At 42.5% G+C, this 72089-nt stretch overlaps 2 protein-coding genes and 1 long non-coding RNA gene across 9 annotated transcripts in view; 2 read left to right on the forward strand and 1 right to left on the reverse strand.

Annotated features, from left to right (window-relative positions):
* Positions 1 to 23606: 23606 nt before the first annotated feature.
* On the reverse strand, positions 23607 to 25381 carry LOC127915604 (uncharacterized). Of its 2 annotated transcripts, none has more exons than XR_008091420.1 (2): positions 24624 to 25381; positions 23607 to 24249 (listed from the first exon to the last, which is right to left on the reverse strand). It is a non-coding gene; the product is annotated as an uncharacterized LOC127915604 (long non-coding RNA). The 2 variants fall into 2 exon arrangements; XR_008091421.1 differs by lacking the exon at positions 24624 to 25381 and adding an exon at positions 24294 to 24378.
* Positions 25382 to 51816: 26435 nt separating this feature from the next.
* LOC118383971 (endonuclease domain-containing 1 protein-like) lies at positions 51817 to 68840 on the forward strand. Of its 6 annotated transcripts, none has more exons than XM_052497997.1 (4): positions 51817 to 51906; positions 55526 to 55701; positions 66334 to 66593; positions 68076 to 68840. In XM_052497997.1, exons 2-4 carry the CDS (start codon positions 55692 to 55694, stop codon positions 68736 to 68738), a joined length of 933 nt encoding a protein of 310 aa, XP_052353957.1. In that variant the 5' UTR covers positions 51817 to 51906; positions 55526 to 55691; the 3' UTR covers positions 68739 to 68840. The 6 variants fall into 6 exon arrangements, with proteins under 6 accessions (XP_052353957.1, XP_052353953.1, XP_052353954.1 ...); XM_052497993.1 differs by having other exon boundaries at positions 51834 to 52187; XM_052497994.1 differs by having other exon boundaries at positions 51834 to 52116.
* LOC127915545 (collagen alpha-1(VI) chain-like) overlaps positions 68794 to 72089 on the forward strand; it is a 3327-nt gene continuing 31 nt past the window's right edge. The window contains exons 1-4 of the mRNA XM_052495719.1: positions 68794 to 68798; positions 68830 to 69094; positions 70357 to 71355; positions 71445 to 72089. The exon at positions 71445 to 72089 is cut by the window's right edge and continues 31 nt beyond it. Of these exons, the coding sequence (XP_052351679.1) occupies positions 68794 to 68798; positions 68830 to 69094; positions 70357 to 71091 (1005 nt within the window). The 3' untranslated portion in view covers positions 71092 to 71355; positions 71445 to 72089. The remainder of the gene's footprint in view (positions 68799 to 68829; positions 69095 to 70356; positions 71356 to 71444) is intronic.

A 72089-nucleotide genomic window follows, 5' to 3' on the forward strand; every position in this document is an offset into this window, starting at 1 on the left:
ATGAAATACACATGGACTGGGGATATTCTGTAGTGATGGAATACACATGGACTGGGGATATTCTGCAGTGATGAAATACACACTGACTGGGGATATTCTGTAGTGATGAAATACACATGGACTGGGGATATTCTGTAGTGATGAAATACACATGGACTGGGGATATTCTGCAATGATGAAATACACATGGACTGGGGATATACTGTAGTGATGAAATACACATGGACTGGGGATATTCTGTAGTGATGAAATACACATGGACTGGGGATATTCTGTAGTGATGAAATACACATGGACTGGGATATTCTGTAGTGATGAAATACACATTGACTGGGTATATTCTGTAGTGATGAAATACACATGGACTGGGGATATTCTGTAGTGATGAAATACACATGGACTGGGGATATTCTGTAGTGATGAAATACACATGGACTGGGGATATTCTGTAGTGATGAAATACACATGGACTGGCGATATTCTGTAGTGATGAAATACACATGGACTGGGGATATTCTGTAGTGATGAACTACACACGGACTGGGGATATTCTGTAGTGATGAAATACACATGGACTGGGGATATTCTGTAGTGATGAAATACACATGGACTGGCGATATTCTGTAGTGATGAAATACACATGGACTGGGGATATTCTGTAGTGATGAAATACACATGGACTGTAGTGATGAAATACACATGGGCTGGGGATATTCTGTAGTGATGAAATACACACTGACTGGGGATATTCTGTAGTGATGAAATACACACTGACTGGGGATATTCTGTAGTGATGAAATACACATGGACTGGGGATATTCTGTAGTGATGAAATACACATGGACTGTAGTGATGAAATACACATGGGCTGGGGATATTCTGTAGTGATGAAATACACATGGACTGGGGATATTCTGTAGTGATGAAATACACATGGACTGGGGATATTCTGTAGTGATGAAATACACATGGACTGTAGTGATGAAATACACATGGGCTGGGGATATTCTGTAGTGATGAAATACACATGGACTGGGGATATTCTGTATTGATGAAATACACATGGACTGTAGTGATGAAATACACACATGGGCTGGGGATATTCTGTAGTGATGAAATACACATGGGCTGGGGATATTCTGTAGTGATGAAATACACATGGACTGGGGATATTCTGTAGTGATGAAATACACATGGACTGTAGTGATGAAATACACATGGGCTGGGGATATTCTGCAGTGATGAAATACACATGGACTGGGGATATTCTGTAGTGATGAAATACACATGGACTGGGGATATTCTGTAGTGATGAAATACACATGGACTGGGGATATTCTGTAGTGATGAAATACACATGGACTGGGGATATTCTGTAGTGATGAAATACACATGGACTGGGGATATTCTGTAGTGATGAAATACACATGGACTGGGGATATTCTGTAGTGATGAAATACACATGGACTGGGGATATTCTGTAGTGATGAAATACACATGGACTGGGGATATTCTGTAGTGATGAAATACACACGGACTGGGGATATTCTGTAGTGATGAAATACACATGGACTGGGGATATTCTGTAGTGATGAAATACACATGGACTGGGGATATTCTGTAGTGATGGAATACACATGGACTGGGGATATTCTGTAGTGATGAAATACACACTGACTGGGGATATTCTGTAGTGATGAAATACACATGGACTGGGGATATTCTGTAGTGATGAAATACACATGGACTGGGGATATTCTGTAGTGATGAAATACACATGGACTGGGGATATTCTGTAGTGATGAAATACACATGGACTGGGGATATTCTGTAGTGATGTCAGTGATGAAATACACACGGACTGGGGATATTCTGTAGTGATGAAATACACATGGACTGGGGATATTCTGTAGTGATGAAATACACATGGACTGGGGATATTCTGTAGTGATGAAATACACATGGACTGGGGATATTCTGTAGTGATGAAATACACATGGACTGGGGATATTCTGCAGTGATGAAATACACATGGACTGGGGATATTCTGTAGTGATGAAATACACATGGACTGGGGATATTCTGTAGTGATGAAATACACATGGACTGGGGATATTCTGTAGTGATGAAATACACATGGACTGGGGATATTCTGTAGTGATGAAATACACATGGACTGGGGATATTCTGTAGTGATGAAATACACATGGACTGGGGATATTCTGTAGTGATGAAATACACATGGACTGGGGATATTCTGTAGTGATGAAATACACATGGACTGGGGATATTCTGTAGTGATGAAATACACATGGACTGGGATATTCTGTAGTGATGAAATACACATGGACTGGGGATATTCTGTAGTGATGAACTACACACGGACTGGGGATATTCTGTAGTGATGAAATACACATGGACTGGGGATATTCTGTTGTGATGAAATACACATGGACTGGGGATATTCTGTAATGATGAAATACACATGGACTGGGGATATTCTGTAGTGATGAAATACACATGGACTGGGGATATTCTGTAGTGATGAAATACACATGGACTGGGGATATTCTGTAGTGATGAAATACACATGGACTGGGGATATTCTGTAGTGATGAAATACACATGGACTGGGGATATTCTGTAGTGATGAAATACACATGGACTGGGGATATTCTGTAGTGATGAAATACACATGGACTGGGGATATTCTGTAGTGATGAAATACACATGGACTGGGGATATTCTGTAGTGATGAAATACACATGGACTGGCGATATTCTGTAGTGATGAAATACACATGGACTGGGGATATTCTGTAGTGATGAAATACACATGGACTGGCGATATTCTGTAGTGATGAAATACACATGGACTGGCGATATTCTGTAGTGATGAAATACACATGGACTGGGGATATTCTGTAGTGATGAAATACACATGGACTGGGGATATTCTGTAGTGATGAAATACACATGGACTGGGATATTCTGTAGTGATGAAATACACATGGACTGGGGATATTCTGTAGTGATGAAATACACATGGACTACACATGGACTGGGATATTCTGTAGTGATGAAATACACATGGACTGGGATATTCTGTAGTGATGAAATACACATGGACTGGGGATATTCTGTAGTGATGAAATACACATGGACTGGGGATATTCTGTAGTGATGAAATACACATGGACTGGGGATATTCTGTAGTGATGAAATACACATGGACTGGGGATATTCTGTAGTGATGAAATACACATGGACTGGGGATATTCTGTAGTGATGAAATACACATGGACTGGGGATATTCTGTAGTGATGAAATACACATGGACTGGGGATATTCTGTAGTGATGAAATACACATGGACTGGGGATATTCTGTAGTGATGAAATACACATGGACTGGGGATATTCTGTAGTGATGAAATACACATGGACTGGGGATATTCTGTAGTGATGAAATACACATGGACTGGGGATATTCTGTAGTGATGAAATACACATGGACTGGGGATATTCTGTAGTGATGAAATACACATGGACTGGGGATATTCTGTAGTGATGAAATACACATGGACTGGGGATATTCTGTAGTGATGAAATACACATGGACTGGGGATATATGATCTGATAGTGATGAAATACACATGGACTGGGGATATTCTGTAGTGATGAAATACACATGGACTGGGGATATTCTGTAGTGATGAAATACACATGGACTGGGGATATTCTGTAGTGATGAAATACACATGGACTGGGGATATTCTGTAGTGATGAAATACATGGACTGGGGATATTCTGTAGTGATGAAATACACATGGACTGGGGATATTCTGTAGTGATGAAATACACATGGACTGGGGATATTCTGTAGTGATGAAATACACATGGACTGGGGATATTCTGTAGTGATGAAATACACATGGACTGGGGATATTCTGTAGTGATGAAATACACATGGACTGGGGATATTCTGTAGTGATGAAATACACATGGACTGGGGATATTCTGTAGTGATGAAATGTTCTTACATGATCCGTACCATCATATTGACAGAGTATTTCTGATTCCTGATGTTGACACTGTCTGGGACTATTTTTACATGAAAGTTGTGTCCATTTGTGATAAACATGCCCCCATGTGAAGAAATGTAGAATCAGTGGAAGGGACAATCCCTGGTGTTCAGATAACTTGGCAGAATGAATTAGAAAGATATAAACATATCTTGAGGGATCAAGCTAGACATACAAATGCTCCTGTTGACCTGGCTCTCCTTCAGAGCGATAAGAAACAAATGCTCCTGTTGACCTGGGCCTCCTTCAGAGCGATAAGAAACAAATGCTCCTGTTGACCTGGGCCTCCTTCAGAGTGATAAGAAACAAATGCTCCTGTTGACCTGGGCTTCCTTCAGAGCGATAAGAAACAAATGCTCCTGTTGACCTGGGCTTCCTTCAGAGCGATAAGAAACAAATGCTCCTGTTGACCTGGGCTTCCTTCAGAGCGATAAGAAACAAATGCTCCTGTTGACCTGGGCCTCCTTCAGAGCGATAAGAAACAAATGCTCCTGTTGACCTGGGCCTCCTTCAGAGTGATAAGAAACAAATGCTCCTGTTGACCTGGGCTTCCTTCAGAGCGATAAGAAACAAATGCTCCTGTTGACCTGGGCTTCCTTCAGAGCGATAAGAAACAAATGCTCCTGTTGACCTGGGCCTCCTTCAGAGCGATAAGAAACAAATACAGGAAGTCCAAATCAGATGACTATTTAAATACAGTCCACGGAGAACGTAAACAACCAAGTTCTGGCCTCTAATCAAATCAGTGTCAGGTTCTAATGGCCTTCCTGACCATTTAATGATGGATGCTAATGAAGTGAAGGATAAAGCCCATATTGTAGGTGTTTTTAACAAGCATTTCATATCTGCTGGTTCTGTTGTCGATAATGGTGGGGCCCAGGCCTCTATTGTCAGCTCTGTTACACTCAACTATGATATAGGCCCTTATGTCAACCATTTGAACTTTGAGCCTGTTTCTTATGATGATGTCTATAAAGCACTAAAGGCTATAAACACTTTTAAAAAGTCTGCATGTCCAGACAATCTGGACCCTCCTACCTCTTAAAGATAGCAGCCGGTATTATTACTGAATCTGTGGCTCATATTTTCAACATGTGTCTCTTGACCAATTCCATACCCAGCATTTTGGAAATCAGCTTATGTCCTCCTACTGCTAAAGGGTAGAGATCCCTCAGATGCTAATATCTATCGTCCTATCTCTAAACTCCCTATCCAGGCCAAAGTCTATGAATCCCTAGTAAAATCATAGTTAAAAAATATATATATCTTAATTCAAAATAACATACTGAGTGGTGTTGTCTGACTTTAGATCGGGGCACAGCACCACTACTGCAGCTATGGCTGTGGCAAATAACATACTGAGTGGTGTTGTCTGACTAGATCGGGATGATGCTCCTTCTCTAGTTGTTAATGTGCTCCTTCTCTAGTTGTTAATGTGCTCCTTCTCTGATTGTTAATGTGTTTCTTCTCTGGTTGTTAATGTGCTCCTTCTCTAGTTGTTAATGTGCTCTTTCTCTAGTTGTTAATGTGCTTCTAATCTGGTTGTTAATGTGCTCCTTCTCTAGTTGTTAATGTGCTTCTAATCTGGTTGTTAATGTGCTTCTTCTCTGGTTGTTAATGTGCTTCTTCTCTAGTTGTTAATGTGCTCCTTCTCTAGTTGTTAATGTGCTCCTTCTCTGGTTGTTAATGTGCTCCTTCTCTGGTTGTTAATGTGCTCCTTCTCTGGTTGTTAATGTGCTCCTTCTCTGGTTGTTAATGTGCTCCTTCTCTAGTTGTTAATGTGCTTCTAATCTGGTTGTTAATGTGCTCCTTCTCTAGTTGTTAATGTGCTCCTTCTCTAGTTGTTAATGTGCTTCTTCTCTGGTTGTTAATGTGCTCCTTCTCTAGTTGTTAATGTGCTCCTAATCTAGTTGTTAATGTGCTCCTTCTCTAGTTGTTAATGTGCTCCTGTTTGTTAATGTGCTTCTTCTCTGGTTGTTAATGTGCTTCTTCTCTGGTTGTTAATGTGCTCCTTCTCTAGTTGTTAATGTGCTCCTTCTCTGGTTGTTAATGTGCTCCTGGTTGTTAATGTGCTCCTTCTCTAGTTGTTAATGTGCTCCTTCTCTAGTTGTTAATGTGCTTCTTCTCTGGTTGTTAATGTGCTCCTTCTCTAGTTGTTAATGTGCTCCTTCTCTGGTTGTTAATGTGCTCCTTCTCTGGTTGTTAATGTGCTCCTTCTCTGGTTGTTAATGTGCTCCTTCTCTAGTTGTTAATGTGCTCCTTCTCTAGTTGTTAATGTGCTCCTTCTCTAGTTGTTAATGTGCTCCTTCTCTAGTTGTTAATGTGCTCCTTCTCTGGTTGTTAATGTGCTCCTTCTCTAGTTGTTAATGTGCTCCTTCTCTAGTTGTTAATGTGCTCCTTCTCTAGTTGTTAATGTGCTCCTTCTCTGGTTGTTAATGTGCTCCTTCTCTAGTTGTTAATGTGCTCCTTCTCTAGTTGTTAATGTGCTCCTGGTTGTTAATGTGCTCCTTCTCTGGTTGTTAAAAGGCTCCTTCTCTAGTTGTTAATGTGCTTCTTCTCTGGTTGTTAATGTGCTCCTTCTCTGGTTGTTAATGTGCTCCTGGTTGTTAATGTGCTCCTTCTCTGGTTGTTAATGTGCTCCTTCTCTGGTTGTTAATGTGCTCCTTCTCTAGTTGTTAATGTGCTCCTTCTCTGGTTGTTAATGTGCTCCTTCTCTGGTTGTTAATGTGCTCCTTCTCTGGTTGTTAATGTGCTCCTTCTCTAGTTGTTAATGTGCTCCTTCTCTAGTTGTTAATGTGCTTCTTCTCTGGTTGTTAATGTGCTCCTGGTTGTTAATGTGCTCCTTATCTGGTTGTTAATGTGCTCCTTCTCTAGTTGTTAATGTGCTCCTTCTCTAGTTATTGTTAATGTGCTTCTTCTCTGGTTGTTAATGTGCTCTTTCTCTGGTTGTTAATGTGCTCCTTCTCTAGTTGTTAATGTGCTCCTTCTCTAGTTGTTAATGTGCTCCTTCTCTAGTTGTTAATGTGCTTCTAATCTGGTTGTTAATGTGCTCCTTCTCTAGTTGTTAATGTGCTCCTTCTCTAGTTGTTAATGTGCTCCTTCTCTAGTTGTTAATGTGCTCCTGTTTGTTAATGTGCTCCTTCTCTGGTTGTTAATGTGCTCCTTCTCTAGTTGTTAATGTGCTTCTTCTCTGGTTGTTAATGTGCTCCTTCTCTAGTTGTTAATGTGCTCTTTCTCTAGTTGTTAATGTGCTCCTTCTCTGGTTGTTAATGTGCTCCTTCTCTGGTTGTTAATGTGCTTCTTCTCCGGTTGTTAATGTGCTCCTTATCTGGTTGTTAATGTGCTCTTTCTCTAGTTGTTAATGTGCTTCTTCTCTAGTTGTTAATGTGCTCCTGGTTGTTAATGTGCTCCTTATCTGGTTGTTAATGTGCTTCTTCTCTAGTTGTTAATGTGCTCCTGGTTGTTAATGTGCTCCTTCTCTGGTTGTTAATGTGCTCCTTATCTGGTTGTTAATGTGCTCTTTCTCTAGTTGTTAATGTGCTTCTTCTCTAGTTGTTAATGTGCTCCTGGTTGTTAATGTGCTCCTTATCTGGTTGTTAATGTGCTCCTTCTCCGGTTGTTAATGTGCTCCTTATCTGGTTGTTAATGTGCTCTTTCTCTAGTTGTTAATGTGCTTCTTCTCTAGTTGTTAATGTGCTCCTGGTTGTTAATGTGCTCCTTATCTGGTTGTTAATGTGCTTCTTCTCTAGTTGTTAATGTGCTCCTGGTTGTTAATGTGCTCCTTCTCTGGTTGTTAATGTGCTCCTTATCTGGTTGTTAATGTGCTCTTTCTCTAGTTGTTAATGTGCTTCTTCTCTAGTTGTTAATGTGCTCCTGGTTGTTAATGTGCTCCTTATCTGGTTGTGTTAATGTGCTTCTTCTCTAGTTGTTAATGTGCTCCTGGTTGTTAATGTGCTCCTTCTCTGGTTGTTAATGTGCTCCTTATCTGGTTGTTAATGTGCTCTTTCTCTAGTTGTTAATGTGCTTCTTCTCTAGTTGTTAATGTGCTCCTGGTTGTTAATGTGCTCCTTCTCTGGTTGTTAATGTGCTTCTTCTCTGGTTGTTAATGTGCTCCTTCTCTGGTTGTTAATGTGCTCTTTCTCTAGTTGTTAATGTGCTTCTTCTCTAGTTGTTAATGTGCTCCTGGTTGTTAATGTGCTCCTTATCTGGTTGTTAATGTGCTTCTTATCTAGTTGTTAATGTGCTTCTTCTCTGGTTGTTAATGTGCTCCTTCTCTGGTTGTTAATGTGCTCCTTCTCTGGTTGTTAATGTGCTCCTTCTCTAGTTGTTAATGTGCTCCTTCTCTGGTTGTTAATGTGCTTATTTTCTAGTTGTTAATGTGCTCCTTCTCTAGTTGTTAATGTGCTCCTTCTCTAGTTGTTAATGTGCTCCTTCTCTGGTTGTTAATGTGCTTCTTCTCTAGTTGTTAATGTGCTCCTTCTCTGGTTGTTAATGTGCTCCTTCTCTAGTTGTTAATGTGCTCTTTCTCTGGTTGTTAATGTGCTCCTTCTCTGGTTGTTAATGTGCTCCTTCTCTAGTTGTTAATGTGCTCCTTCTCTAGTTGTTAATGTGCTCCTTCTCTGGTTGTTAATGTGCTCCTAATCTAGTTGTTAATGTGCTCCTTCTCTGGTACAGGCTGTTGAAGAGCTCCAGACTGCTTTTCAGTCACTGCAGGCCTCCCTTTATGGTCTCAAACTGGTCTTGAATGTACAAAAAAAAACCCAAATGAATTACCTTTACCAGAGCTCAAACTCTGCCAGAGAAGGTTAGCGTTGTCATATTTGGTGGCTTATCCATTGAAAAGTGTCATCCTACAAATAGTGTACCTAGGTATATGGTTGGATGACAAGTTGTCCTTTTATTAAAGTTCATGTGGATAAGCTTAAATTGAAATGTGTTTTTTATTTTCGTAATAAGGCTTGCTTCCCACTTATAAAGAGAAGCTTGTTCAGGCCACTTTTCTCTCTGTCATTGATTATGGTGACTTGTTGAATATGCATACAACCTCTTCCCGTCTGACAGAGACTGGACTCTGTTAATCATGCATCCTTGCACTTTATTACAAATGTCAAGTCACTCACCCACCACTGCACCTTGTACCAAATGGAAGGTTGGACCTCAATTTATATGCACAGAAAGATACATTTGTAAGTGTTCATCTACAAAGGTCTTCTGGGTAAACTCCCTCTTTACCTCTGTAGTCTGGTCTCCTTCACCACCAGCAGGTAAACTCCCTCTTTACGTCTGTAGTCTGGTCTCATTCACCACCAGCAGGTAAACTCCCTCTGTAGTCTGGTCTCCTTCATCACCAGCAGGTAAACTCCCTCTTTACCTCTGTAGTCTGGTCTCCTTCACCACCAGCAGGTAAACTCCCTCTGTAGTCTGGTCTCCTTCATCACCAGCAGGTAAACTCCCTCTTTACCTCTGTAGTCTGGTCTCCTTCACCACCAGCAGGTAAACTCCCTCTGTAGTCTGGTCTCCTTCACCACCAGCAGGTAAACTCCCTCTTTACCTCTGTAGTCTGGTCTCCTTCACCACCAGCAGTTACCAGACCCGGTAAAGTCCCCAGGACATTCACAGTATTAGGCAAGACTGCCTCCTCTTCTTGTGTACCAGACGCATGGAATGGTCTACAATCCCTGCTTCATCTGGATATGTTAGTGCTACTGAATGGAATAGACTACAATCCCTGCTTCATCTAGATATGTTAGTGCTACTGAATGGAATAGACTACAATCCCTGCTTCATCTAGATGTGTTAGTGCTACTGAATGGAATAGTCTACAATCCCTGCTTCATCTAGATATGTTAGTGCTACTGAATGGAATAGACTACAATCCCTGCTTCATCTAGATGTGTTAGTGCTACTGAATGGAATAGTCTACAATCCCTGCTTCATCTAGATGTGTTAGTGCCTCTGAATGGAATAGTCTACAATCCCTGCTTCATCTAGATATGTTAGTGCCTCTGAATGGAATAGTCTACAATCCCTGCTTCATCTAGATATGTTAGTGCCTCTGAATGGAATAGTCTACAATCCCTGCTTCATCTAGATATGTTAGTGCCTCTGAATGGAATAGTCTACAATCCCTGCTTCATCTAGATATGTTAGTGCCTCTGAATGGAATAGACTACAATCCCTGCTTCATCTAGATATGTTAGTGCTACTGAATGGAATAGACTACAATCCCTGCTTCATCTAGATATGTTAGTGCTACTGAATGGAATAGACTACAATCCCTGCTTCATCTGGATATGTTAGTGCTACTGAATGGAATAGACTACAATCCCTGCTTCATCTAGATATGTTAGTGCTACTGAATGGAATAGACTACAATCCCTGCTTCATCTAGATGTGTTAGTGCTACTGAATGGAATAGACTACAATCCCTGCTTCATCTAGATATGTTAGTGCCTCTGAATGGAATAGACTACAATCCCTGCTTCATCTGGATATGTTAGTGCTACTGAATGGAATAGACTACAATCCCTGCTTCATCTAGATATGTTAGTGCTACTGAATGGAATAGTCTACAATCCCTGCTTCATCTAGATATGTTAGTGCCTCTGAATGGAATAGACTACAATCCCTGCTTCATCTAGATGTGTTAGTGCTACTGAATGGAATAGTCTACAATCCCTGCTTCATCTAGATGTGTTAGTGCTACTGAATGGAATAGACTACAATCCATGCTTCATCTAGATATGTTAGTGCTACTGAATGGAATAGTCTACAATCCCTGCTTCATCTAGATGTGTTAGTGCTACTGAATGGAATAGTCTACAATCCCTGCTTCATCTAGATGTGTTAGTGCTACTGAATGGAATAGTCTACAATCCCTGCTTCATCTAGATATGTTAGTGCTACTGAATGGAATAGACTACAATCCCTGCTTCATCTAGATATGTTAGTGCTACTGAATGGAATAGACTACAATCCCTGCTTCATCTAGATATGTTAGTGCTACTGAATGGAATAGTCTACAATCCCTGCTTCATCTAGATATGTTAGTGCTACTGAATGGAATAGACTACAATCCCTGCTTCATCTAGATATGTTAGTGCCTCTGAATGGAATAGACTACAATCCCTGCTTCATCTAGATATGTTAGTGCCTCTGAATGGAATAGTCTACAATCCCTGCTTCATCTAGATATGTTAGTGCCTCTGAATGGAATAGTCTACAATCCCTGCTTCATCTAGATGTGTTAGTGCCTCTGAATGGAATAGACTACAATCCATGCTTCATCTAGATGTGTTAGTGCCTCTGAATGGAATAGACTACAATCCCTGCTTCATCTAGATGTGTTAGTGCTACTGAATGGAATAGTCTACAATCCCTGCTTCATCTAGATGTGTTAGTGCTACTGAATGGAATAGTCTACAATCCCTGCTTCATCTAGATGTGTTAGTGCTACTGAATGGAATAGTCTACAATCCCTGCTTCATCTAGATATGTTAGTGCCTCTGAATGGAATAGACTACAATCCCTGCTTCATCTAGATATGTTAGTGCTACTGAATGGAATAGACTACAATCCCTGCTTCATCTAGATATGTTAGTGCCACTGAATGGAATAGTCTACAATCCCTGCTTCATCTAGATATGTTAGTGCCTCTGAATGGAATAGACTACAATCCCTGCTTCATCTAGATATGTTAGTGCCTCTGAATGGAATAGTCTACAATCCCTGCTTCATCTAGATATGTTAGTGCTACTGAATGGAATAGTCTACAATCCATGCTTCATCTAGATGTGTTAGTGCTACTGAATGGAATAGACTACAATCCCTGCTTCATCTAGATGTGTTAGTGCTACTGAATGGAATAGTCTACAATCCCTGCTTCATCTAGATATGTTAGTGCTACTGAATGGAATAGACTACAATCCATGCTTCATCTAGATGTGTTAGTGCTACTGAATGGAATAGACTACAATCCCTGCTTCATCTAGATATGTTAGTGCTACTGAATGGAATAGACTACAATCCCTGCTTCATCTGGATATGTTAGTGCTACTGAATGGAATAGACTACAATCCCTGCTTCATCTAGATATGTTAGTGCTACTGATGTGTTAGTGCCTCTGAATGGAATAGACTACAATCCCCTGCTTCATCTAGATATGTTAGTGCCTCTGAATGGAATAGTCTACAATCCCTGCTTCATCTAGATATGTTAGTGCTACTGAATGGAATAGACTACAATCCCTGCTTCATCTAGATATGTTAGTGCCTCTGAATGGAATAGACTACAATCCCTGCTTCATCTAGATATGTTAGTGCCTCTGAATGGAATAGTCTACAATCCCTGCTTCATCTAGATATGTTAGTGCCTCTGAATGGAATAGACTACAATCCCTGCTTCATCTAGATGTGTTAGTGCTACTGAATGGAATAGTCTACAATCCCTGCTTCATCTAGATGTGTTAGTGCCTCTGAATGGAATAGTCTACAATCCCTGCTTCATCTAGATATGTTAGTGCTACTGAATGGAATAGACTACAATCCCTGCTTCATCTAGATATGTTAGTGCTACTGAATGGAATAGTCTACAATCCCTGCTTCATCTAGATATGTTAGTGCTACTGAATGGAATAGACTACAATCCCTGCTTCATCTAGATATGTTAGTGCTACTGAATGGAATAGACTACAATCCCTGCTTCATCTAGATGTGTTAGTGCTACTGAATGGAATAGACTACAATCCTTGCTTCATCTAGATATGTTAGTGCCTCTGAATGGAATAGTCTACAATCCCTGCTTCATCTGGATATGTTAGTGCCTCTGAATGAATTTAAATTATTGATGTGAGACTCTGTTACAGTAGAGGAGTGTAAATGCTTTTTTTTAAAGGCTGGATCATGTTGTTGTATGTTTTAAATCTGTAATGTGCTGATTGTTGCTGCCTTCTTGGCCAGGTCTCCCTTTGAAAAAGAGTCTCTAAGGGTCTCAATGGTTAAATAAATAAAAATGTCCATAACATCAACGTGATCAACATGTTTAGAGACGATACGATTTGTTTACATGATCTTTTTCAATACGTTGGCTTGTCGTGGGGTTACGACAGTTGAACCAGCCTACTCTTCAAGTATCAATGGGTTTCTATCGTTCATTTATACGTCCAAAACATGTATGTAGTAACTGCAGATTTCCCCTTTAATTACAACAAGTGTTTCGGAGCACCAGAAACACATATTTAAGGGTGAGATACAGACTACATTTATACAGACTACATTTATACAGACTACATTTATACAGACTACATTTATACAGACTACATTTACACAGACTACATTTATACAGACTACATTTATCCAGCTACATTTATACAGACTACATTTATACAGACTACATTTACACAGACTACATTTATACAGACTCCATTTATACAGACTACATTTATACAGACTACATTTATACAGACTACATTTATACAGACTACATTTATACAGACTACATTTATACAGACTACATTTATCCAGCTACATTTATACAGACTACATTTATACAGACTACATTTATACAGACTACATTTATACAGCTACATTTATACAGACTACATTTATACAGACTACATTTATACAGACTACATTTATACAGACTACATTTATACAGACTACATTTATCCAGCTACATTTATACAGCTACATTTATACAGCTACATTTATACAGACTACATTTATACAGACTACATTTATACAGCTACATTTATACAGACTACATTTATACAGACTACATTTATACAGACTACATTTATACAGACTACATTTATACAGACTACATTTATACAGACTACATTTATACAGACTACATTTACACAGACTACATTTATACAGACTACATTTATCCAGCTACATTTATACAGCTACATTTATACAGCTACATTTATACAGACTACATTTATACAGCTACATTTATACAGACTACATTTATACAGACTACATTTATACAGACTACATTTATACAGACTACATTTATACAGACTACATTTATACAGACTACATTTATACAGACTACATTTATACAGACTACATTTATACAGCTACATTTATACAGACTACATTTATACAGACTACATTTATACAGACTACATTTATACAGACTACATTTATACAGACTACATTTATACAGACTACATTTATACAGACTACATTTATACAGACTACATTTATACAGCTACATTTATACAGCTACATTTATACAGACTACATTTATACAGCTACATTTATACAGACTACATTTATACAGCTACATCTATCTGACTACATTTATACAGACTACATTTATACAGACTACATTTATACAGGCTACATTTATACAGGCTACATTTATACAGGCTACATTTATACAGACTACATTTATACAGACTACATTTATACAGGCTACATTTATACAGGCTACATTTATACAGACTACATTTACAGCTCATAAAGAAGCTCTCTCTTTCCCATTTTCTCTCTTTCCCATTTTCTCTCTATCCTCTCTGTCTCTGTCTCTGTCTCTGTCTCTGTCTCTGTCTCTGTCTCTGTCTCTCTCTGTCTCTCTTTCCCCTTTTCTCTCTTTCTCTCTTTCTTTTCTCTTTCTCTCTTTCTTTCTTTCTTTCTTTCTCTCTTTCTTTCTTTCTCTCTTTCTTTCTCTCTTTCTCTCTTTCTTTCTCTCTTTCTTTCTTTCTTTCTTTCTCTCTTTCTTTCTCTCTTTCTCTCTTTTTTCTCTCTTTTTTCTCTCTTTCTCTCTTTCTTTCTCTCTTTCTCTCTTTCTTTCTCTCTTTCTTTCTCTCCTTCTTTCTCTCTCTCTTTCTTTCTTTGCCACCACATGGTGGCTGCAGGACAAATAAATAATTTCAACCCTTATTACGTGGTTGATTATGTTTCTAGGGGCGCTGGTGTTCCTAAATCAAAAGGTCCAGGAAACACAGCATAATATGGTAGGAGAATATGCTCCCCGAAAACGGTAGCATTGTAGAGACATGTCGGTCTTTGTGAACAGTTCTCTGTGGAAACACATATCGCCACACACACACACACACACACACACACACACACACACACACACACACACACACACACACACACACACACACACACACACACACACACACACACACACACACACACACACACACACACACACACACACCAGTGGCGGTCGGTGCAGTTTAAGATGAGGAATGAGGATTGGCCTTATTTCTATTACTGCACATTGGATAACTGTCATTCATACTCACCTGTGGTCCTCCTGTAGCTCAGTTGGTAGAGCATGGCGCTTGTAACGCCAGGGTAGTGGGTTCGATTCCCGGGACCACCCATACGTAGAATGTATGCACACATGACTGTAAGTCGCTTTGGATAAAAGCGTCTGCTAAATGGCATATATTATTATTATTCAATGTGACAGGTTTAGGTTACTGTCATTCATATTCACCCAGTTCAATGTAACAGTGACAGGTTTAGGTTACTGTCATTCATATTCACCCAGTTCAATGTAACAGTGACAGGTTTAGGTTACTGTCATTCATATTCACCCAGTTCAATGTGACAGGTTTAGGTTACTGTCATTCATATTCACCCAGTTCAATGTGACAGGTTTAGGTTACTGGCATTCATATTCACCCAGTTCAATGTGACAGGTTTAGGTTACTGTCATTCATATTCACCCAGTTCAATTTGACAGGTTTAGGTTACTGTCATTCATATTCACCCAGTTCAATGTAACAGTAACAGGTTTAGGTTACTGTCATTCACCCAGTTCAATGTAACAGTGACAGGTTTAGGTTACTGTCATTCATATTCACCCAGTTCAATGTAAGTGACAGGTTTAGGTTACTGGCATTCATATTCACCCAGTTCAATGTGACAGGTTTAGGTTACTGTCATTCATATTCACCCAGTTCAATGTGACAGGTTTAGGTTACTGTCATTCATATTCACCCAGTTCAATGTGACAGGTTTAGGTTACTGTCATTCATATTCACCCAGTTCAATGTAACAGTGACAGGTTTAGGTTACTGTCATTCATATTCACCCAGTTCAATGTAACAGTGACAGGTTTAGGTTACTGTCATTCATATTCACCCAGTTCAATGTAACAGTGATGGGTTTAGGTTACTGTCATTCATATTCACCCAGCTCAATGTAACAGTGACAGGTTTAGGTTACTGTCATTCATATTCACCCAGTTCAATGTAACAGTGACAGGTTTAGGTTACTGTCATTCATATTCACCCAGTTCAATGTAACAGTGATGGGTTTAGGTTATTGTCATTCATATTCTCCCAGCTCAATGTAACAGTGACAGGTTTAGGTTACTGTCATTCATATTCACCCAGTTCAATGTGACAGTGACAGGTTTAGGTTACTGTCATTCATATTCACCCAGTTCAATGTAACAGTGATAGGTTTAGGTTACTGTCATTCATATTCACCCAGTTCAATGTAACAGTGACAGGTTTAGGTTACTGTCATTCATATTCACCCAGTTCAATGTAACAGTGATAGGTTTAGGTTACTGTCATTCATATTCACCCAGTTCAATGTAACAGTGACAGGTTTAGGTTACTGTCATTCATATTCACCCAGTTCAATGTAACAGTGACAGGTTTAGGTTACTGTCCTTCATATTCACCCAGTTCAATGTGACAGGTTTAGGTTACTGTCATTCATATTCACCCAGTTCAATGTAACAGTGACAGGTTTAGGTTACTGTCATTCATATTCACCCAGTTCAATGTAACAGTGACAGGTTTAGGTTACTGTCCTTCATATTCACCCAGTTCAATGTGACAGGTTTAGGTTACTGTCATTCATATTCACCCAGTTCAATGTAACAGTGACAGGTTTAGGTTACTGTCATTCATATTCACCCAGTTCAATGTAACAGTGATGGGTTTAGGTTACTGTCATTCACATTCACCCAGTTCAATATAACAGTGACAGGTTTAGGTTACTGTCATTCATATTCACTCAGTTCAATGTAACAGTGACAGGTTTAGGTTACTGTCATTCATATTCACCCAGTTCAATGTAACAGTGACAGGTTTAGGTTACTGTCCTTCATATTCACCCAGTTCAATGTGACAGGTTTAGGTTACTGTCATTCATATTCACCCAGTTCAATGTAACAGTGACAGGTTTAGGTTACTGTCATTCATATTCACCCAGTTCAATGTAACAGTGATGGGTTTAGGTTACTGTCATTCACATTCACCCAGTTCAATGTAACAGTGACAGGTTTAGGTTACTGTCATTCATATTCACCCAGTTCAATGTAACAGTGACAGGTTTAGGTTACTGTCATTCATATTCACCCAGTTCAATGTAACAGTGACAGGTTTAGGTTACTGTCATTCATATTCACCCAGTTCAATGTAACAGTGACAGGTTTAGGTTACTGTCATTCATATTCACCCAGTTCAATGTAACAGTGATGGGTTTAGGTTACTGTCATTCATATTCACCCAGTTCAATGTAACAGTGACAGGTTTAGGTTACTGTCATTCATATTCACCCAGTTCAATGTAACAGTGACAGGTTTAGGTTACTGTCATTCATATTCACCCAGTTCAATGTAACAGTGATGGGTTTAGGTTACTGTCATTCACATTCACCCAGTTCAATGTAACAGTGACAGGTTTAGGTTACTGTCATTCATATTCACCCAGTTCAATGTAACAGTGACAGGTTTAGGTTACTGTCATTCATATTCACCCAGTTCAATGTAACAGTGACAGGTTTAGGTTACTGTCCTTCATATTCACCCAGTTCAATGTGACAGGTTTAGGTTACTGTCATTCATATTCACCCAGCTCAATGTAACAGTGATAGGTTTAGGTTACTGTCATTCATATTCACCCAGTTCAATGTAACAGTGATGGGTTTAGGTTACTGTCATTCACATTCACCCAGTTCAATGTAACAGTGACAGGTTTAGGTTACTGTCATTCATATTCATCCAGTTCAATGTAACAGTGACAGGTTTAGGTTACTGTCATTCATATTCACCCAGTTCAATGTAACAGTGACAGGTTTAGGTTACTGTCATTCATATTCACCCAGTTCAATGTAACAGTGACAGGTTTAGGTTACTGTCATTCATATTCACCCAGTTCAATGTAACAGTGACAGGTTTAGGTTACTGTCATTCATATTCACCCAGTTCAATGTAACAGTGACAGGTTTAGGTTACTGTCATTCATATTCACCCAGTTCAATGTAACAGTGATGGGTTTAGGTTACTGTCATTCATATTCACCCAGTTCAATGTGACAGTGACAGGTTTAGGTTACTGTCATTCATATTCACCCTGTTCAATGTAACAGTGACAGGTTTAGGTTACTGTCATTCATATTCACCCAGTTCAATGTAACAGTGACAGGTTTAGGTTACTGTCATTCATATTCACCCAGTTCAATGTAACAGTGACAGGTTTAGGTTACTGTCATTCATATTCACCCAGTTCAATGTAACAGTGATGGGTTTAGGTTACTGTCATTCATATTCACCCAGTTCAATGTAACAGTGACAGGTTTAGGTTACTGTCATTCATATTCACCCAGTTCAATGTAACAGTGATGGGTTTAGGTTACTGTCATTCATATTCACCCAGTTCAATGTAACAGTGACAGGTTTAGGTTACTGTCATTCATATTCACCCAGTTCAATGTAACAGTGATGGGTTTAGGTTACTGTCATTCATATTCACCCAGTTCAATGTAACAGTGATGGGTTTAGGTTACTGTCATTCATATTCACCCAGTTCAATGTAACAGTGACAGGTTTAGGTTACTGTCATTCATATTCACCCAGTTCAATGTAACAGTGACAGGTTTAGGTTACTGTCATTCATATTCACCCAGTTCAATGTAACAGTGACAGGTTTAGGTTACTGTCATTCATATTCACCCAGTTCAATGTGACAGGTTTAGGTTACTGTCATTCATATTCACCCAGTTCAATGTGACAGTGACAGGTTTAGGTTACTGTCATTCATATTCACCCAGTTCAATGTAACAGTGACAGGTTTAGGTTACTGTCATTCATATTCACCCAGTTCAATGTGACAGGTTTAGGTTACTGTCATTCATATTCACCCAGTTCAATGTAACAGTGACAGGTTTAGGTTACTGTCATTCATATTCACCCAGTTCAATGTAACAGTGATGGGTTTAGGTTACTGTCATTCACATTCACCCAGTTCAATGTAACAGTGACAGGTTTAGGTTACTGTCATTCATATTCACTCAGTTCAATGTAACAGTGACAGGTTTAGGTTACTGTCATTCATATTCACCCAGTTCAATGTAACAGTGACAGGTTTAGGTTACTGTCCTTCATATTCACCCAGTTCAATGTGACAGGTTTAGGTTACTGTCATTCATATTCACCCAGTTCAATGTAACAGTGACAGGTTTAGGTTACTGTCATTCATATTCACCCAGTTCAATGTAACAGTGATGGGTTTAGGTTACTGTCATTCACATTCACCCAGTTCAATGTAACAGTGACAGGTTTAGGTTACTGTCATTCATATTCACCCAGTTCAATGTAACAGTGACAGGTTTAGGTTACTGTCATTCATATTCACCCAGTTCAATGTAACAGTGACAGGTTTAGGTTACTGTCATTCATATTCACCCAGTTCAATGTAACAGTGACAGGTTTAGGTTACTGTCATTCATATTCACCCAGTTCAATGTAACAGTGATGGGTTTAGGTTACTGTCATTCATATTCACCCAGTTCAATGTAACAGTGACAGGTTTAGGTTACTGTCATTCATATTCACCCAGTTCAATGTAACAGTGACAGGTTTAGGTTACTGTCATTCATATTCACCCAGTTCAATGTAACAGTGACAGGTTTAGGTTACTGTCCTTCATATTCACCCAGTTCAATGTGACAGGTTTAGGTTACTGTCATTCATATTCACCCAGTTCAATGTAACAGTGACAGGTTTAGGTTACTGTCATTCATATTCACCCAGTTCAATGTAACAGTGATGGGTTTAGGTTACTGTCATTCACATTCACCCAGTTCAATGTAACAGTGACAGGTTTAGGTTACTGTCATTCATATTCACTCAGTTCAATGTAACAGTGACAGGTTTAGGTTACTGTCATTCATATTCACCCAGTTCAATGTAACAGTGACAGGTTTAGGTTACTGTCCTTCATATTCACCCAGTTCAATGTGACAGGTTTAGGTTACTGTCATTCATATTCACCCAGTTCAATGTAACAGTGACAGGTTTAGGTTACTGTCATTCATATTCACCCAGTTCAATGTAACAGTGATGGGTTTAGGTTACTGTCATTCACATTCACCCAGTTCAATGTAACAGTGACAGGTTTAGGTTACTGTCATTCATATTCACCCAGTTCAATGTAACAGTGACAGGTTTAGGTTACTGTCATTCATATTCACCCAGTTCAATGTAACAGTGACAGGTTTAGGTTACTGTCATTCATATTCACCCAGTTCAATGTAACAGTGACAGGTTTAGGTTACTGTCATTCATATTCACCCAGTTCAATGTAACAGTGATGGGTTTAGGTTACTGTCATTCATATTCACCCAGTTCAATGTAACAGTGACAGGTTTAGGTTACTGTCATTCATATTCACCCAGTTCAATGTAACAGTGACAGGTTTAGGTTACTGTCATTCATATTCACCCAGTTCAATGTAACAGTGATGGGTTTAGGTTACTGTCATTCACATTCACCCAGTTCAATGTAACAGTGACAGGTTTAGGTTACTGTCATTCATATTCACCCAGTTCAATGTAACAGTGACAGGTTTAGGTTACTGTCATTCATATTCACCCAGTTCAATGTAACAGTGACAGGTTTAGGTTACTGTCCTTCATATTCACCCAGTTCAATGTGACAGGTTTAGGTTACTGTCATTCATATTCACCCAGCTCAATGTAACAGTGACAGGTTTAGGTTACTGTCATTCATATTCACCCAGTTCAATGTAACAGTGATGGGTTTAGGTTACTGTCATTCACATTCACCCAGTTCAATGTAACAGTGACAGGTTTAGGTTACTGTCATTCATATTCACCCAGTTCAATGTAACAGTGACAGGTTTAGGTTACTGTCATTCATATTCACCCAGTTCAATGTAACAGTGACAGGTTTAGGTTACTGTCATTCATATTCACCCAGGTCAATGTAACAGTGATAGGTTTAGGTTACTGTCATTCACATTCACCCAGTTCAATGTAACAGTGACAGGTTTAGGTTACTGTCATTCATATTCACCCAGTTCCATGTAACAGTGACAGGTTTAGGTTACTGTCATTCATATTCACCCAGTTCAATGTAACAGTGATGGGTTTAGGTTACTGTCATTCATATTCACCCAGTTCAATGTGACAGTGACAGGTTTAGGTTACTGTCATTCATATTCACCCAGTTCAATGTAACAGTGACAGGTTTAGGTTACTGTCATTCATATTCACCCAGTTCAATGTAACAGTGATGGGTTTAGGTTACTGTCATTCATATTCACCCAGTTCAATGTAACAGTGACAGGTTTAGGTTACTGTCATTCATATTCACCCAGGTCAATGTAACAGTGATGGGTTTAGGTTACTGTCATTCATATTCACCCAGTTCAATGTAACAGTGACAGGTTTAGGTTACTGTCATTCATATTCACCCAGTTCAATGTAACAGTGATGGGTTTAGGTTACTGTCATTCATATTCACCCAGTTCAATGTAACAGTGACAGGTTTAGGTTACTGTCATTCATATTCACCCAGTTCAATGTAACAGTGATAGGTTTAGGTTACTGTCATTCATATTCACCCAGTTCAATGTAACAGTGATGGGTTTAGGTTACTGTCATTCATATTCACCCAGTTCAATGTGACAGTGACAGGTTTAGGTTACTGTCATTCATATTCACCCAGTTCAATGTAACAGTGACAGGTTTAGGTTACTGTCATTCATATTCACCCAGTTCAATGTAACAGTGACAGGTTTAGGTTACTGTCATTCATATTCACCCAGTTCAATGTAACAGTGACAGGTTTAGGTTACTGTCATTCATATTCACCCAGTTCAATGTAACAGTGATGGGTTTAGGTTACTGTCATTCATATTCACCCAGTTCAATGTAACAGTGATGGGTTTAGGTTACTGTCATTCATATTCACCCAGTTCAATGTAACAGTGATAGGTTTAGGTTACTGTCATTCATATTCACCCAGTTCAATGTAACAGTGACAGGTTTAGGTTACTGTCATTCATATTCACCCAGTTCAATGTAACAGTGACAGGTTTAGGTTACTGTCATTCATATTCACCCAGCTCAATGTAACAGTGACAGGTTTAGGTTACTACATGATACTAGATTTCCCCCCTGTACCCATCATGAGGTTGCTACAGCCTAGCCTATGAATGAAAGATCACAACGTAGATGTTGGTAATCAAGCCTCGTGCGGTACAGAGGGGAGCCGGCTCCCCCTTCTGGTCAGAACGTGCAACTACAGCAAGGAGAGACCAGTTGTTCTCCAGCCGATCAAAACCTAGAAACATTTGGATTGTAAACATCTCTCGCCAAGCAACCAGCGATTCAAAATATTACGTTTAATAAACTTGTAGAAACAGTTGTGACCTGTCGTTGTGACCTCTCGTTGTGACCTGTCGTTGTGACCTGTCGTTGTGACCTGTCGTTGTGACCTCTCGTTGTGACCTTTCGTTGTGACCTGTCGTTGTGACCTGTCGTTGTGACCTGTCGTTGTGACCTCTCGTTGTGACCTGTCGTTGTGACCTCTCGTTGTGACCTCTCGTTGTGACCTCTCGTTGTGACCTGTCGTTGTGACCTGTCGTTGTGACCTCTCGTTGTGACCTCTCGTTGTGACCTGTCGTTGTGACCTCTCGTTGTGACCTCTCGTTGTGATCTCTCGTTGTGACCTGTCGTTGTGACCTCTCGTTGTGACCTCTCGTTGTGACCTCTCGTTGTGACCTGTCGTTGTGACCTCTCGTTGTGACCTCTCGTTGTGACCTTTCGTTGTGACCTGTCGTTGTGACCTGTCGTTGTGACCTGTCGTTGTGACCTCTCGTTGTGACCTCTCGTTGTGACCTCTCGTTGTGACCTGTCGTTGTGACCTGTCGTTGTGACCTCTCGTTGTGACCTCTCGTTGTGACCTCTCGGTGTGACCTCTCGTTGTGACCTCTCATTTGGATTGTAAACATCTCTCGCCAAACAACCATCGATTCAAAATGTTACGTTTAAATGTGAAATAAAATGAGAACGTTGATTTAAATCACCAAAACACAACATAATGTTATATTTTTTTATTTTAGTTGTTTTAACTACCAGTTAATTAAATCAAATAGCGAACAATCTAAGTAATTTGCTACAGTGCTGTAACTTACACTTACATTATCCAACAAAATTGACAGAAAAATCTATAATTTCCATATTATCTATCCAATGAGTAATCAAAGGTGTGATAAATGAAGACATCCTCTACAATCATTCATGCAAAATGTGTATTTTCATTTTTCAGATATATTTGCAACATGCAGTAGCTGTAATCAAATGTAAGAAAAATACATGAAATTAAATGTAAAACCAATTAAATGTATGAAATGACAGAAACATCATGTTTAGCAGGCATACATTTGCATCCAGCCTGTCTTGAGCATTTGGCTGTAAATTCTCATCCACATCACAGTGAATGCGCCTTTCGGTGAATCCAAGCTTGACGTTAGTCTGCATTGATGTTGTCGCCTGCCTCATCCATGACCAGCAGGAGGGTGACACGCCGATCGTACACCTTCCACCTCCAAGCTGAGAAACAAATCCCCAATAGTGTGGAGGGAAGGAGAGTATCAGGGGGGCAGGTATCGAGTCACGAATCAGGGGTGGTCCCCGAAAAACATGCCTGAACCACCTCTGCATGGTGTAACCTGACATTGTCCCACACGGTGACATAGGTGACCCTTGACCTTGACAGGCTCCATTTCATTGAGGAACACAATGAAGTGTGCAGCGTTGTGGGTATCCAAGTGAATGGTCTACGTCCTACCACAGAGAGATAGCACACACATCCTCAGAGATAGCAGCACACATCTTCAGAGATAGCAGCACACATCTTCAGAGATAGCAGCACACCTCTTCAGAGATAGCAGCACACATCTTCAGAGATAGCAGCACACATCTTCAGAGATAGCAGCACACATCTTCAGAGATAGCAGCACACCTCTTCAGAGATAGCAGCACACATCTTCAGAGATAGCAGCACACATCTTCAGAGATAGCAGCACACATCTTCAGAGATAGCAGCACACCTCTTCAGAGATAGCAGCACACATCCTCAGAGATAGCAGCACACATCTTCAGAGATAGCAGCACACATCTTCAGAGATAGCAGCACACCTCTTCAGAGATAGCAGCACACATCTTCAGAGATAGCAGCACACATCCTCAGAGACAGCAGCACACATCCTCAGAGATAGCAGCACACATCTTCAGAGATAGCAGCACACATCTTCAGAGATAGCAGCACACATCTTCAGAGATAGCAGCACACCTCTTCAGAGATAGCAGCACACATCTTCAGAGATAGCAGCACACCTCTTCAGAGATAGCAGCACACATCTTCAGAGATAGCAGCACACCTCTTCAGAGATAGCAGCACACCTCTTCAGAGATAGCAGCACACAGGTTTCTGTACCAAATATTAAGTTCTGCTTTTCTGATGTATCAAATACATATGTCAAACAATAAAATGCTAATTAATTACTTAAAAATCATACAATGTGATTTTCTGGATTTTTGTTTTAGATTCCGTCTCTCATAGTTGAAGTGTACCTATGATTTAAAAAAAATACAGACCTCTACATGCTTTGTAAGTAGAAAAACCTGCAAAATTGGCAGTGTATCAAATACTTGTTCTCCCCATTGTACATATGAGATGAATAATATAGGGTATGTAAACATAAAAGCGCATTGTTTAAAGTGGCTAGTGATACATGTATTACATAAAGATAGCAAGATGCAGTCGATGATATAGAGTACAGTATATACATTATATTAAGTGGCATAGTTTAAAGTGGCTAGTGATACATTTTTTTTATCAATTTCCATCCATTCCCATGATTAAAGTGAGCTAGTTGTGATGAAAATTACAGACCTCTACATGCTTTGTGAGTAAATCGGCAGTGTATCAAATACTTGTTCTCCCCACTGTATAGTTGTGATGGTTCCCAGCAACATCAAGCACCAGAACCTTCTAAAAATACATTGTGGTTTGTTATTTTTACAGTATAGTTCCAGTATGATATTGTGAAGTAGAAGGTGCATTAATAGTACCAGTAATACAGTATATAGTGCTATACCCTGAACATAGTTGTTCGCCCGGTCGTTGTTTCTCTGACTCTTCTAAAGGCAGGCTGATGGATGGTAGGCTGATGGATGGCAGGCTGATGGATGGCAGGCTGATGGATGGCAGGCTGATGGATGGCAGGCTGATGGATGGTAGGCTGATGGATGGTAGGCTGATGGATGGTAGGCTGATGGATGGCAGGCTGATGGGTGGTAGGCTGATGGATGGCAGGCTGATGGATGGCAGGCTGATGGATGGCAGGCTGATGGAGGGCAGGCTGATGGATGGCAGGCTGATGGATGGCAGGCTGATGGATGGTAGGCTGATGGATGGTAGGCTGATGGATGGTAGGCTGATGGATGGTAGGCTGATGGATGGCAGGCTGATGGATGGCAGGCTGATGGATGGTAGGCTGATGGATGGCAGGCTGATGGATGGCAGGCTGATGGATGGCAGGCTGATGGATGGCAGGCTGATGGATGGTAGGCTGATGGATGGCAGGCTGATGGATGGTAGGCTGATGGATGATAGGCTGATGGATGGCAGGCTGATGGATGGTAGGCTGATGGATGGTAGGCTGATGGATGGCAGGCTGATGGATGGCAGGCTGATGGATACCACATTGGTAAAGGGTGGCATCGTTCTCCTCAATGGCCAGCTTTATATCAGACTGCCGTATGTTATTTCCCCTGGCCCTGGCCTTCACCCATTTCCCCTGGACCTCACCCATTTCCTCTGGCCTTCACCCATTTCCCCTGGCCCTCACCCATTTCCTCTGGCCTTCACCCATTTCCACCACGGCCCTCACCCATTTCCTCTGGTCTTCACCCATTTCCCCTGGCCCTCACCCATTTCCACCACGGCCCTCACCCATTTCCCCTGGCCCTCACCCATTTCCCCTGGCCCTCACCCATTTCCCCCATGGCCCTCACCCATTTCCCCTGGCCCTCACCCATTTCCCCTGGCCCTCACCCATTTCCCCCATGACCCTCACCCATTTCCCCCATGGCCCTCACCCATTTCCCCTGGCCCTCACCCATTTCCCCTGGCCCTCACCCATTTCCCCTGGCCCTCACCCATTTCCCCCACGGCCCTCACCCATTTCCCCTGGCCCTCACCCATTTCCCCTGGCCCTCACCCATTTCCCCCACGGCCCTCACCCATTTCCCCCACGGCCCTCACCCATTTCCACCACGGCCCTCGCCCATTTCCACCACGGCCCTCGCCCATTTCCACCCTGGCCCTCACCCATTTCCCCTGGCCCTCACCCATTTCCACCACGGCCCTCACCCATTTCCCCTGGCCCTCACCCATTTCCCCTGGCCCTCACCCATTTCCCCTGGCCCTCACCCATTTCCACCACTGTCCTCTCCTGCTGGTCGGGCCGCACACGACCACGCCCATCATGGGGTCTTGTGTCTATTCTGAGGGTAGAACAGAGAATACTGTCAATAGATCATACTGTAAGAACACTGTAACGTTTTGTGAATTTACACGCATTACAATATGTAATCGACTGTAAATATAATGGTAAGGAATCGTGCATATCCTGCAGACTTACCGCTTTTCTCGCCAAAATATTCTCATGATGGAATTTTTTCAGATTGGACGGAACTAATGTGTCAGCCTCTGCATGTTAAGGTTTACCACCGGGTCAACGACAAAGGACTACATTAGACACAACAGTTCCCTGCCATGTTAAGGCCTCTGTTTACCACCTGGTCAACGACGAAGGACTACATTAGACACAACAGTTCCCTGCCATGTTAAGGCCTCTGTTTACCACCTGGTCAATGACGAAGGACTACATTAGACACAACAGTTCCCTGCCATGTTAAGGCCTCTGTTTACCACCGGGTCAACGACGAAGGACTACATTAGACACAACAGTTCCCTGCCATGTTAAGGCCTCTGTTTACCACCTGGTCAACGACGAAGGACTACATTAGACACAACAGTTCCCTGCCATGTTAAGGCCTCTGTTTACCACCTGGTCAACGACGAAGGACTACATTAGACACAACAGTTCCCTGCCATGTTAAGGCCTCTGTTTACCACCTGGTCAACGACGAAGGACTACATTAGACACAACAGTTCCCTGCCATGTTAAGGCCTCTGTTTACCACCTGGTCAACGACGAAGGACTACATTAGACACAACAGTTCCCTGCCATGTTAAGGCCTCTGTTTACCACCTGGTCAACGACGAAGGACTACATTAGACACAACAGTTCCCTGCCATGTTAAGGCCTCTGTTTACCACCGGGTCAACGACGAAGGACTACATTAGACACAACAGTTCCCTGCCATGTTAAGGCCTCTGTTTACCACCTGGTCAACGACGAAGGACTACATTAGACACAACAGTTCCCTGCCATGTTAAGGCCTCTGTTTACCACCTGGTCAACGACGAATAACTACATTAGACACAACAGTTCCCTGCCATGTTAAGGCCTCTGTTTACCACCTGGTCAACGACGAAGGACTACATTAGACACAACAGTTCCCTGCCATGTTAAGGCCTCTGTTTACCACCTTTTCAACGACGAAGGACTACATTAGACACAACAGTTCCCTGCCATGTTAAGGCCTCTGTTTACCACCGGGTCAACGACGAAGGACTACATTAGACACAACAGTTCCCTGCCATGTTAAGGCCTCTGTTTACCACCGGGTCAACGACGAAGGACTACATTAGACACAACAGTTCCCTGCCATGTTAAGGCCTCTGTTTACCACCTGGTCAACGACGAAGGACTACATTAGACACAACAGTTCCCTGCCATGTTAAGGCCTCTGTTTACCACCGGGTCAACGACGAAGGACTACATTAGACACAACAGTTCCCTGCCATGTTAAGGTCTCTGTTTACCACCTGGTCAACGACGAAGGACTACATTAGACACAACAGTTCCCTGCCATGTTAAGGCCTCTGTTTACCACCGGGTCAACGACGAAGGACTACATTAGACACAACAGTTCCCTGCCATCTGCCTCCCTCTCTCTGACGTCTACCTCTTTGATGGGGCCCACCTCTCTGACCTCTTTGATGGGGCCCATGTCCACCTCTCTGACCTCTTTGATGGGGACCATGTCCCCCACCTCTCTGACCTCTTTGATGGGGACCATGTCCATCTCTCTGACCTCTTTGATGGGGACCATGTCCATCTCTCTGACCTCTATCTTTTTGATGGGGCCCATGTCCATCTCTCTGACCTCTTTGATGGGGCCCATGTCCATCTCTCTGATCTCTTTGATGGGGCCCATGTCCACCTCTCTGACCTCTTTGATGGGGCCCATGTCCACCTCTCTGACCTCTTTGATGGGGCCCATGTCCACCTCTCTGACCTCTTTGATGGGGCCCATGTCCACCTCTCTGACCTCTTTGATGGGGCCCATGTCCACCTCTCTGACCTCTTTGATGGGGCCCATGTCCACCTCTCTGACCTCTTTGATGGGGCCCATGTCCACCTCTCTGACCTCTTTGATGGGGCCCATGTCCACCTCTCTGACCTCTTTGATGGGGCCCATGTCCACCTCTCTGACCTCTTTGATGGGGCCCATGTCCACCTCTCTGACCTCTTTGATGGGGCCCATGTCCACCTCTCTGACCTCTTTGATGGGGCCCATGTCCACCTCTCTGACCTCTTTGATGGGGCCCATGTCCACCTCTCTGACCTCTTTGATGGGGCCCATGTCCACCTCTCTGACCTCTTTGATGGGGCCCATGTCCACCTCTCTGACCTCTTTGATGGGGCCCACCTCTCTGACCTCTTTGATGGGGCCCATGTCCACCTCTCTGACCTCTTTGATGGGGCCCATGTCCACCTCTCTGACCTCTTTGATGGGGCCCATGTCCACCTCTCTGACCTCTTTGATGGGGCCCATGTCCACCTCTCTGACCTCTTTGATGGGGCCCATGTCCACCTCTCTGACCTCTTTGTTGGGGCCCATGTCCACCTCTCTGACCTCTTTGATGGGGCCCATGTCCACCTCTCTGACCTCTTTGATGGGGCCCATGTCCACCTCTCTGACCTCTTTGATGGGGCCCATGTCCACCTCTCTGACCTCTTTGATGGGGACCATGTCCACCTCTCTGACCTCTTTGATGGGGCCCATGTCCACCTCTCTGACCTCTTTGATGGGGCCCATGTCCACCTCTCTGACCTCTTTGATGGGGACCATGTCCACCTCTCTGACCTCGTTGATGGGGCCCACCTCTCTGACCTCTTTGATGGGGACCATGTCCACCTCTCTGACCTCTTTGATGGGGCCAATGTCCACCTCTCTGACCTCTTTGATGGGGCCCATGTCCACCTCTCTGACCTCTTTGATGGGGCCCATGTCCACCTCTCTGACCTCTTTGGTGGGGCCCATGTCCACCTCTCTGACCTCTTTGATGGGGCCCATGTCCACCTCTCTGACCTCTTTGATGGGGACCATGTCCACCTCTCTGACCTCTTTGATGGGGCCCATGTCCACCTCTCTGACCTCTTTGATGGGGCCCATGTCCACCTCTCTGACCTCTTTGATGGGGCCCATGTCCACCTCTCTGACCTCTTTGATGGGGCCCATGTCCACCTCTCTGACCTCTTTGGTGGGGCCCATGTCCACCTCTCTGACCTCTTTGATGGGGCCCATGTCCACCTCTCTGACCTCTTTGATGGGGCCCATGTCCACCTCTCTGACCTCTTTGATGGGGCCCATGTCCACCTCTCTGACCTCTTTGATGGGGACCATGTCCACCTCTCTGACCTCTTTGATGGGGCCCACCTCTCTGACCTCTTTGCTGGGGACCATGTCCACCTCTCTGACCTCTTTGATGGGGACCATGTCCACCTCTCTGACCTCTTTGATGGGGCCCATGTCCACCTCTCTGACCTCTTTGATGGGGCCCATGTCCACCTCTCTGACCTCTCTGATGGGGCCCATGCCCACGTCTCTGATGGGACCCTTGTCCAGGGTCTCTTTAGTTTCTTCCCCTCCCTTGCTGTCTATCTGCTCAGTGTTGAAATAATTTGTAAGTCTTCACACCCACTTTTATATGCTGACCAATTGTGGTGACCACTATGTGAAATCATTTAGCAATAAAAAAAATGTAACCTTTATTTAACTTGGCAGGTCAGTTAAGAACAAATTCTTATTTTCAATGACGGCCTCGGAACAGTAGGTTAACTAGCCTTCACTAGAGTCTTTGTAGCCTCCAAGCCTCCACTACAGACTCTGTAGTTTCCACTAGAGGCTATGTAGCCTCTACTAGAGACTCTGTCTACAGTCTATGTAGCCTCCTAGCCTCCACTAGACACTATAAGGTGCACTACTTTATGGGGAATAAGGTGCACTACTTATGACCAGGGCCAATGGGGAATAGGGTGCACTACTTATGACCAGGGCCAATGGGGAATAGGGTGCACTACTTATGACCAGGACCAATGGGGAATAGGGTGCACTACTTATGACCAGGGCCAATGGGGAATAGGGTGCACTACTTATGACCAGGGCCAATGGGGAATAGGGTGCACTACTTATGACCAGGGCCAATGGGGAATAGGGTTCACTACTTATGACCAGGGCCAATGGGGAATAGGGTTCACTACTTATGACCAGGGCCAATGGGGAATAGGGTGCACTACTTATGACCAGGGCCAATGGGGAATAGGGTGCACTACTTATGACCAGGGCCAATGGGGAATAGGGTGCACTACTTATGACCAGGGCCAATGGGGAATAGGGTGCACTACTTATGACCAGGACCAATGGGGAATAGGGTGCACTACTTATGACCAGGACCAATGGGGAATAGGGTTCACTACTTATGACCAGGGCCAATGGGGAATAGGGTGCACTACTTATGACCAGGGCCAATGGGGAATAGGGTTCACTACTTATGACCAGGGCCAATGGGGAATAGGGTTCACTACTTATGACCAGGGCCAATGGGGAATAGGGTGCACTACTTATGACCAGGGCCAATGGGGAATAGGGTGCACTACTTATGACCAGGGCCAATGGGGAATAGGGTGCACTACTTATGACCAGGGCCAATGGGGAATAGGGTTCACTACTTATGATCAGGGCCAATGGGGAATAGGGTGCACTACTTATGACCAGGGCCAATGGGGAATAGGGTTCACTACTTATGACCAGGGCCAATGGGGAATAGGGTGCACTACTTATGACCAGGACCAATGGGGAATAGGGTTCACTACTTATGACCAGGGCCAATGGGGAATAGGGTGCACTACTTATGACCAGGACCAATGGGGAATAGGGTGCACTACTTATGACCAGGGCCAATGGGGAATAGGGTGCACTACTTATGACCAGGACCAATGGGGAATAGGGTGCACTACTTATGACCAGGGCCAATGGGGAATAGGGTGCACTACTTATGACCAGGGTCAATGGGGAATAGGGTGCACTACTTATGACCAGGACCAATGGGGAATAGGGTGCACTACTTATGACCAGGGCCAATGGGGAATAGGGTGCACTACTTATGACCAGGACCAATGGGGAATAGGGTTCACTACTTATGACCAGGGCCAATGGGGAATAGGGTGCACTACTTATGACCAGGGCCAATGGGGAATAGGGTGCACTACTTATGACCAGGGCCAATGGGGAATAGGGTGCACTACTTATGACCAGGGCCAATGGGGAATAGGGTTCACTACTTATGACCAGGGCCAATGGGGAATAGGGTTCACTACTTATGACCAGGGCCAATGGGGAATAGGGTGCACTACTTATGACCAGGACCAATGGGGAATAGGGTGCACTACTTATGACCAGGGCCAATGGGGAATAGGGTGCACTACTTATGACCAGGACCAATGGGGAATAGGGTGCACTACTTATGACCAGGGCCAATGGGGAATAGGGTGCACTACTTATGACCAGGGTCAATGGGGAATAGGGTACACTACTTATAACCAGGACCAATGGGGAATAGGGTGCACTACTTATGACCAGGGCCAATGGGGAATAGGGTGCACTACTTATGACCAGGGCCAATGGGGAATAGGGTGCACTACTTATGACCAGGGCCAATGGGGAATAGGGTGCACTACTTATGCCCAGGGCCAATGGGGAATAGGGTTCACTACTTATGACCAGGGCCAATGAGGAATAGGGTGCACTACTTATGACCAGGGCCAATGGGGAATAGGGTGCACTACTTATGACCAGGGCCAATGGGGAATAGGGTTCACTACTTATGACCAGGGCCAATGGGGAATAGGGTGCACTACTTATGACCAGGACCAATGGGGAATAGGGTGCACTACTTATGACCAGGGCCAATGGGGAATAGGGTGCACTACTTATGACCAGGCCAATGGGGAATAGGGTGCACTACTTATGACCAGGACCAATGGGGAATAGGGTGCACTACTTATGACCAGGACCAATGGGGAATAGGGTGCACTACTTATGACCAGGGTCAATGGGGAATAGGGTGCACTACTTATGACCAGGGCCAATGGGGAATAGGGTGCACTACTTATGACCAGGGCCAATGGGGAATAGGGTGCACTACTTATGACCAGGGCCAATGGGGAATAGGGTGCACTACTTATGACCAGGACCAATGGGGAATAGGGTGCACTACTTATGACCAGGGCCAATGGGGAATAGGGTGCACTACTTATGACCAGGGTCAATGGGGAATAGGGTGCACTACTTATGACCAGGACCAATGGGGAATAGGGTGCACTACTTATGACCAGGGCCAATGGGGAATAGGGTGCACTACTTATGACCAGGGCCAATGGGGAATAGGGTGCACTACTTATGACCAGGGCCAATGGGGAATAGGGTGCACTACTTATGACCAGGGCCAATGGGGAATAGGGTTCACTACTTATGACCAGGGCCAATGGGGAATAGGGTGCACTACTTATGACCAGGGCCAATGGGGAATAGGGTGCACTACTTATGACCAGGGCCAATGGGGAATAGGGTTCACTACTTATGACCAGGGCCAATGGGGAATAGGGTGCACTACTTATGACCAGGACCAATGGGGAATAGGGTGCACTACTTATGACCAGGGCCAATGGGGAATAGGGTGCACTACTTATGACCAGGGCCAATGGGGAATAGGGTGCACTACTTATGACCAGGACCAATGGGGAATAGGGTGCACTACTTATGACCAGGACCAATGGGGAATAGGGTGCACTACTTATGACCAGGGCCAATGGGGAATAGGGTGCACTACTTATGACCAGGGCCAATGGGGAATAGGGTGCACTACTTATGACCAGGACCAATGGGGAATAGGGTGCACTACTTATGACCAGGGCCAATGGGGAATAGGGTGCACTACTTATGACCAGGGCCAATGGGGAATAAGATGCCATTTGGGATGTTAATGTTTTTCATTGTATTTTTTGTCCATGTACGATATTTTCTATACATTAACATCTCTGATATTTCAACTATAGGCTACAGTAGAACCTCTCTGATATTTGATCTATAGGCTACAGTAGAACCTCTCTGATATTTTATCTATAGACTACAGTAGAACCTCTCTGATATTTGAACTATAGGCTACAGTAGAACCTCTCTGATATTTGATCTATAGGCTACAGTAGAACCTCTCTGATATTTTATCTATAGGCTACAGTAGAACCTCTCTGATATTTGAACTATAGGCTACAGTAGAACCTCTCTGATATTTTATCTATAGGCTACAGTAGAACCTCTCTGATATTTGAACTATAGGCTACAGTAGAACCTCTCTGATATTTCAACTATAGACTACAGTAGAACCTCTCTGATATTTGAACTATAGGCTACAGTAGAACCTCTCTGATATTTGAACTATAGGCTACAGTAGAACCTCTCTGATATTTGAACTATAGGCTACAGTAGAACCTCTCTGGTATTTGAACTATAGGCTACAGTAGAACCTCTCTGATATTTGATCTATAGGCTACAGTAGAACCTCTCTGATATTTGAACTATAGGCTACAGTAGAACCTCTCTGATATTTTATCTATAGGCTACAGTAGAACCTCTCTGATATTTGAACTATAGGCTACAGTAGAACCTCTCTGATATTTTATCTATAGACTACAGTAGAACCTTTCTGATATTTGAACTATAGGCTACAGTAGAACCTCTCTGATATTTTATCTATAGGCTACAGTAGAACCTCTCTGATATTTTATCTATAGGCTACAGTAGAACCTCTCTGATATTTGAACTATAGGCTACAGTAGAACCTCTCTGATATTTGAACTATAGGCTACAGTAGGACCTCTCTGATATTTTATCTATAGACTACAGTAGAACCTCTCTGATATTTGAACTATAGGCTACAGTAGAACCTCTCTGATATTTGAACTATAGGCTACAGTAGAACTTCTCTGATATTTGAACTATAGGCTACAGTAGAACCTCTCTGATATTTTATCTATAGACTACAGTAGAACCTCTCTGATATTTTATATATAGGCTACAATAGAACCTCTCTGATATTTTATCTATAGGCTACAGTAGAACCTCTCTGATATTTTATCTATAGACTACAGTAGAACCTCTCTGATATTTTATATATAGGCTACAATAGAACCTCTCTGATATTTTATCTATAGGCTACTGTAGAACCTCTCTGATATTTGATCTATAGGCTACAGTAGAACCTCTCTGATATTTGAACTATAGGCTACAGTAGAACCTCTCTGATATTTGAACTATAGGCTACAGTAGAACCTCTCTGATATTTGATCTATAGGCTACAGTAGAACCTCTCTGATATTTGAACTATAGGCTACAGTAGAACCTCTCTGATATTTGAACTATAGGCTACAGTAGAACCTCTCTGATATTTTATCTATAGGCTACAGTAGAACCTCTCTGATATTTGAACTATAGGCTACAGTAGAACCTCTCTGATATTTGAACTATAGGCTACAGTAGAACCTCTCTGATATTTGAACTATAGGCTACAGTAGAACCTCTCTGATATTTGAACTATAGGCTACAGTAGAACCTCTCTGATATTTGAACTATAGGCTACAGTAGAACCTCTCTGATATTTGAACTATAGGCTACAGTAGAACCTCTCTGATATTTGAACTATAGGCTACAGTAGAACCTCTCTGATATTTGAACTATAGGCTACAGTAGAACCTCTCTGATATTTTATCTATAGGCTACAGTAGAACCTCTCTGATATTTTATATATAGGCTACAGTAGAACCTCTCTGATATTTGAACTATAGGCTACAGTAGAACCTCTCTGATATTTTATCTATAGGCTACAGTAGAACCTCTCTGATATTTTATCTATAGGCTACAGTAGAACCTCTCTGATATTTTAACTATAGGCTACAGTAGAACCTCTCTGATATTTTATCTATTGGCTACAGTAGAACCTCTCTGATATTTTATCTATAGGCTACAGTAGAACCTCTCTGATATTTTATCTATAGGCTACAGTAGAACCTCTCTGATATTTTATCTATAGGCTACAGTAGAACCTCTCTGATATTTGAACTATAGGCTACAGTAGAACCTCTCTGATATTTGAACTATAGGCTACAGTAGAACCTCTCTGATATTTGAACTATAGGCTACAGTAGAGCCTCTCTGATATTTTATCTATAGGCTACAGTAGAACCTCTCTGATAGTATATCTATAGACTACAGTAGAACCTCTCTGATATTTTATCTATAGGCTACAGTAGAACCTCTCTGATATTATATCTATAGACTACAGTAGAACCTCTCTGATATTATATCTATAGACTACAGTAGAACCTCTCTGATATTTTATCTATAGGCTACAGTAGAACCTCTCTGATATTTTATCTATAGGCTACAGTAGAACCTCTCTGATATTTTATCTATAGGCTACAGTAGAACCTCTCTGATATTTTATCTATAGGCTACAGTAGAACCTCTCTGATATTTTATCTATAGGCTACAGTAGAACCTCTCTGATATTTGAACTATAGGCTACAGTAGAACCTCTCTGATATTTTATCTATAGGCTACAGTAGAACCTCTCTGATATTTTATCTATAGGCTACAGTAGAACCTCTCTGATATTTGAACTATAGGCTACAGTAGAACCTCTCTGATATTTTATCTATAGGCTACAGTAGAACCTCTCTGATATTTTATCTATAGGCTACAGTAGAACCTCTCTGATATTTTATCTATAGGCTACAGTAGAACCTCTCTGATATTTTATCTATAGGCTACAGTAGAACCTCTCTGATATTTTATCTATAGGCTACAGTAGAACCTCTCTGATATTTTATCTATAGGCTACAGTAGAACCTCTCTGATATTTGAACTATAGGCTACAGTAGAACCTCTCTGATATTTTATCTATAGGCTACAGTAGAACCTCTCTGATATTTTATCTATAGGCTACAGTAGAACCTCTCTGATATTTGAACTATAGGCTACAGTAGAACCTCTCTGATATTTTATCTATAGGCTACAGTAGAACCTCTCTGATATTTTATCTATAGGCTACAGTAGAACCTCTCTGATATTTGAACTATAGGCTACAGTAGAACCTCTCTGATATTTTATCTATAGGCTACAGTAGAACCTCTCTGATATTTTATCTATAGACTACAGTAGAACCTCTCTGATATTTGAACTATAGGCTACAGTAGAACCTCTCTGATATTTTATCTATAGGCTACAGTAGAACCTCTCTGATATTTTATCTATAGGCTACAGTAGAACCTCTCTGATATTTTATCTATAGGCTACAGTAGAACCTCTCTGATATTTTATCTATAGGCTACAGTAGAACCTCTCTGATATTTTATCTATAGGCTACAGTAGAACCTCTCTGATATTTTATCTATAGGCTACAGTAGAACCTCTCTGATATTTTATCTATAGGCTACAGTAGAACCTCTCTGATATTTGAACTATAAACCACAGTAGGAGTTGTTTTGATTTTTGCTGTTTCATCTTATTCCCTATATAGTGCACTGCTTACAACCAGAACCCTGTGGCATTACATTGAGCCTGGTCAAACAGAGGGCACTATATAGGGAATAGGGTGCCGGACCTTGTCAAACAGAAGGCACTATATAGGGAATAGGGTGCCGGACCTTGTCAAACAGAAGGCACTATATAGGGAATAGGGTGCCGGACCTTGTCAAACAGAAGGCACTATATAGGGAATAGGGTGCCGGACCTTGTCAAACAGAAGGCACTATATAGGGAATAGGGTGCCAGACCTTGTCAAACAGAAGGCACTATATAGGGAATAGGGTGCCATTTGGGCCACAGAAGTGTGTGTGTGTGTGTGTGTGTGTGTGTGTGTGTGTGTGTGTGTGTGTGTGTGTGTGTGTGTGTGTGTGTGTGTGTGTGTGTGTGTGTGTGTGTGTGATGCTCCTCAGAGGTGGAAGGGGAGGATCATCCCCCTCAGTGAATTTCATAAAATAAAATAGTGGAACATAAGAAAAGGTTATCCTTTTAAGATAAAACTATACGAAATATATTAACGTTACCAAGTAATTGATTAAAACACACTGTTTTGCAATGAAGGTCTACAGTAGCCTCAACAGCACTCTGTAGGGTAGCACCATGGTGTAGCCAGAGGACAGTTAGCTTCCTTGGGTATTGTGGAGTACAGCAGGTCAGCCACCAGGGGGAGACTCATCGAGGCCTGGTAACAGGATGGAGTATACGTCGCGAGGCAATGGCTCCATCTGCTGGACGTGCCAGGTCTCGACGGGCTCTCCAGCCAGGACTAATTGGGGCTGATTGGGAGCTGGTGAGTAATTGCTCACCCAGGCCCATAAAGCTGCCAGAAGAGGAGCACACAGGGAGTGGGGTAAGAAAGGACTCCCGTGTTATTGTGGACAGTTGCAGAGGTAACAGGGAGTTCAGTTTTGTGACCGACAGGATACAGCCAGAAGACGGAACCCAGAAGACGGAACCCAGAAGACGGAACCCAGAAGACGGAACCCAGAAGACGGAACCCAGAAGACGGAACCCAGAAGACTGTGTCCCGGAGAGGATCTCATAGGGGAGACATATCCTTTTCTTGTTGATTTATTATTTAAATAAGTACCCTTGAAACGGAGCTAATCCGTCTCTGTCCGTGTCTGATCTGGGTAAACGTCTTGACCAAACCCCCTGGTCTGCCACACTATATTAACTTCAATACAAAACCTAGGAGGCTCATCTTTCTCAAAACCTTCCATAGACTTACACTCTCTTGGCCATCGAGTAGCCTAATAAATTTATGTCATTGCAGACTGCCATTTGATACATTAAATATTATGAAATCACTGGAGTCACACATTATTTAATTCGGTGATTTAAATAGTGACCCCGTCCTCAGTAGCCCATTCCAGCAGTCTATTGGGGAACGCAAGCACTTCTTACCTCAAAATCGCCTCGCTATTCATTTTGAATAAATTAGTCTGTTAATTTTGAACTATGCAAGTTGCTAAATCGTTCAGTTCACATCTTACCTACATCTTGTAGGTCTCCTCTAAGGTCAGGGCGTGACACTTGGCACATCCAGCCACTGGGATTGTTGCCCATTCTTCAAGGCAAAACTGCTCCAGCTCCTTCAAGTTGGATGGGTTCCGCTGGTGAACAGCAATCTTTAATTAAGTCAAACCACAGATTCTCAATTGGATTGAGGTCTGGGCTTTGACTTGGCCATTCTAAGGCATTTAAATGATTCCCCATAAACCACTCGAATGTTGCTTTAGCAGTATGCTTATGGTCATTGTCCTGCTGGAAGGTGAACCTCCGTCCCAGTCTCAAATTACTGTAAGACTGAAACAGGTTTCCCTCAAGAATTTCCCTGTATTTAGTGCCATCATCATTCCTTCAAATCTGACCAGTGTCCCAGTCCCTGCTGATGAAAAACATCCCCACAGTGTGATGCTGTCACCACCAAGCTGGTGGTTCTTAGGGTGATGAGAGGTGTTTGGTTTGCGCCAGACATGGCATTTTCCTTGATAGCCAAAAAGCTCAAATTGAGTCTCATCTGACCAGAGTACCTTTCTTCCATACAGTTGAAGTCGGAAGTTTACATGCACTTGGTCATTAAAACTCGTTTTTTCAACCACTCAACACATTTCTTGTTAACAAACTATAGTTTTGGCAAGTCAGTTAGGACATCTACTTTGTGCATGACACACGTCATTTTTCCAACAACTGTTTACAGACAGATTATTTCACTTATAATTCACCGTATCACAATTCCAGTTGGTCAGAAGTTTACATACACTAAGTTGACTGCCTTTAAACAGCTTGGAAAATTCCAGAAAAATATTAGAAGCTTTAGAAGCTTCTGATAGGCTAATTGACATAATTTGGGTCAATTGGAATTGGACCTGTGGATGTATTTCAAGGCCTACCTTCAAACTAAGTGCCTCTTTGCTTGACATCGTGGGAAACTCAAAAGAAATCAACCAAGAACTCAGAAAATAATTGTTGAACTTCACAAGTCTGGTTGATCCTTGGGAACAATTTCCAAATGCCACATTCATCTTTACAAACAATAGTATGCAAGTATAAACGCCATGGGACCAAAAATGTAACTGTTGTAACTGTTTAATAATGACAATTTTTTGAGAAGAAAAAGGGGGAAGCCGAAGAACACATCCCAACCGTGAAGCATGGGGGTGGCAGCATCATGTTGTGGGGGTGCTTTGCTGCAGGAGGGCTAGTGCACATCACAAAATAGATTGGATCATGAGGTACGAAAATTATGTGGATCATCTCAAGACATCAGTCAAGAAGTTAAAACTTGGTCGCAAATGGACAATGACCCCAAGCAGACTTCCAAAGATGTGACAAAATGGTTTAAGGACAACAAAGTCAAGGTATTGGAATGGCCATCACAAAGCCCTGACCTCAATCTCATAGAAAATTTGTGGGCAGAACTGAAAAAGTGTGTGCGATCAAGGAGGCCTACAAACCTGACTCCGTTACTCGTTACTCTCTGTCAGGGGGAATGGGCCAAAATTCACCCAACTTATTTTGTGAAGCTTGTGACAGGCTACCCGAATCATTTGACCCAAGTTAAACAATTTAAGTGAATACATTACGTGGTAAACGTGTGGGGGTGTTGTGTTTGTGTGCACAGAGACAGGGAGGTTCTATCAGAAAACACACCTTTACTTGTCATCATAAAATAAACATAACAACATAACTTCTGATTGGCTCGGTCCTTCTTCAGGACCGCCTCCTCCTAATCAGTTCCGTACCCCGGGAGCTTCGCGCCCTGCCTCTCTTTTCCTCCCCTGCAGTGTTCCGTTTATGTGGCCTGCGCGGCTGGTTGGCACTCTCCCCTAATTGCTGCCATAAACGTCGGCGTCTCCATTCCGGGTACTCCCAGCAGAGGGAGCCAACGTACCTGGCACGTACCTCCCCTCTATCACCAACCCCCGGTGTAGACCTCCCAGGATAGCACAATTATTGTGTTTCTCCTTGCAGGGGATTAGACAGATGAACTGCGTCCTGTCCAAGCCTCCAAACCAGAACCAGAGACACTTGTCCTTTTTAATAATGTAAACTCTTATTGGCTTCCTGTATCTGTGCACGAACCCTTATTGTACATTGTACAAAATAAGTCATCCCCAAGTGAGGGACATCATGAAGATGAACCTCCAACACTCAAAAGCTTGTTGGGTACATGAAGGCTCATGACAGTCACATTTTGTTTTGTTCCAGACCCTCACTGAATGAAGGTTGAATGAAGACTGAATGAAGGCTCATGTTCCAGACCCTTACTGAATGAAGGCTGAATGAAGGCTCATGTTCCAGACCCTTACTGAATGAAGGCTCATGTTCCAGACCCTTACTGAATCAAGGCTCATGTTCCAGACCCTTACTGAATGAAGGCTCATGTTCCAGACCCTTACTGAATGAAGGCTCATGTTCCAGACCCTTACTGAATGAAGGCTCATGTTCCAGACCCTTACTGAATCAAGGCTCATGTTCCAGACCCTTACTGAATGAAGGCTGAATGAAGGCTCATGTTCCAGACCCTTACTGAATGAAGGCTGAATGAAGGCTCATGTTCCAGACCCTTACTGAATGAAGGCTCATGTTCCAGACCCTTACTGAATCAAGGCTCATGTTCCAGACCCTTACTGAATGAAGGCTGAATGAAGGCTCATGTTCCAGACCCTTACTGAATGAAGGATCATGTTCCAGACCCTTACTGAATGAAGGCTGAATGAAGGCTCATGTTCCAGACCCTTACTGAATGAAGGCTGAATGAAGGCTCATGTTCCAGACCCTTACTGAATGAAGGCTCATGTTCCAGACCCTTACTGAATGAAGGCTCATGTTCCAGACCCTTACTGAATGAAGGCTATTGTTCCAGACCCTTACTGAATGAAGGCTCATGTTCCAGACCCTTACTGAATGAAGGCTCATGTTCCAGACCCTTACTGAATGAAGGATCATGTTCCAGACCCTTACTGAATGAAGGCTCATGTTCCAGACCCTTACTGAATGAAGGCTCATGTTCCAGACCCTTACTGAATGAAGGCTCATGTTCCAGACCCTTACTGAATGAAGGCTCTTGTTCCAGACCCTTACTGAATGAAGGCTATTGTTCCAGACCCTTACTGAATGAAGGCTATTGTTCCAGACCCTTACTAAACACATAATTCATCTAATTGTGATCTAAATTGAGGACTATGAATAGTTGAACAAGGTGTCTGTGCTGGGCTGACAGGAAAGAACTTGTACACAGTGCATTACCCTGGGACAGAAATCACCCACATCTGTATCTTAGAATGAGCTTTATAAGTTATAATGAGCGGACAATTCTGCATGATATATAACAGCATGTGTGAATCTACTTCTATCTAACCATAGTGATGGTAACTAAACTCCTGGGAGGGTGATGTTGCTGAATAACCTCCTGACTAACCTCTTGAGAGGGTGATGTTGCTGAATAACCTCCTGAGAGGGTGATGTTGCTGAATAACCTCCTGAATAACCTCCTGACTAACCTCCTGAGAGGGTGATGTTGCTGAATAACCTCCTGACTAACCTCCTGACTAACCTCCTGACTAACCTCCTGACTAACCTCCTGACTAACCTCCTGACTAACCTCCTGAGAGGGTGATGTTGCTGAATAACCTCCTGAATAACCTCCTGACTAACCTCCTGAGAGGGTGATGTTGCTGAATAACCTCCTGACTAACCTCCTGAGAGGGTGATGTTGCTGACTAACCTCCTGAGAGGGTGATGTTGCTGAATAACCTCCTGAGAGGGTGATGTTGCTGAATAACCTCCTGAGAGGGTGATGTTGCTGAATAACCTCCTGAATAACCTCCTGACTAACCTCCTGAGAGGGTGATGTTGCTGAATAACCTCCTGACTAACCTCCTGACTAATCTCCTGAGAGGGTGATGTTGCTGAATAACCTCCTGAGAGGGTGATGTTGCTGACTAACCTCCTGACTAACCTCCTGAGAGGGTGATGTTGCTGAATAACCTCCTGAATAACCTCCTGACTAACCTCCTGAGAGGGTGATGTTGCTGAATAACCTCCTGAATAACCTCCTGACTAACCTCCTGAGAGGGTGATGTTCCTGAATAACCTCCTGACTAACCTCCTGAGAGGGTGATGTTGCTGAATAACCTCCTGACTAACCTCCTGAGAGGGTGATGTTCCTGAATAACCTCCTGACTAACCTCCTGAGAGGGTGATGTTGCTGAATAACCTCCTGAGAGGGTGATGTTGCTGAATAACCTCCTGACTAACCTCCTGAGAGGGTGATGTTGCTGAATAACCTCCTGAGAGGGTGATGTTGCTGAATAACCTCCTGACTAACCTCCTGAGAGGGTGATGTTGCTGAATAACCTCCTGAATAACCTCCTGGGTAACCTCCTGACTAACCTCCTGAGAGGGTGATGTTGCTGAATAACCTCCTGACTAACCTCCTGAGAGGGTGATGTTGCTGAATAACCTCCTGACTAACCTCCTGAGAGGGTGATGTTGCTGAATAACCTCCTGAATAACCTCCTGACTAACCTCCTGAGAGGGTGATGTTGCTGAATAACCTCCTGACTAACCTCCTGAGAGGGTGATGTTGCTGAATAACCTCCTGAATAACCTCCTGAATAACCTCCTGACTAACCTCCTGAGAGGGTGATGTTGCTGAATAACCTCCTGAATAACCTCCTGAGAGGGTGATGTTGCTGAATAACCTCCTGAGAGGGTGATGTTGCTGAATAACCTCCTGAATAACCTCCTGAGAGGGTGATGTTGCTGAATAACCTCCTGAATAACCTCCTGAGAGGGTGATGTTGCTGAATAACCTCCTGAATAACCTCCTGAGAGGGTGATGTTGCTGAATAACCTCCTGACTAACCTCCTGAGAGGGTGATGTTGCTGAATAACCTCCTGACTAACCTCCTGAGAGGGTGATGTTGCTGAATAACCTCCTGAGAGGGTGATGTTCCTGAATAACCTCCTGAGAGGGTGATGTTGCTGAATAACCTCCTGACTAACCTCCTGAGAGGGTGATGTTCCTGAATAACCTCCTGACTAACCTCCTGAGAGGGTGATGTTGCTGAATAACCTCCTGACTAACCTCCTGAGAGGGTGATGTTGCTGAATAACCTCCTGAATAACCTCCTGAGAGGGTGATGTTCCTGAATAACCTCCTGAGAGGGTGATGTTGCTGAATAACCTCCTGACTAACCTCCTGAGAGGGTGATGTTGCTGAATAACCTCCTGAATAACCTCCTGAATAACCTCCTGAATAACCTCCTGAATAGCCTCCTGAGAGGGTGATGTTGCTGAATAACCTCCTGAATAACCTCCTGAGAGGGTGACTAACCTCCTGAGAGGGTGATGTTGCTGAATAACCTCCTGACTAACCTCCTGAGAGGGTGATGTTGCTGAATAACCTCCTGAATAACCTCCTGACTAACCTCCTGAGAGGGTGATGTTGCTGACTAACCTCCTGAGAGGGTGATGTTGCTGAATAACCTCCTGACTAACCTCCTGAGAGGGTGATGTTGCTGAATAACCTCCTGAGAGGGTGATGTTGCTGAATAACCTCCTGACTAACCTCCTGAGAGGGTGATGTTGCTGAATAACCTCCTGACTAACCTCCTGAGAGGGTGATGTTGCTGAATAACCTCCTGAATAACCTCCTGACTAACCTCCTGAGAGGGTGATGTTCCTGAATAACCTCCTGAATAACCTCCTGAGAGGGTGATGTTGCTGAATAACCTCCTGAGAGGGTGATGTTGCTGAATAACCTCCTGAATAACCTCCTGAGAGGGTGATGTTGCTGAATAACCTCCTGAATAACCTCCTGACTAACCTCCTGAGAGGGTGATGTTGCTGAATAACCTCCTGACTAACCTCCTGAGAGGGTGATGTTGCTGACTAACCTCCTGAGAGGGTGATGTTGCTGAATAACCTCCTGACTAACCTCCTGAGAGGGTGATGAATAACCTCCTGCTGATGTTCCTAACCTCCTGAATAACCTCCTGAGAGGGTGACTGAATAACCTCCTGGGAGGGTGATGTTGCTGAATAACCTCCTGAATAACCTCCTGAGATGATGTTCCTGAATAACCTCCTGACTAACCTCCTGAGAGGGTGATGTTGCTGAATAACCTCCTGACTAACCTCCTGAATAACCTCCTGAGAGGGTGATGTTGCTGAATAACCTCCTGACTAACCTCCTGAGAGGGTGATGTTGCTGAATAACCTCCTGAGAGGGTGATGTTGCTGAATAACCTCCTGAATAACCTCCTGAGAGGGTGATGTTGCTGAATAACCTCCTGAGAGGGTGATGTTGCTGAATAACCTCCTGAGAGGGTGATGTTGCTGAATAACCTCCTGAATAACCTCCTGAGAGGGTGATGTTGCTGAATAACCTCCTGACTAACCTCCTGAGAGGGTGATGTTGCTGAATAACCTCCTGACTGAATAACCTCCTGAGAGGGTGATGTTGCTGAATAACCTCCTGACTAACCTCCTGAGAGGGTGATGTTGCTGAATAACCTCCTGACTAACCTCCTGAGAGGGTGATGTTGCTGAATAACCTCCTGACTAACCTCCTGAGAGGGTGATGTTGCTGAATAACCTCCTGACTAACCTCCTGAGAGGATGATGTTGCTGAATAACCTCCTGAATAACCTCCTGAGAGGGTGATGTTGCTGAATAACCTCCTGAATAACCTCCTGAGAGGGTGATGTTGCTGAATAACCTCCTGACTAACCTCCTGAGAGGGTGATGTTGCTGAATAACCTCCTGAGAGGGTGATGTTGCTGAATAACCTCCTGACTAACCTCCTGAGAGGATGATGTTGCTGAATAACCTCCTGAGAGGGTGATGTTGCTGAATAACCTCCTGAGAGGGTGATGTTGCTGAATAACCTCCTGAGAGGGTGATGTTGCTGAATAACCTCCTGAGAGGATGATGTTGCTGAATAACCTCCTGAGAGGGTGATGTTGCTGAATAACCTCCTGAGAGGGTGATATTGCTGAATAACCTCCTGACTAACCTCCTGAGAGGGTGATGTTGCTGAATAACCTCCTGAATAACCTCCTGAGAGGATGATGTTGCTGAATAACCCCCTGACTAACCTCCTGGGAGGGTGATGTTGCTGAATAACCTCCTGACTAACCTCCTGGGAGGGTGATGTTGCTGAATAACCTCCTGATGTTGCTGAATAACCTCCTGACTAACCTCCTGAGAGGGTGATGTTGCTGAATAACCTCCTGACTAACCTCCTGAGAGGGTGATGTTGCTGAATAACCTCCTGAATAACCTCCTGAGAGGGTGATGTTGCTGAATAACCTCCTGACTAACCTCCTGAGAGGGTGATGTTGCTGAATAACCTCCTGAGAGGGTGATGTTGCTGAATAACCTCCTGACTAACCTCCTGAGAGGATGATGTTCCTGAATAACCTCCTGAGAGGGTGATGTTGCTGACTAACCTCCTGAGAGGGTGATGTTGCTGAATAACCTCCTGACTAACCTCCTGAGAGGGTGATGTTGCTGAATAACCTCCTGACTAACCTCCTGAGAGGGTGATGTTGCTGAATAACCTCCTGACTAACCTCCTGAGAGGGTGATGTTGCTGAATAACCTCCTGACTAACCTCCTGAGAGGGTGATGTTGCTGAATAACCTCCTGACTAACCTCCTGAGAGGGTGATGTTGCTGAATAACCTCCTGACTAACCTCCTGAGAGGGTGATGTTGCTGAATAACCTCCTGACTAACCTCCTGAGAGGGTGATGTTGCTGAATAACCTCCTGACTAACCTCCTGAGAGGGTGATGTTGCTGAATAACCTCCTGACTAACCTCCTGAGAGGGTGATGTTGCTGAATAACCTCCTGACTAACCTCCTGAGAGGGTGATGTTGCTGAATAACCTCCTGACTAACCTCCTGAGAGGGTGATGTTGCTGAATAACCTCCTGAATAACCTCCTGAGAGGGTGATGTTCCTGAATAACCTCCTGAATAACCTCCTGAGAGGGTGATGTTGCTGGTTCCTGACTAACCTCTTGACATCTGTGATGTGGCTGAATGTTTCCTGACTAACCTCCTGAGAGGGTGATGTTCCTGACTAACCTCCTGAGAGGGTGATGTTGCTGAATAATGACTAACCTCCTGACTGAATAACCTCCTGAGAGGGTGATGTTGCTGAATAACCTCCTGAGAGGGTGATGTTGCTGAATAACCTCCTGAGAGGGTGACTAACCTCCTGAGAGGGTGATGTTGCTGAATAACCTCCTGACTAACCTCCTGACTAGAGGGTGATGTTGCTGAATAACCTCCTGACTAACCTCCTGAGAGGGTGATGTTCCTGAATAACCTCCTGACTAACCTCCTGAGAGGATGATGTTGCTGAATAACCTCCTGAATAACCTCCTGAGAGGATGATGTTGCTGAATAACCTCCTGAATAACCTCCTGAGAGGGTGATGTTGCTGAATAACCTCCCTGATAACCTCCTGAGAGGGTGATGTTGCTGAATAACCTCCTGACTAACCTCCTGAGAGGGTGATGTTGCTGAATAACCTCCTGAGAGGGTGATGTTGCTGAATAACCTCCTGAATAACCTCCTGAGAGGATGATGTTGCTGAATAACCCCTGACTAACCTCCTGAGAGGGTGATGTTGCTGAATAACCTCCTGACTTAAGCTCCTGGAGGGTGATGTTGCTGAATAACCTCCTGACTAACCTCCTGAGAGGGTGATGTTGCTGAATAACCTCCTGAGAGGGTGATGTTGCTGAATAACCTCCTGACTAACCTCCTGAGAGGGTGATGTTCCTGAATAACCTCCTGAGAGGGTGATGTTCCTGAATAACCTCCTGAGAGGGTGATGTTGCTGACTAACCTCCTGAGAGGGTGATGTTTCTGAATAACCTCCTGACTAACCTCCTGAGAGGGTGATGTTGCTGACTAACCTCCTGACTAACCTCCTGAGAGGGTGATGTTGCTGAATAACCTCCTGACTAACCTCCTGAGAGGGTGATGTTGCTGAATAACCTCCTGACTAACCTCCTGAGAGGGTGATGTTGCTGAATAACCTCCTGAGAGGGTGATGTTGCTGAATAACCTCCTGAGAGGGTGATGTTGCTGACTAACCTCCTGAGAGGGTGATGTTGCTGAATAACCTCCTGACTAACCTCCTGAGAGGGTGATGTTGCTGAATAACCTCCTGACTAACCTCCTGAGAGGGTGATGTTGCTGAATAACCTCCTGACTAACCTCCTGAGAGGGTGATGTTGCTGAATAACCTCCTGACTAACCTCCTGAGAGGGTGATGTTCCTGTTGGTCGGGAGGTTTGCTGAATAACCTCCTGACATCTGTGAGAGGGTGATGTTTCTGAATAACCTCCTGACTAATCTCCTGAGAGGGTGATCCTGCTGAGGGTGATAACCTCCTGACTATCCTCCTGAGAGGGTGATGTTGCTGAATAACCTCCTGAGAGGGTGATGTTGCTGAATAACCTCCTGACTAACCTCCTGACTAACCTCCTGAGAGGGTGATGTTGCTGAATAACCTCCTGACTAACCTCCTGAGAGGGTGATGTTGCTGAATAACCTCCTGACTAACCTCCTGGGAGGGTGATGTTTCTGAATAACCTCCTGACTAACCTCCTGAGAGGGTGATGTTGCTGAATAACCTCCTGACTAACCTCTCGAGAGGGTGATGTTCCTGTTGGTCGGGAGGTTCCCAACTTCTTTACATCTGTCCGGGTGATGGGGTGGGATGTGCTTCAACCTGAGAAGAACAGAGCGGAAACATAAGGGGGGGGAATTAACCTCACTGCTCAAATGTCAGTGTTGGTTCAAGCTACTGAGAACCCCCACTACCTTTATTAATGTGCAATGGTTTCGTAAACAGTTTTGCATATTCATAGGCTTGATCAAGTTGTAGGCATTGTATGTAATCAGCTACACTCCTTGTGGTGGTGGAAAATGGTGTTTCATTAACACACATCTTTCTGCTTTTTCCCTCCTTCGATATTAAATCGAGTTCTGGAGAAAATCGACGCCTTGTAGCAGAATGTTTTCGCGTACTAACCGGTCCACGGGGAATACCGATATATAGACGGCTGCATATGATGCCTTTGGATGGTAAAATGAAACAACGAGATCTCCATCTGGATAGACTGATGTAATAATGGTCAAATAAATTGGCTGGCTAACATGCCGAGACTGAACAGAACACAGCTGGTTAGCTGCATTTTCAACCTTTTTAAATCACATGTGAGATGAAGAGGTGTTCATAGATGTGTTATTAGCTGACTAGGAAGTTCCTCAATTCAGGGTAAAAATTAATAAAAATAAAAATCTTCACAATTGACACATTGCTGACTTTACAATGATTTAGTTTAGTTGTTCATCTCTTAACAGCTGATATGCAGGAAGAGGTCGCCTGCCAGCTAGTTTTTGGATCCGATGCCAATTTAGCTTGACAAGCGAGCTGATAAAAAGCACTGACTCGACATCTGAATTAAAAATTCACATGAAAGTAATTTGTTGAGCATTTAAACAACTTGGTAAATAAATAAACGTACATTTCAAAGTTATTCGCTATATTCGCTCTGGAACATTTTCTCCCAAGCGGGGACCTTAATTCAGACATTGATATGATTATTTCCACTACTTGTCGCAAGGTGTTATGGGATAGCCTCCCCGGTGGAGGAAACATCGACGAGGCCTTCAAAATCAATAAATTAACGACACCTTAAATCAGCAGTTTAATTGGGATTAAAAAACGCCAATTCTGACATATATTGCCTTGAAATTCTGCCTTTTATCGTTGTCAATTAGGACACAACTGTCTGACTTGATTTAGGTTTAGTTCAGCCGCCCTGTTGCACTGATCCAACATGACACTATAGTGCAGCGATCATCCACAGCCTGTTTTCTCCACCGCAGTTAACTACATTTACGTCTAAAAAAATCCAGGGGAGGGACAAAATAAGGTTTGCATGTAATCTTTTGCGCATTATTTTCCTGTTTTAAATCCAACCGGATGTCTAGCCAGTCTCAACTAGAGCTAGAGATAGCTGTACCACCTCTCAGGTCCTAGAACCGTACCACCCTCTCAGGTCCTAGAGCCGTACCACCCTCTCAGGTCCTAGAGCCGTACCATCCTCTCAGGTCCTAGAGCCGTACCACCCTCTCAGGTCCTAGAGCCGTACCACCCTCTCAGGTCCTAGAGCCGTACCACCCTCTCAGGTCCTAGAGCCGTACCACCCTCTCAGGTCCTAGAGCCGTACCACCCTCTCAGGTCCTAGAGCCGTACCACCCTCTCAGGTCCTAGAGCCGTACCATCCTCTCAGGTCCTAGAGCTGTACCACCTCTCAGGTCCTAGAGCCGTACCACCCTCTCAGGTCCTAGAGCCGTACCATCCTCTCAGGTCCTAGAGCCGTACCACCCTCTCAGGTCCTAGAGCCGTACCATCCTCTCAGGTCCTAGAGCCGTACCATCCTCTCAGGTCCTAGAGCCGTACCATCCTCTCAGGTCCTAGAGCCGTACCACCCTCTCAGGTCCTAGAGCCGTACCATCCTCTCGGGTCCTAGAGCTGTACCACCCTCTCCGGTCCTAGAGCCGTACCATCCTCTCAGGTCCTAGAGCCGTACCACCCTCTCAGGTCCTAGAGCCGTACCATCCTCTCAGGTCCTAGAGCCGTACCACCCTCTCAGGTCCTAGAGCCATACCATCCTCTCAGGTCCTAGAGCCGTACCACCCTCTCAGGTCCTAGAGCCATCCTCTCTCAGGTCCTAGAGCCGTACCATCCTCTCAGGTCCTAGAGCCGTACCATCCTCTCAGGTCCTAGAGCCGTACCACCCTCTCAGGTCCTAGAGCCGTACCATCCTCTCAGGTCCTAGAGCTGTACCACCCTCTCAGGTCCTAGAGCCGTACCACCCTCTCAGGTCCTAGAGCCGTACCACCCTCTCAGGTCCTAGAGCCGTACCACCCTCTCAGGGCCTAGAGCCGTACCACCCTCTCAGGTCCTAGAGCTGTACCACCCTCTCAGGTCCTAGAGCCGTACCATCCTCTCAGGTCCTAGAGCCGTACCACCCTCTCAGGTCCTAGAGCCGTACCATCCTCTCAGGTCCTAGAGCCGTACCACCCTCTCAGGTCCTAGAGCCGTACCACCCTCTCAGGTCCTAGAGCCGTACCATCCTCTCAGGTCCTAGAGCCGTACCATCCTCTCAGGTCCTAGAGCTGTACCACCCTCTCAGGTCCTAGAGCCGTACCATCCTCTCAGGTCCTAGAGCCGTACCACCCTCTCAGGTCCTAGAGCTGTACCACCCTCTCAGGTCCTAGAGCCGTACCATCCTCTCAGGTCCTAGAGCCGTACCACCCTCTCAGGTCCTAGAGCCGTACCATCCTCTAAGGTCCTAGAGCCGTACCATCCTCTCAGGTCCTAGAGCTGTACCACCTCTCAGGTCCTAGAACCCGAGAAGGGACATGTAGAGAACTAAAAGAAGGAATAAGTGGGAGTTTTGTTTGTTTTGATAATGTACTATTTTATGAGGGTGGATGGATTAATTTAGTATCACTTTAGTATCACATTTAGTATCACTATTATGTTTGGAGTTACAGTGGGGCAAAAAAGTAGTTATTTAATTTGCAAATAAATTCATTAAAAATCCTACAATGTGATTTTCTGGAGTTTTTCCCCCTCATTTTGTCTGTCATAGTTGAAGTGTACCTATGATGAAAATTACAGGCCTCTCTCATCGTTTTAAGTGGGAGAACTTGCACAATTAGTGACTGACTAAATACTTTTTTTTTGCCCCACTGTATATATTTTATTGACTTTTTTTGTATCAAACCGTCCAGCTGGTGGCAGCAAAGCACCTTTTTGTGTGTAGTCCGCCATAAAACCCACAGAAGAAGAAAACACTTTCCCTTCATCGGATCGTTGTTTACATCAAACGGAGAGTTACAGAGGAAGTATCTTTTCTAAGGTTGAATGAAATGGATTGTAATCTTATTGCTACATCTGTGAAGTTATAAGAAGAATGGAAAAGCGGATTGAAAACATTATACAGTTCTATCTCTGCAGTCTTCTACCTATGATGCCCGTATTATTGGTTTGGTATCGGTAACTACCGGTACAATCAGCGGCCACTTGTCTGCATTTTCAATACTATTTTTACAATCGTATCTATTTTAAAGTAACTATCTCTTATATTCGTGCGTTGTTGTATGTTGTAAGACGTCTGTGAAGTGGTGAAATCGTGTGAAGGTGATGCAGGCTACAGTTCAGTAACTTTAACATGCTACTGGACAGTAGTTTATTTTCGGTTCCAGTGTTTAACACAGTTTTATTCAACATGTATCAGTCATGGATTAGCTAATGCATGTATTATGTGATCTAGTTTAATGGTGTGATAATCGCGATATTTGACTTGCATTTCAATCTACACATGAATATGGTTCTGCAATATTAGGTCGGCTATTCTGTTCCCTTGACATTCTGCAAGCATGAAGACTTTACACTAATGGAAGATGTGCATTGTGTTAATCATGAAGACTTTACACTAATGGAAGATATGCATTGTGTTAATCATGAAGACATTACACTAATGGAAGATATGCATTGTGTTAAGCATGAAGACTTTACACTAATGGAAGATGTGCATTGTGTTAATCATGAAGACTTTACACTAATGGAAGATATGCATTGTGTTAAGCATGAAGACTTTACTCTAATGGAAGATGTGCATTGTGTTAATCATGAAGACTTTACACTAATGGAAGATGTGCATTGTGTTAAGCATGAAGACTTTACACTAATGGAAGATGTGCATTGTGTTAATCATGAAGACTTTACACTAATGGAAGATGTGCATTGTGTTAATCATGAAGACTTTACACTAATGGAAGATGTGCATTGTGTTAATCATGAAGACTTTACACTAATGGAAGATGTGCATTGTGTTAATCATGAAGACTTTACACTAATGGAAGATGTGCATTGTGTTAATCATGAAGACTTTACACTAATGGAAGATATGCATTGTGTTAATCATGAAGACTTTACACTAATGGAAGATATGCATTGTGTTAATCATGAAGACTTTACACTAATGGAAGATATGCATTGTGTTAATCATGAAGACTTTACACTAATGGAAGATATGCATTGTGTTAATCATGAAGACTTTACACTAATGGAAGATGTGCATTGTGTTAATCATGAAGACTTTACACTAATGGAAGATGTGCATTGTGTTAATCATGAAGACATTACACTAATGGAAGATATGCATTGTGTTAATCATGAAGACTTTACACTAATGGAAGATGTGCATTGTGTTAATCATGAAGACATTACACTAATGGAAGATGTGCATTGTGTTAATCATGAAGACATTACACTAATGGAAGATGTGCATTGTGTTAATCATGAAGACTTTACACTAATGGAAGATGTGCATTGTGTTAATCATGAAGACATTACACTAATGGAAGATATGCATTGTGTTAATCATGAAGACTTTACACTAATGGAAGATGTGCATTGTGTTAATCATGAAGACATTACACTAATGGAAGATGTGCATTGTGTTAATCATGAAGACATTACACTAATGGAAGATGTGCATTGTGTTAATCATGAAGACTTTACACTAATGGAAGATATGCATTGTGTTAATCATGAAGACTTTACACTAATGGAAGATGTGCATTGTGTTAATCATGAAGACTTTACACTAATGGAAGATGTGCATTGTGTTAATCATGAAGACTTTACACTAATGGAAGATGTGCATTGTGTTAATCATGAAGACTTTACACTAATGGAAGATGTGCATTGTGTTAATCATGAAGACTTTACACTAATGGAAGATGTGCATTGTGTTAATCATACTATTTGTCCATGTATTGAATGATACACAACTTTCCATAACTGCAGTGTGGACTTTTTACAGATGAAACCCCTTCCATTATGACACTCCCTTCCTGTATCTGTCATAAAGGCCTATGCATTCTTTGTCCTTTAGTTACACAACTAAATCTAGTAGCTGTCACTTACCTGTCATGTTGTAGGTCTGTAGCTGTCTCTTACCTGTCATGTTGTAGGTCTGTAGCTGTCACTTACCTGTCATGCTGTAGATCTGTAGCTGTCACTTACCTGTCATGCTGTAGATCTGCTCTCATGGTGCTGAGAATGCTTAGTACTGTAGCTGTCACTTACCTTTCATGCTGTAGGTCTGTAGCTGTCACTTACCTGTCATGTTGTAGGTCTGTAGCTGTCACTTACCTGTCATGCTGTAGATCTGTAGCTGTCACTTACCTGTCATGCTGTAGATCTGTAGCTGTCACTTACCTGTCATGCTGTAGATCTGCTCTCATGGTGCTGAGAATGCTTAGTACTGTAGCTGTCACTTACCTTTCATGCTGTAGGTCTGTAGCTGTCACTTACCTGTCATGCTGTAGGTCTGCTCTCATGGTGCTGAGAATGCTTAGTACTGTAGCTGTCACTTACCTTTCATGCTGTAGGTCTGCTGTCATGGTGCTGAGAATGCTTAGTACTGTAGCTGTCACTTACCTTTCGTGCTGTAGATCTGCTCTCATGGTGCTGAGAATGCTTAGTACTGTAGCTGTCACTTACCTTTCGTGCTGTAGATCTGCTCTCATGGTGCTGAGAATGCTTAGTACTGTAGCTGTCACTTACCTTTCATGCTGTAGATCTGCTCTCATGGTGCTGAGAATGCTTAGTACTGTAGCTGTCACTTACCTTTCATGCTGTAGATCTGCTCTCATGGTGCTGAGAATGCTTAGTACTGTAGCTGTCACTTACCTTTCATGCTGTAGATCTGCTCTCATGGTGCTGAGAATGCTTAGTACTGTAGCTGTCACTTACCTGTCATGCTATAGGTCTGCTCTCATGGTGCTGAGAATGCTTAGTACTGTAGCTGTCAATTACCTTTCATGCTGTCGATCTGCTCTCATGGTGCTGAGAATGCTTAGTACTGTAGCTGTCACTTACCTGTCATGCTGTAGATCTGCTCTCATGGTGCTGAGTATGCTTAGTACTGTAGCTGTCACTTACCTTTCATGCTGTAGATCTGCTCTCATGGTGCTGAGAATGCTTAGTACTGTAGCTGTCACTTACCTGTCGTGCTGTAGGTCTGCTCTCATGGTGCTGAGAATGCTTAGTACTGTAGCTGTCAATTACCTTTCATGCTGTAGATCTGCTCTCATGGTGCTGAGAATGCTTAGTACTGTAGCTGTCACTTACCTGTCATGCTGTAGATCTGCTCTCATGGTGCTGAGAATGCTTAGTACTGTAGCTGTCACTTACCTGTCATGCTGTAGATCTGCTCTCATGGTGCTGAGAATGCTTAGTACTGTAGCTGTCACTTACCTTTCATGCTGTAGGTCTGCTCTCATGGTGCTGAGAATGCTTAGTACTGTAGCTGTCACTTACCTTTCATGCTGTAGGTCTGCTCTCATGGTGCTGAGAATGCTTAGTACTGTAGCTGTCACTTACCTTTCATGCTGTAGGTCTGCTCTCATGGTGCTGAGAATGCTTAGTACTGTAGCTGTCACTTATGTATTCTCTGTATGTATTAGGTATGAACCCTTGGACAAACCGGTACCTCCTGCCTCATGTTCGGCCCCTGTACCTGATGATCTACCCCAGGCCCTCTTGTATCCACCCCAGTCTTCTGAACTTGCCCCAGTGGGGTGAAGACCAGAAGAGGGTGATGTCCTTCCTGTCTCCAAGTTCTGCCTCTGAATGTGCTGGGGTGAGTTTTTACATAATACATGAGCAGCTTAGAAATGGTCATTTAATATTTTATTCTCTCATGATGTATCAATGTCTCAGGATGCCACTGGGTAAATATTATCTAACTGATTAACTTTTCTGTGATGACATGTGGAAGAAGGTGTGTCTGAGGTCAACAGAGGAACTGTCTGGTATAATTAGAGGTCAAGACTGGACAAGGAGGGTTGGATAAACTCCTCTCTATGAAGATGAGTCCTGTCTGGTATAATTAGTGGTCCAGACTGGATGAGGAGGGTTGGATAAACTCCTCTATGAAGATGAGTCCTGTCTGGTATAATTAGAGGTCCAGACTGGACAAGGAGGGTTGGATAAACTCCTCTCTATGAAGATGAGTCCTGTCTGGTATAATTAGTGGTCCAGACTGGACAAGGAGGGTTGGATAAACTCCTCTATGAAGATGAGTCCTGTCTGGTATAATTAGAGGTCAAGACTGGACAAGGAGGGTTGGATAAACTCCTCTCTATGAAGATGAGTCCTGTCTGGTATAATTAGTGGTCAAGACTGGACAAGGAGGGTTGGATAAACTCCTCTCTATGAAGATGAGTCCTGTCTGGTATAATTAGTGGTCCAGACTGGACAAGGAGGGTTGGATAAACTCCTCTCTATGAAGATGAGTCCTGTCTGGTATAATTAGAGGTCAAGACTGGACAAGGAGGGTTGGATAAACTCCTCTCTATGAAGATGAGTCCTGTCTGGTATAATTAGTGGTCCAGACTGGACAAGGAGGGTTGGATAAACTCCTCTCTATGAAGATGAGTCCTGTCCGGTATAATTAGAGGTCAAGACTGGACAAGGAGGGTTGGATAAACTCCTCTCTATGAAGATGAGTCCTGTCTGGTATAATTAGAGGTCAAGACTGGACAAGGAGGGTTGGATAAACTCCTCTCTATGAAGATGAGTCCTGTCTGGTATAATTAGAGGTCCAGACTGGACAAGGAGGGTTGGATAAACTCCTCTCTATGAAGATGAGTCCTGTCTGGTATAATTAGTGATCAAGACTGGACAAGGAGGGTTGGATAAACTCCTTTCTATGAAGATGAGTCCTGTCTGGTATAATTAGAGGTCAAGACTGGACAAGGAGGGTTGGATAAACTCCTCTCTATGAAGATGAGTCCTGTCTGGTATAATTGATCAAGACTGGACAAGGAGGGTTGGATAAACTCCTCTCTATGAAGATGAGTCCTGTCTGGTATAATTAGAGGTCAAGACTGGACAAGGAGGGTTGGATAAACTCCTCTCTATGAAGATGAGTCCTGTCTGGTATAATTAGTGATCAAGACTGGACAAGGAGGGTTGGATAAACTCCTCTCTATGAAGATGAGTCCTGTCTGGTATAATTAGAGGTCAAGACTGGACAAGGAGGGTTGGATAAACTCCTCTATGAAGATGAGTCCTGTCTGGTATAATTAGAGGTCAAGACTGGACAAGGAGGGTTGGATAAACTCCTCTCTATGAAGATGAATCCTGTCTGGTATAATTAGAGGTCAAGACTGGACAAGGAGGGTTGGATAAACTCCTCTCTATGAAGATGAGTCCTGTCTGGTATAATTAGTGGTCCAGACTGGACGAGGAGGGTTGGATAAACTCCTCTCTATGAAGATGAATCCTGTCTGGTATAATTAGTGGTCCAGACTGGACAAGGAGGGTTGGATAAACTCCTCTCTATGAAGATGAGTCCTGTCTGGTATAATTAGAGGTCAAGACTGGACAAGGAGGGTTGGATAAACTCCTCTCTATGAAGATGAATCCTGTCTGGTATAATTAGTGGTCCAGACTGGACAAGGAGGGTTGGATAAACTCCTCTCTATGAAGATGAGTCCTGTCTGGTATAATTAGTGGTCCAGACTGGACAAGGAGGGTTGGATAAACTCCTCTATGAAGATGAGTCCTGTCTGGTATAATTAGTGGTCAAGACTGGACAAGGAGGGTTGGATAAACTCCTCTCTATGAAGATGAGTCCTGTCTGGTATAATTAGTGATCAAGACTGGACAAGGAGGGTTGGATAAACTCCTCTCTATGAAGATGAGTCCTGTCTGGTATAATTAGAGGTCAAGACTGGACAAGGAGGGTTGGATAAACTCCTCTCTATGAAGATGAGTCCTGTCTGGTATAATTAGTGGTCCAGACTGGACAAGGAGAGTTGGATAAACTCCTCTATGAAGATGAGTCCTGTCTGGTATAATTAGTGGTCAAGACTGGACAAGGAGGGTTGGATAAACTCCTCTCTATGAAGATGAGTCCTGTCTGGTATAATTAGTGATCAAGACTGGACAAGGAGAATAAACTCCTCTCTATGAAGATGAGTCCTGTCTGGTATAATTAGAGGTCAAGACTGGACAAGGAGGGTTGGATAAACTCCTCTCTATGAAGATGAGTCCTGTCTGGTATAATTAGTGGTCCAGACTGGACAAGGAGGGTTGGATAAACTCCTCTCTATGAAGATGAGTCCTGTCTGGTATAATTAGAGGTCAAGACTGGACAAGGAGGGTTGGATAAACTCCTCTCTATGAAGATGAGTCCTGTCTGGTATAATTAGAGGTCAAGACTGGACAAGGAGGGTTGGATAAACTCCTCTCTATGAAGATGAGTCCTGTCTGGTATAATTAGAGGTCCAGACTGGACAAGGAGGGTTGGATAAACTCCTCTCTATGAAGATGAGTCCTGTCTGGTATAATTAGTGATCAAGACTGGACAAGGAGGGTTGGATAAACTCCTTTCTATGAAGATGAGTCCTGTCTGGTATAATTAGAGGTCAAGACTGGACAAGGAGGGTTGGATAAACTCCTCTCTATGAAGATGAGTCCTGTCTGGTATAATTAGCGATCAAGACTGGACAAGGAGGGTTGGATAAACTCCTCTCTATGAAGATGAGTCCTGTCTGGTATAATTAGAGGTCAAGACTGGACAAGGAGGGTTGGATAAACTCCTCTCTATGAAGATGAGTCCTGTCTGGTATAATTAGTGATCAAGACTGGACAAGGAGGGTTGGATAAACTCCTCTCTATGAAGATGAGTCCTGTCTGGTATAATTAGAGGTCAAGACTGGACAAGGAGGGTTGGATAAACTCCTCTATGAAGATGAGTCCTGTCTGGTATAATTAGAGGTCAAGACTGGACAAGGAGGGTTGGATAAACTCCTCTCTATGAAGATGAATCCTGTCTGGTATAATTAGTGGTCAAGACTGGACAAGGAGGGTTGGATAAACTCCTCTCTATGAAGATGAGTCCTGTCTGGTATAATTAGTGGTCCAGACTGGACGAGGAGGGTTGGATAAACTCCTCTCTATGAAGATGAATCCTGTCTGGTATAATTAGTGGTCCAGACTGGACAAGGAGGGTTGGATAAACTCCTCTCTATGAAGATGAGTCCTGTCTGGTATAATTAGAGGTCAAGACTGGACAAGGAGGGTTGGATAAACTCCTCTCTATGAAGATGAATCCTGTCTGGTATATTAGTGGTCCAGACTGGACAAGGAGGGTTGGATAAACTCCTCTCTATGAAGATGAGTCCTGTCTGGTATAATTAGTGGTCCAGACTGGACAAGGAGGGTTGGATAAACTCCTCTATGAAGATGAGTCCTGTCTGGTATAATTAGTGGTCAAGACTGGACAAGGAGGGTTGGATAAACTCCTCTCTATGAAGATGAGTCCTGTCTGGTATAATTAGTGATCAAGACTGGACAAGGAGGGTTGGATAAACTCCTCTCTATGAAGATGAGTCCTGTCTGGTATAATTAGAGGTCAAGACTGGACAAGGAGGGTTGGATAAACTCCTCTCTATGAAGATGAGTCCTGTCTGGTATAATTAGTGGTCCAGACTGGACAAGGAGAGTTGGATAAACTCCTCTATGAAGATGAGTCCTGTCTGGTATAATTAGTGGTCAAGACTGGACAAGGAGGGTTGGATAAACTCCTCTCTATGAAGATGAGTCCTGTCTGGTATAATTAGTGGTCCAGACTGGACAAGGAGGGTTGGATAAACTCCTCTGTATGTGGAACAGGTGTAACTATTTATCAGGTGTAACAATCAAACCTCCCTATTGGCTGTGTGTTCCACATTCTAAAGTAGAACCATCATTTTACTTGCTGAAATATTGTCCAGAAATTACCTCATTGGACAGAAATGGGAACTCCTCCCCACACGCATGTTGAACAAATATAATATTTCTCTGAAATAAAGTATTTCTGTAGTTTCATGAAATAAGAAAGTGATTCATAGTGTCCTTTGTCTGGGGTGATGTGAGTTTCCTTCAACAATCAGTCTTCCAGATAGATGACACAGGTGTAAAACTCCTTAGTAATAAAATGTAATTGCAGACAGAGATTCACATCAAGAATACCTCAGTAGTCTACAGTAAAGATCTGTGTGGTGAAACAGGAGACAACGCTCTTTATACTAGGTGGTGTGGACAACCTATGTCAAATGCATACGTCAATCATACCTTAACATTGTTGCATTGGATTAGATACAAGGTGTCTAAGATAAGAAAAGCATGTCTAGACTGTGGTTTCTCACTCTGCTATAAGCCATCAACCACACCTGTGTGGTCTCAGGCGCTTTGCTGCTTTCGGAACATTTTGGCCTTGAGGCTGAGTGACTATCAGCAGGTGCAGGCAGTTCTCAGCCTGAGAACTAAAGCAGTACATCTTCATTACCCAGTACTTTTACATCGTTGCTCATTGCAAGCATACAAAGGTTATCACATATACAGTGGGGCAAAAAATAATTTAGTCAGCCACCAATTGTGCAAGATCTCCCACTTAAAAAGATGATAGGCCTGTAATTTTCATCATAGGTACACTTCAACTATGACAGACAAAATTAGAAAAAAAATCCAGAAAATCACATTGTAAAATTTTTAATGAATTTATTTGCAAATTATGGTGGAAAATAAGTATTTGGTCACCTACAAAAAAGCAAGATTTCTGGCTCTCACAGACCTGTAACTTCTTCTTTAAGAGGCTTCTCTGTCCTAAACTCGTTACCTGTATTAATGGCACCTGTTTGAACTTGTTATCAGTATAAAAGACACCTGTCCACAACCTCAAACAGGCACACTCCAAACTCCACTATGGTCAAGACCAAAGAGCTGTCAATGGACACCAGAAATAGAATTGTAGACCTGCACCAGGCTGGGAAGACTGAATCTGCAATAGGTAAGCAGCTTGGTTTGAGGAAATCAACTGTGGGAGCAATTATTAAGAAATGGAAGACATACAAGACCACTGATAATCTCCCTCAATCTGGGGCTCCACGCAAGATCTCACCCAGTGGGGTCAAAATGATCACAAGAACGGTGAGCAAAAATCCCAGAACCACACGGGGGGACCTAGTGAATGACCTGCAGAGAGCTGGGACCAAAGTAACAAAGCCTACCATCAGTAACACACTACGCCGCCAGGGACTCAAATCCTGCAGTGCCAGACGTACTGTGAAGCATGGAGGTGGAAACATCATGCTTTGGGGCTGTTTTTCTGCAAAGGGACCAGGACGACTGATCCATGTAAAGGAAAGAATGAATATATATACAGTAATCATGGCATTGGTGTAGCCCCTCCCCCGACCCCCAGGGTAACCCCCAACAATAGTATTTCATACAAGCCCAACATTTAAGGCAACATTTGATGTGAACAATTAGCAAATAAACTTCCACACCTTTACAGGAAGTAGAACTGTGTGACCTGCTGTTTAACATTTGTATGTAGGTGAATAAGTTAAATGTTTTACTGAAGCGAAGCAGTCATTTTAAATATTATATTATTATTATAATATACATTCTATTTCCATGATTCCAAAAGTTCACCCAAGTGTTTTGATTTAAATCGCAATTGCAACATTTGGTTAAAATAAGGCCTAGTAATTTTGCCTGTGTCGTGGCAGTGTGGAAATGATCTGAAATTATTGCAGGAAATGATTTTAGGTTTAATTGAACAGAATAAACCAATCAGAATGGAGAAAGACCCATTGAAATAATTCAGGATGTATATGTTGTCACCGTACGATCACTCACTACTCATAAAGAAAACGTGCAACTTTTACTAATCAAAAACATAAAATACCTATGTCCTAGGAACATATTTACTGTGTAATGGTAGCTCAGATATGTAATTTACATAAAAATATGATTAATCTAACATGAATAATATTTTCATAATAAACTAAAGTCTAAAAGTGTTAGTCTGTTCCCCAGTCTCCTCTACTCTTACTGAGAAAAGGCCTCAACTGAAGAATCAACAGCTGCTGAGTCTGAGGTGTTAACCAGCCCAGTGCTGCTCTGACCACAGTGTTGGTAGGAAACACATTTTCTAACTCTACTCTACTCTACCTCTACCTCTACATACACAGCCTTGTGTCTGATCTCACTGTGACCTACTTCAGTTACTGGAAATAAACTCAGCATTGGTCAGACCACAGAATAAACCAACACAAATACACCGCTCGGGCGGCAGGGTAGCCTAGTGGTTAGAGCGTTGGACTAGTAACCGAAAGGTTGCAAGTTCAAATCCCCGAACAGGCAGTTAACCCACTAGGCCGTCATTGAAAATAAGAATTTGTTCTGTACTGACTTGCCTATTTAAATAAAGGTTAAAAAAAATAAACAACATTTAATTAGTACACATCTTCCTCCATTTCATTCAGATGGACACATCTTCCTCCATTTCATTCAGTTGGACACATCTTCCTCCATTTCATTCAGTAGGACACATCTTCCTCCATTTCATTCAGTCAGAAGGACACATCTTCCTCCATTTCATTTCAATCTTCCTCCATTTCATTCAGTTGGACACATCTTCCTCCATTTCATTCAGTAGGACACATCTTCCTCCATTTCATTCAGTTGGACACATCTTCATTTCTCCATTTCATTCAGTTGGACACATCTTCCTCCATTTCACAGTTGGACACATCTTCCTCCACATTTTGGACACATCTTCCTCCATTTCATTCAGTTGGACACATCTTCCTCAGATGGACATCTTCCTCCATTCATTCAGTTGGACACAAATTCCTCCATTTCATTCAGTTGGACACATCTTCCTCCATTTCATTCAGATGGACACATCTTCCTCCATTTCATTCAGTTGGACACATCTTCCTCCATTTCATTTTGGACACATCTTCCTCCATTTCATTCAGTTGGACACATCTTCCTCCATTTCATTCAGACACATCTTCCTCCATTTCATTCAGTTGGACACATCTTCCTCCATTTCATTCAGACACATCTTCCTCCATTTCATTCAGTTGGACACATCTTCCTCCATTTCATTCATTCAGTTGGACACATCTTCCTCCATTTCATTCAGTTGGACACATCTTCCTCATTCAGGACACATCTTCCTCCATTTCATTCAGACACATCTTCCTCCATTTCATTCAGTTGGACACATCTTCCTCCATTTCATTTGGACACATCTTCCTCCATTTCATTCAGTAGGACACATCTTCCTCCATTTCATTCAGTTGGACACATCTTCCTCCATTTCATTCAGTTGGACACATCTTCCTCCATTTCATTCAGTTGGACACATCTTCCTCCATTTCATTCAGTTGGACACATCTTCCTCCATTTCATTCAGTTGGACACATCTTCCTCCATTTCTTCAGATGGACACATCTTCTCTCCATTTCATTCAGTTGGACACATCTTCCTCCATTTCATTCAGTTGGACACATCTTCCTCCATTTCATTCAGACACATCTTCCTCCATTTCATTTGGACACATCTTCCTCCACATCTTCCTCCATTTCATTCAGTTGGACATCTTCCTCCATTTCATTCAGATGGACACATCTTCCTCCATTTCATTCAGTTGGACACATCTTCCTCCATTTCATTCAGTTGGCCACATCTTCCTCCATTTCATTCAGTTGGACACATCTTCCTCCATTTCATTCAGTTGGACACATCTTCCTCCATTTCATTCAGTTGGACACATCTTCCTCCATTTCATTCAGATGGACACATATCTGTATCACCTCTTGGTACTGCAACTGCACCGCCCACAACTGCAGGGCTCTCCAGAGGGTGGTGAGGTCTGCACAACGCATCACCGGGGGCAAACTACCTGCCCTCCTGGACACCTACAGCACCCAATGTCACAGGAAGGCCAAAAAGATCATCAAGGACAAAACAACCACCCGAGCCACTGCCTGTTCACTCCGCTATCATCCAGAAGGCGAGGTCAGTACATGTGCATCAAAGCTGGGACTGAGTGATTGGGAAAACAGCTTCTGTTTTTCAAGGCCATCAGACTGTTAAACAGCCATCACTAGCATAGAGAGGCAGCTGCCCACATAAAGACTTGAAATCATTGGCCACTTTAATAAATGGATCACTAGTCACTTTATTAATGCCACTTTAAGAATGTTTACATATCTTGCATTATTAATCTAATATGTATATACTGTATTCTGTCACACCCTGATCTGTTTTACCTGTCCTTGTGATAGTCTCCACCCCCTCCAGGTGTCGCCCATCTTTCTCATTATCCCCTGTGTATTTATACCTGTGTTCTCTGTTTGTCTGTTGCCAGGTCAACCAGATATATTTTTTTCTACTTCTCAGTCTTTTTCCCCCCTCCTGGTTTTGACCCTTTCCTGTCCTGACTCTGAGCCCGCCTGCCTGACCACTCTGCCTTCCCTGAGCCTGCCTGCCGTCAGGTACCGTTGCCCCACCTCTGGTTTACTGACCCCTGCCTGCCTTGTCCTGTCTATTGCCTTCATACCTGATAGTATAGTATAGATAGTATAGATAGTATAGTATACTATCTATTGCATCTTAGCTGCTGTGACACTGCTCCTCCATATATATATATACTGTATTCTACACTATCTATTCTATACTATATATTGCATCTTAGCTGCTGTGACACTGCTCCTCCATATATATATATATATTTACTGTATTCTACACTATCTATTCTATACTATATATTGCATCTTAGCTGCTGTGACACTGCTCATCCATATTTACATTCTTATTCCATTCCTTTACTAGATGTGTGTGTATTAGGTATTTGTTGTGGAATTGATATAATATATATTACCTGTTAGATATTACTGCACTGTCAGAACTAGAAGCACAAGCATTTCTCTACACGCGCAATAACATCTGCTAACATGTGTATCTGACCAATACAATTTGATTGGATTTGTAATGTAGAGTCATGGCCAAAGGTTTTGAGAATGACACAAATATTAATTTCCACAAAGTTTGCTGCTTCAGTGTCTTTAGATATTATTGTCAGATGTTACTATGGAATACTGAAGTATAATTACAAGCATTTCATAAGTGTCAAAGGCTTTTATTGACAATTACATGAAGTTGATGCAAAGAGACAATATTTGCAGTGTTGACCCTTCTTTTTCAAGACCTCAAGACCTGATCCCGCAGCTTAATCAATTTTAAGAGACGGTCCTGGTGCTTGCTGGACTTTCTTGGGCACCCTGAAGCCTTCTTCACAACAATTGAACCGCTTTCCTTGAAGTTCTTGATTATCCGATAAATGGTTGATTTAGGTGCAATCTTACTGGCAGCGATATCCTTGCCTGTGAAGCCCTTTTTGTGCAAAGCAATGATGACGGCACGTGTTTCCTTGCAGGTAACCATGGTTGACAGAGGAAGAACAATGATTTCAAGCACCACCTTCCTTTTGAAGCTTCCAGTCTGTTATTCTAACTCAATCAGCATGACAGAGTGATCTCCAGCCTTGTCCTCGTCAACACTCACACCTGTGTTAACGAGAGAATCACTGACATGTCAGCTGGTCCTTTTGTGGCAGGGCTGAAATGCAGTGTAAATGTTTTTGGGGGGATTCAGTTCATTTGCATGGCAAAGAGGGACTTTGCAATTAATTGCAATTCATCTGATCACTCTTCATAACATTCTGGAGTACAAATTGCCATCATAAAAACTGAGGTAGCAAATTAATATTTGTGTCATTCTCAAATCTTTTGGCCACAACTATGTGAGGCCTTTGAGACATCATACTAAATATGTTGACTTGCTGGTCAAGGGAAATGCAAGGTTACTTATTTGAGTTGCTGATTCAGAGTCGCTAAGCCTTGTGGGATATTAATGAATGTGAACTCAGCAACCGTAATTCCAGAACAGTCCCACTGTTGTAATAGTGTGATGTGTATCTTCTGACAGACTCTATGCTGAGTAAAGTCATGTTTTTATCCTAAAACGTTTTTCTACCAGAACCAAAGTGTGGATGCAGTCACTATTTAGAGCAGTCTCATCTCATTAACCCAGAACTAGAATCTTGTGTGATTAAGTTTTGGGTCCATACGTGTTAGAAACTACAGTAGGTGTTATTTGTTACAGCAGTTTCCATTGAAACGAACAGAGGAGTTTATGCAAATCAACCCTTTCTGTCTTGACATCTGAAGGAGGAGTCTCTGAAAACCTATTTAAATCAGTCTGTCCTGACTCAGCTCAACAGTCTCCAGCCTACCAACTGGTCTCTGTAACTTCATCTTTGTCTCTGTGGTGTACAGTCTTCAGGTGATGATGGGGGTATTGAATCATCTCTCTACTCTCCTCCTCCTCTCTCTCCTTCCTCCTGCTCTCTCTCATGTAGTGGTTAAGTTCAGTGATGTTCCACAGTGCCAGAAGTTCTTCCTGGAGGGGACAACTCCAAATCTCCCAGGTATTTTGGTTGATGGGATAGTCCAGAACCAGGACCGCTACAAGCCGATCTGCCAGTTGTTCAACACAATCTACAGGTTTGCAACTCTCTACGACACGACCAACAAGATCCCTGTGTTCTCAGCCTACACCTTCACTGGTCCTCCTACAGACTGCAGACCAAAACCTGAACCCTGGATGATCGAACCCCAGGTAGGACCAATGTTTTTTCATATAACATGACATGATTTGTTTACTGCAGTTGAAGTTTACAGAAGTTTACATACACTTAGGTTGGAGTCATTAAAACTCATTTTTCAACCACTCCACACATTTCTTGTTAACAAACTGTTGTTTAGGACATCTACTTTGTGTATGACACAAGTATTTTTCCAACAATTGTTTACAGACAGATTATTTCACTTTTATAATTCATTGTATCACCCAGTGGGTCAGAAGTTTACATACACTAAGTTGGCTGTGCCTTTAAACATCTTGGAAAATTCCAGAAAATGATGTCACGGCTTTATACGCTTCTGATAGGCTAATTGACATCATTTGAGTCAATTGGAGGTGTACCTGTGGATGTATTTCAAGGCCTAACTTCAGCCTCTTCACATGACATCATGGGAAAATCTAAAGAAATCAGCCAAGACCTCAGAAACAAAATTGTAGACCTCCAAGTCTGGTTCATCCTTGGGAGCAATTTCCAAACGCCTGAACAATCCCAGAACAACAGCAAAGAACCTTGTGAAGATGCTGGAGGAAACAGGTACAAAAGTATCTATATCCACAGTGAAACGAGTCCTATATCGACATAACCTGAAAGGCTGCTCAGCAAGGAAGAAGCCACTGCTCCAAAACCACCATAAAAAAGCCAGACCACGGTTTGCAACTGCACATGGGGACAAAGATCGTACTTTTTGGAGAAATGTCCTCTGGTCTGATGGGGGTGCTTTGCTGCAGGAGGGACTGGTGTACTTCATAAAATAGATGGCATAATGAGGAAGGAAAATTATGTGGATATATTGAAGCAACATCTCAAGACATCTGTCAGGAAGTTAGAGCTTGGTCACAAATGGATCAAAATGGCTTAAGGGGACAACAAAGTCAAGGTATTTGAGTGACCATCACAAAAACTGGCAGAACTGATAAAGCGTGGGCGAGCAAGGAGGACTACAAACCTGGCTAAGTTACACCAGCTCTGTCAGGAGGAATGGGCCGAAATGCACCCAACTTATTGTGGGAAGCTTGTGGAAGGCTACCTGAAATGTTTGACCCAAGTTAAACAATTTAAAGGCAATGCTACCAAATACTAATTGAGTGTATGTAAACGTGCATGTCAAAGCTGAAATAAATCATTCTCTCTACTATTATTCTGACATTTCACATTTTTAAAATAAAGTGGTGATCCTAACTGACCTAAGACAGGGAATTTTTACTCAGATTAAATGTCAGGAATTGTTAAAAACTGAGTTTAAATGTATTTGGCTAAGGTGTATGTAAACTTCCGACTTCAACTGTATATCACAGACAGTTATGTTACAGAATATAAAACTACCACTATGGAGGGTGTAGAGACTTGATTGATTGTCTTGATTTTGAACCCCCCCCACCCCCCCACCCCACCCCAGAAAAGAGGGTTTATTGTACAGAAGGGTTGTGAATGAATGGATGTATGATTGTTTCCTGCAGCTCAACAGGGAAAACAACGGCCCTGAAATGCAGAACAGTGGTAGAGAGATTGAATACAAACACCAGGCTGGGAACTACGACTATATTAACTCAACACAAAATAAAGGGGTGAACAGAGGTCACCTCTTCCCAAATTCACATGCTCATGACCTTGACACTCAGAAGTCCACCTTCACCCTGACCAACATCGTTCCCCAGGACATCACCTTCAACGATGGCAGCTGGAAGGAAATGGAGAGAAATGTCAGAGGAACTCTTGTGAATAACTGTAAGGATGCTAACGACCAGATAAAAGCCTATGTGGTGACTGGAGCAGTGACCAGTAAGAGCAACACACTGAACGACAGAGTGAACATCCCTGATCTCATGTGGACAGCCTACTGCTGTAAAGACAAGAAGAAGAAGTGGATGGCGGAAGCACACTGGGGGAGGAACAAGAATGAAGACCAGGGGAAAACATTGAACCCAGAAACCTTGGGAGCACTCGAAAAGGAGTTGAGCGAATTTCACCAAGGTGGCAGTGTCCAGCTGTTCCCAAAGGATTGTCCAAGAGGTCCTAAACCGACCACTCCCTCTAACCAACCCAGTTGGAAGAATTCTCTTAAAATAATTTCTTCCAAAGTCAGGAATCTTTACAATTCCATGATGAATAGAATTGGATGATCAAGGTACAGATGCTCAGACTATATCAACAAATGATCAACTAAACTCTGTTGAAATGATGTTGATATGCAACCATTTGTTATGGTTAAAGTAAGGGTTATAGTGGTTGTAGTGGTAATCAGGGTTATAGTGGTTATAGGGGTAATAAGGGTTATAGTGGTTATAGGGGTAATAAGGGTTATAGTGGTTATAGGGGTAATAAGGGTTATAGTGGTTATAGGGGTAATAAGGGTTATAGTGGTTATAGGGGTAATAAGGGTTATAGTGGTTATAGGGGTAATAAGGGTTATAGTGGTAATAAGGGTTATAGTGGTTATAGTGGTTATAGTGGTAATAAGGGTTATAGTGGTTATAGGGTTATAGTGGTAATCAGGGTTATAGTGGTTATAGGGTTATAGTGGTATAAGGGTTATAGTGGTTATAGTGGTAATAAGGGTTATAGTGGTGGTTATAGTGGTTATAGTGGTTATAGGGGTTATAGTGGTAATAAGGGTTATAGTGGTTATGGTGGTTATAGTGGTAATAAGGGTTATAGTGGTAATAAGGGTTATAGTGGTAATCAGGGTTATAGTGGTTATAGTGGTAATAAGGGTTATAGTGGTAATAAGGGTTATAGTGGTAATCAGGGTTATAGTGGGGTTATAGTGGTAATAGGGGTTATAGTGGTAATAAGGGTTATAGTGGTAATAAGGGTTATAGTGGTAATAAGGGTTATAGTGGTTATAGTGGTAATAAGGGTTATAGTGGTAATAAGGGTTATAGTGGTAATAAGGGTTATAGTGGTAATCAGGGTTATAGGGGTTATAGTGGTAATAGGGGTTATAGTGGTAATAAGGGTTATAGTGGTAATAAGGGTTATAGTGGTAATAAGGGTTATAGTGGTAATAAGGGTTATAGTGGTAATAAGGGTTATAGTGGTAATAAGGGTTATAGTGGTTATAAGGGTTATAGTGGTTATAAGGGTTATAGTGGTTATAAGGGTTATAGTGGTTATAAGGGTTATAGTGGTTATAAGGGTTATAGTGGTTATAAGGGTTATAGTGGTTATAAGGGTTATAGTGGTTATAAGGGTTATAGTGGTAATAGGGGTTATAGTGGTAATAGGGGTTATAGTGGTAATAGGGGTTATAGTGGTAATACGGGTTATAGTGGTAATACGGGTTATAGTGGTAATAAGGGTTATAGTGGTAATACGGGTTATAGTGGTAATACGGGTTATAGTGGTAATAAGGGTTATAGTGGTAATAAGGGTTATAGTGGTAATAGGGGTTATAGTGGTAATAAGGGTTATAGTGGTAATAAGGGTTATAGTGGTAATACGGGTTATAGTGGTTATAAGGGTTATAGTGGTTATAAGGGTTATAGTGGTTATAAGGGTTATAGTGGTTATAAGGGTTATAGTGGTAATAAGGGTTATAGTGGTAATAAGGGTTATAGTGGTTATAAGGGTTATAGTGGTTATAAGGGTTATAGTGGTTATAGTGGTAATAAGGGTTATAGTGGTAATAAGGGTTATAGTGGTTATAAGGGTTATAGTGGTTATAAGGGTTATAGTGGTAATAAGGGTTATAGTGGTAATAAGGGTTATAGTGGTAATAAGGGTTATATTGGTAATAAGGGTTATAGTGGTAATAAGGGTTATAGTGGTAATAAGGGTTATAGTGGTTATAGTGGTTATAAGGGTTATAGTGGTAATAAGGGTTGTAGTGGTTATAAGGGTTATAGTGATTATAAGGGTTATAGTGATTATAAGGGTTATAGTTGTTGTGGTTATAAGGGTTATAATGGTAATATTCATTATAGTGATTATAAGGGTTATAGTGGTTATAAGGGTTGTAGTGGTTATAAGGGTTATAGTGGTTATAAGGGTTATAGGGGTTATAGTGGTAATAAGGGTTATGGTGGTAATAAGGGTTGTAGTGGTTATAAGGGTTGTAGTGGTTATAAGGGTTATAGTGGTTATAAGGGTTATAGGGGTTATAGTGGTAATAAGGGTTATAGTGGTTATAAGGGTTATAGTGGTTATAAGGGTTATAGTGGTTATAAGGGTTATAGGGGTTATAGTGGTAATAAGGGTTGTAGTGGTAATAAGGGTTGTAGTGGTTATAAGGGTTATAGTGGTTATAAGGGTTATAGGGGTTATAGTGGTTATAAGGGTTATAGTGGTAATAAGGGTTATGGTGGTTATAGTGGTAATAAGGGTTATAGGGGTTATAGTGGTAATAAGGGTTATAGTGGTAATAAGGGTTATAGTGGTAATAAGGGTTATAGTGGTTATAAGGGTTATAGTGGTAATAGTGGTTATAAGGGTTATAGTGGTAATAAGGGAACTGGAACTGAAATAATGATTTGAATGAACTGAGAAACTTATCCTTATTTTAGATTTGTGTTTTCTCTTTAAAAACGAAACATACAAACATAGTATGGCATATGTGGTGGTAATAAGGGAAATACCGGTAATGATGGTAATAGTGGTTATAAGGGTTATAGTGGTAATAAGGGTTATAGTGGTAATAAGGGTTATAGTGGTAATAAGGGAAATACCGGTAATGAGGGTTATAGTGGTAATAGTGGTTATAAGGGTTATAGTGGTAATAAGGGTTATAGTGGTTATAGGGTTATAGTGGTAATAAGGGTTATAGTGGTAATAAGGGTTATAGTGGTAATAAGGGTTATAGTGGTAATAAGGGAAATACCGGTAATGAGGGTTATAGTGGTAATAGTGGTTATAAGGGTTATAGTGGTAATAATTGTTATAGTGGTAATAATTGTTATAGTGGTAATAAGGGAAATACCGGTAATGAGGGTTATAATGGTAATAGTGGTTATAATGGTCCCCAACCCTCTGATAAGTGTATCTACCCAATTCTTCTATATCTATATATCTATAGTGTCTTCTCTTCCCTCTCTGCCCATCTCTTCTATGTCTATATATCTATAGTCTCTTCTCTTCCCTCTCTGTCCATCTCTTCTATGTCTATATATCTAGTCTCTTCTCTTCCCTCTCTACCCATCTCTTCTATGTCTATATATATCTATAGTCTATACTCTTCCCTCTCTGCCCATCTCTTCTATGTCTATATATCTATAGTCTCTTCTCTTCCCTCGCTGTCCATCTCTTCTATGTCTATATATCTATAGTCTCTTCTCTTCCCTCTCTGTCCATCTCTTCTATGTCCATATATCTAGTCTCTTCTCTTCCCTCTCTACCCATCTCTTCTATGTCTATATATATCTATAGTCTATACTCTTCCCTCTCTGTCCATCTCTTCTATGTCTACATATATCTATAGTCTATACTCTTCTCTGTTTATATCAAATATAAAAAGTATGTAAGGGGACAGAATTCTA

The sequence above is a fragment of the Oncorhynchus keta genome, chromosome 35, assembly GCF_023373465.1.
Source record: "Oncorhynchus keta strain PuntledgeMale-10-30-2019 chromosome 35, Oket_V2, whole genome shotgun sequence".
In the NCBI taxonomy this organism is placed as follows: Eukaryota; Metazoa; Chordata; class Actinopteri; order Salmoniformes; family Salmonidae; genus Oncorhynchus; species Oncorhynchus keta.

Excerpts from the sequence above, each read along its gene's own strand:
- LOC118383971 (XM_052497992.1), top strand. The coding sequence starts at position 66,261 with ATGATGGGGGTATTGAATCATCTCTCTACTCTCCTCCTCCTCTCTCTC. Across the intron at positions 66,594-68,075 it reads CCTGGATGATCGAACCCCAG|CTCAACAGGGAAAACAACGG; the intron begins GTAGGACCAATG and ends TGTTTCCTGCAG.